At 40.6% G+C, this 72,089-nt stretch overlaps 1 long non-coding RNA gene across 1 annotated transcript; it reads right to left on the bottom strand.

The window, feature by feature from the left end:
• Positions 1–2,857: 2,857 nt before the first annotated feature.
• LOC138425433 (uncharacterized) lies at positions 2,858–28,391 on the bottom strand. Its single transcript, XR_011251212.1, has 4 exons — positions 28,119–28,391; positions 24,083–24,133; positions 3,394–3,651; positions 2,858–3,240 (listed from the first exon to the last, which is right to left on the bottom strand). It is a non-coding gene; the product is annotated as an uncharacterized lncRNA (long non-coding RNA).
• Between the last annotated feature and the right edge of the window lie 43,698 nt (positions 28,392–72,089).

A 72,089-nucleotide genomic window follows, 5' to 3' on the forward strand; every position in this document is an offset into this window, starting at 1 on the left:
ATCCCTTGATTGGGAAGATCTCCTGGAGAAGGGAACAGTGACCCACTCCAGTATTCTTGCCTGGAGAATTCTGTGGACAAGTGAAGCCTGGATAGCTACAGTCCATGGGGCTACAAAGAGTTGGACACGACTGAGCGACTAACACTTGTACTTGTGTGTGGTAGATAATACTTGGTCTAATGCAACCAGATCTACCATTTTAAAAACATCTTGTTCATTAGGTCATCATTAAAGTATGATTCTCTTTGTTTACATTATGTTCTAAAAATGAATAAAACACATTATTGGGAAAAATAAGACAATCACTATGACAGTGTTGTAAAAAAAAATGGTACATATATTGTCATTGCAGCTTCTAGGTATAAGATTGGAGTTATATGAGATCAAAGAAACTTACTGAAAATATTTTAACATGGGTCATCCACCCATTGGTTTGTCTTAATCAGGAATCTACAGCCTGTACTACATAAAATGATTTTTGCCCTCTGGCAGGTTCTTAAATGGGCAATATTCAGCACCTTCCAATACTGTCCATCAGTAGCCTTCCCAGAGCTGCCAACTCCAATCTCTGGTGAACCGAGTTGAAAGAATGGTAGTGCTTTCTTTTTATCCATCTTCTAGAAGCTTCCCCATATACCAAAGGGATATATGCTTAAACCTCTATATTATAGATTAAATCAAACCCAACTCTTCAGCCTTACTTTTAAGATTCTCTGTTAACTAATCTTTCTCCAAAACTGTTTCAATTCAGTTCAATTCAATTCGAGTCAAACCTACACACACATATCTTGTATAGCTATTATATGACAGCACTGTGTTCAAGAAAAATAAGCCCCTCCTGGAGCTTGCTGTTTACAAAATGGTTTAAACAAGTTAAAAAGTAATCAATGCAATACAAGTGCATTCTGTGCAATAGTACAGGCATGGATGGGACACGGGGGAAGCAAAAACCAACACCTGAGTCCAAAAGGAAACATCAAAGAGGAAGAGTTATTCCAGCTGGGTCTTCTGGAAGATGACTTCATCAGTGGAAGACGACTTTTCAGGTAGTGGGAAGAGAAAGTGCAGAGGCTTGGAGGACTGAAGCTTTAAGGGTATCCCTCCTTCTCTCTGCTTCAGTCCAAACCCTCAACTTTCATTTCCCTACAGTCACCTAGTACTTTTCTTCCTCGGGATCTCATAATTTTCATCCCATCTAAACAATGTTTCACTCCTCTTTCTTCCAATCCAGAGACACCAACTCTTTAAAAAACCATTGTAGGACTTAGATCAATGTGGTTTCTTCATCTGGGAAGCCATCTATCATACATTCCCTCACTATAATTTTTTAGAGTAGCTTTATTCATTTTCCATTTTATAATAAATGTATATACAAATTGGAAATTCTAAACACAAAGATGAAAAATAAAGGTCATGCACAAACCACTGTTAATATATTATTGTGTATATTTCCCATGAATAAAAATACTATTTCTTGAGCAAAGATTTTAGTGTGCAATGCATACTTCCCAGAAAATCTAATTTTTCACTTCATATAATATGGGTATAGTTCCAGATCAATAATTACTTGGCTTTCTCATAATTTTTATGGTTGCCTAGTATTCTATTATACAGACATGCCATGATTTATTATAGATATTTTATTTTTTCCATTGTTTTGGTATGTCCTCTTATCAATAAGAGGGGCTTTCCCAGGTGGTGCAGTGGTAAAGACTCTGCTTGCCAATGTAGGAGACACAAGAGATGTGGTTCGGGTTTGATCTTGGGTTGGGAAGATCTTCTGGAGGAGGAAATGGCAACCCACTCCAGTATTCTTGCTTGGAGAATTCCATGGACATAGGAGCCTGGTGGGCTATGGTCCATGAGGTCGCAAAGAGTCAGACATGACTGTGAGACTAAGAATACACACATACATGTTTTATTATTTGTAGTTTTTTCTGTTTTCTTCTCACATCATCAGTGTTACATGACAGTTTGTATTTGCTTTCATGCTACTATGTAATTCTCCTTAAGCTGTGTCAGGACTGTGTATTTTATTTATTTATTTATTTATACCACACCACACAACTTGTGGGATCTTAGTTCCTGGGTAGGGATCGAACCCAGGACCCTGGTAGCAAGAGCCTTGCATCCTCACTCCAGGACTGCCAGGGAACTTCCAGAATTGTTTGTTTTGAATTTTCAACTGTCAGAAACATCTTATCGGCAAGGCCAGTTCTTCCTTATCTTTTGCTACTTATCATAGGCAGTAAAGAGAATTATCCATATACTAAGAATTCATCAGGCTGTTCAGGAGGGTTGACAGAATCTACTAGGATGACACCCTAGTGAAGAGTGGGTCAGAGGTGACAGGCAGATTTTGCACAGACTTAAGAGTGTGGCTGACTTATTGAAGTGAGAACGGGGAAGGGCTGGGGCAGAGTAGTGGTGGAGCCACCAGCTCAGCTGATATCCCAGAAAGGTTCCTGTCTACTTAGCAAAAAGCCTTAGGTAGGCTGATAAAACTTTAAAGTATGCATTTGCTGGAGATTTCTCAAGGGAGGGATGTAGTAGGAAAGAGAGATCAGAGGGCTAGAAATACCTCTCATTTCTTCAACTCTTAATTTTCTTGATCAAGCATCTCCTACAATCAGAATTTACATGCAGTTGCAAACAGATTTGATAATGAAGTCTATGTCCCTGATACACACCAATGAATCACTATATTCACCCAAGTTGACCTAAACCTTTTTATTCCTCCATGTCTACACTACCAGCCTTCAGTAGTGACCACCATAATGTACTCCAATGGCAAAAGGTAAACCACCTGTTCTATTGATAAAAATTTAAATCAGGAATAAGTAAACAGAAAAGGCCCTTTTTTTTTTTTTTCCTGGAAAGGTTTATTGTGCACAGAGGGGAAGGGTTCAGTCCTTCTTGGCTGCCTCTCTCCTGATGATGGCCAGGACGTTGCTCAGCTCCTCTCTCTTCCTCTTGGTATGGATATGTGTCCTTACCCTTTTTTTGATGAACTTGAGGGCCCACTCGTCCTTGGAGACCGTGAGCAGCTCCATGGCCTGCTGCTCATAAGGGGCGAAGCCGCACACCGCTCGGATCATGTCCTTCAGGAACTTGGTGTGTGTTGGTGACGTACCCACAGTGGTGGCTGTGCCTCAACTTGCTCATGTTCTTAGTCGCCTTGTGGCCCTGTGGAGGCCCACGGCCACGGGGGAGCACAGAGCCCTGGATGCTGCTGTTCAACTGAAAAGGCATTTTTAAAATAAAGTTCTTTTTGGACACTTAGGTGCTGATTCACTTTATTAGACAACCAAACATAGAACTATGTCACTTAAGTGGGAACAAGGTTTCCCTTAACTCCAGGAGTTTAGAAAGGGTGTTACCAATAAAACTTACCTATTTTGGCAAAATTCATCTTGGAATATAAATGTCCTTAGTATGAAAATGATTCTTCATTTTCTCAGCTGGAATATGATCAGTATTCTAACTTGTTGATCATGAAGACAGTGCTTCTGTAATTCAGGAGGTCTGAAGTCCATTATTTCATTTCTGAAGGGACAGGAAATAACAATAGGAGGGCACTCTTCCTTCACCCTCCCATAGCACGTTTGTTGAGCCATCAGGCTCCTGGGGCATCTTTCTATATCTGTCCTGCTGAAATGATAAAGAGTGGTTAGTGTTTTATCAAAATGGTGGTTCTAAGATCTTTATGTGCTTAATCCCTCAGTCGTGTCTGACTCTTTGTAACCCCATGAACTGTAGCCTGCTAGACACTTCTGTCCCTGGGGCTTCTCCAGGCAGGAATACTGGAATGGATTGCCATGCCCTCCTCAGAATCTTTATGACAGGTGTTATAAGGGACTTTCTCCTTCCTTCAGACTTGGAGTAACCTAAAAAAAACATTATCTGCCTTATGCCTTACAAAATTTAGAAATGTTTCAAAAAATGGGAAGACGTAGCAGTCAGAGTTCTATCTCTGTTCTAGTTACTGTATTTCTAGAGGGTACCAGGTTTTAGGAGTGAGTAGACAGGGGCAGCCAGGGTGATAACCAACTTCAAAGACCATTTCTCAATAGTCCATCAACTTGCTAGTGGGATGGTCCATGGCAGAGGAGGGAAATTGGCCAAAGATCTCAATGTTAGTTCTTGTTACCTTGTTATGAGTAAAAATCAGGTGTCTAGAACATTATGGCTTTTCCTCTTGGCCGGTTAATTTTTATAATTCTACCATGGTTGTAATACATGCCGAATAAAGGCTGTCTTGTAACCAGCAGAAGAATTTGGATTAGTAATTGGGAAGTCTCTGGGTACTAAAATAACAAATATCTCTGAACCAATATTTCAGAGATAACAGAGAAAATACAAGGGTTTGAGGTCAGGAATCCAGGTCTGACATCTAGGAAGGTAAATACGAGGGAAAAAATGTGAGAGAAGGTACTTTGAACCAATTGTTATTGTAATGACAGTTCAGTTGCTGGAGCATGATATAAATATTTACTAGATAAAGACATAGGATTTCCTCTATAGTCACATATTTAAAGCAGAATATGAGGATCTGGGTGGGAGGTTGGACTGGAAATTATCTAGATCCTTTCCAAATGTAATTTATATGATTTGATGGCATCCTTACATCACTCTGCACACTATTCCCACTTAATTTTCAATCTCCAATTAGCTTTCCAATTATAGTTTTAGTGAAATGCTTCACTGGTCTTCACTTCTAAATGCCTAATGCTACTTTACTAAAGAAAACAAAGAGATAAACAGACACCTTGGTGATAAAGGTACTTGGCCTATGCCAATAGTACTAATATATTATCTTGCAAGAGATTCCGCACTGATTTTAAAGCTTCCTGTTTGCTTTGTGCATATGCATTGAACATTACCATCTAGCTCAAGAATCTCATCTACAACTCAGAAGATATTTATAGTCATGTAGCAGTTGTGTTTTTGAAATACAAAGTATGGCTTTATGTTATCAATTTTGATTTCTGTAAGTCATCCAAGAAAACTAGTCTCATTACTCTATAGTCCTATTGCAAAGATGAATTCTGGCTATCTTCCACGTTGTTATTGACTTCTTTTCTAGGAAGTAGAGTTTATATAGGTCTAAAAAGGATTTACAGCATATACAATAGTGCATCATCAAATTCAATCTTCTAATGAAAGCAGGGAAATAGCCAGTTCCCTTCTAACTATGTAACTTGGAGCTTACAGTTTAGGGACACACGGGAGTTTAGGAAGGTACCTAAACCCTGACAAGGTTTGAATCATTGTATTATCATTCATCCATTATCTAGCAATTTGTACTTGGTCCTTCTATTTCCCCTAGAGATTTTAACCTTTATATAGTAGTAGTATAGTTATATATTTTAATTATGAGCTAAAGAATTATACTCTGCAAATATGGGTTACTTTAAGGCTGTGGTAAAATAAATCTCTTTTACCATCTTAAAAATCAACAGCAAAATGATGGCATTGATGAAATGGTAGGGATCGAAAGTAGACTAGCACATGTTGCCAAATGGTGGTGTGCATAACCCAATCTCCTGTGTACTTGCCTAAAATACAGATAACTGGGGACCACCCCTAGTTTTTCTGCTTCCCATAATTCAAAAGCAGTGATTCAAGGACCACATTTTGAAAAATACTAATGTCATCAACAGTAAATGTAATAATAAATTTAAAAAACAATGTACATATGAGTTTTTATGAAGCCTAGGGGTTCATTTCAGTTCAGTTCAGTCACTCAGTCATGTCCGACTCTTTGAGACCCCATGAATCACAGCACGCCAGGCCTCCCTATCCATCACCAACTCCTGGAGTTCACTCAGACTCACGTCCATCGAGTCAGTGATGCCATCCAGCCATCTCATCCTCTGTCGTCCCCTTCTCCTCCTTCCCCCAATCCCTCCCAGCATCAGAGTCTTTTCCAATGAGTCAACTCTTCGCATGAGGTGGCCAAAGTACTGGAGTTTCAGCTTTAGCATCATTCCTTCCAAAGAAATCCCAGGGTTGATCTCTTTCAGAATGGACTGGTTGGATCTCCTTGCAGTCCAAGGGACCCTCAAGAGTCTTCTCCAACACCACAGTTCAAAAGCATCAATTCTTCAGCACTCAGCCTTCTTCACAGTCCAACTCTCACATCCATACATGACCACAGGAAAAACCATAGCCTTGACTAGATGGACCTTAGTCGACAAAGTAATGTCTCTGCTTTTGAATATGCTATCTATGTTGGTCATAACTTTTCTTCCAAGGAGTAAGCGTCTTTTAATTTCATGGCTGTGGTCACCATCTGCAGTGATTTTGGAGTCCCAAAAAATAAAGTCTGACACTGTTTCCACTGTTTCCCCATCTATTTCCCATGAAGTGATGGGACCAGATGCCATGATCTTCGTTTTCTGAATGTTGAGCTTTAAGCCAACTTTTTCACTCTCCGCTTTCACTTTCATCAAGAGGCTTTTTAGTTCCTCTTCACTTTCTGCTATGATAAAGGTAGACAATTCCAGACATAATTTTTTGAGAGTTATTTGTGTAGACATCCCAGGGGTTGACACACTATGAATGGGAATGAACTAGGGAGGGGATAAAATGGAGATGCATGTTGGTGGTGATGATATGACAGCATGTAAAACCTACCATTTATTGAACTGTGACTATATTCTGGGCACTATGAAATGGTTTCACATATAGATACGCATGTGCTAAGTCGCTTCAGTCATGTCTGACTCTTGGCGACCTTATGGACAGGTAACCCCACAGGCTCCTTTGTCCACGGGATTCTCCAGGCAAGAATACTGGAGTGGGTTGCCATTTCCTTCTGCAGGGGATCTTCCCAACCCAGGGGTCGAACCCAAGTCTCTTGTCCCATGCGTTGGCTGGCAAGTTCTTTACCACTAGCGCCACATATAGATAAGTCATTTAATTTTCATGATTCTCAGAGGTGGCACCTCAAAATGAAGGACTGAGTGAAATTATTTAGCAGTTACAGTCAACAGAATAAATGTAGATTAAGAAAATCAAAAGAGTAAAACTTCAATCAGAGGCAGCTAGATTAATAATCTATATCTATATATCAATACGTAGGGGGTTTCCCAAGTGAAATTCTGGTAAAGAATTCTGGTCAAGTGAATTCTGGTAAAGAATTTGCCTGCCAATGCAGGAGAAAGAGATAACAGCTCGATCCCTGGCTTGGGAAGATCCCCTGGAGTGGGATATGGCAACCCACTCCAGTATTCTTGCTTGGAAAATTCCATGGACAAAGGAGCTTGGTAGGCTATACAGTCCATGGAGTTGCAAAGAGTCAGACATGACATAAGTAAATATATATACTCACTTTCAGAAGCCTAATCACTAATCATTCATATGCATGCTCTATTTTTAAGCTTAGACTTAAGCCAGGGATGATTAAAGGAAGAAACTGTCAAAAAATTAATACAAAAAGAATCAGAGCAGGGTAAACTGGTTCTCCAAATATAGACTCTTAGGAGTGATAGGAGTGGCGGTTGCCCAGCCAAGTTTCACTTTGGAGGAGAACTCCCAATACAGTGTAACCACCAGGGCAGCTTTGGCAGGGCTGTTTATCATAGCCAGCAAAGGGGAGGGCGGAGCCCTTTTTCTGACAATGAAAACTCTTCACAGAGTTCGGTGAGAACAACATGAGCTCACTCCCTAAAGATCTCAAAATTCAACAGAATTATAAGTCATGAAAAATATATTCTTAGCTGTAGTACTTTGACTGAAGTTACATATAATGTATCTTTTCATGAAGCTGAACTACGTAACTTCTGTGATTACTGAATTATCTGAAGATAAATCAAAAGGTAGTTTCAGTTATGCAAGATGAATAAATGCTAGAGATTTATAGATAGAATACAGCACAGTGTTTATAGTTAATACTGTATTGTATGCTCTAATAGCACACACAAGAATAACAGCAACAAGAAGAAGAAGAAGAAAGAAAGCAGGATAAAACTTTTGAAGGCTATGAATATGTTTATGGCATAGACTGTTGTAATGGGTTCATAGACATAGCCTCATCACCAAACTCATTAAGTTGTAGACATCAAATATTTATAGAAAAAAGATCAGCTGATTTGGGGGTAAATATGATTTATAATCTGTAAGATATTCTGAAAAACTCATGGATTCCAGCCTTGGAGACATGATCAGACCTGCAGCCTAATCTGACCGCAGTCCTAACTGTACTACTGACTGCCTGAGATTCATGTAATATTTTCTCCTTCAGCTTCCCCATCTACCAGTGCAAGGAGAGGCTAGCACCGCTTAGTCTACAGGGTTCTGCCCAACTCCAATAGTCTATACTTTAGTTCATTTGTTTTCAAAAAGACTTTTGCAAGACCACATGATTTTCCTTCTTCAAGAATAATAGCAATGGCCTCAAGCTATTTTAAGTAAGCATCCATAGGATATTGAGAGACATATGATGGGGATATGATGGGGAGCCTAAGGCTGCTGTGTTGACACCATTCTACAGAATACGTGGACAGAGGTAGGCAGAAGGCTACCGCAATGATCCAAGCTTTGATCGGCTGATTTAGCAAAAGTGGTAAGAAGTACTGGATATATTTTGGATTTACGGCCTGTGGGTCATTAGGGAAAAGATGAGTCAAAATTTTCTATAGTTTTTGGTTTTAAACAACTGAAAGGACAGAGTTGGCATTTACTGATAGAGAATCCTATGTGAGGGGCGGGGATAGGGGAATGACAGTTTAGTTCTGCCCGTATTAAACTGAAATGCCTACTAGGGATCCAAATTGGACCCAAATTGCATATCTGAATCTAGAGTTCAGGGAGATGTTTGTGCTCGAGATGTAAATTTGGGAGTGATCATCCCCATGTGAATGGTATTGTCTCCACAAGCCTGGATAATGCAGTCTAGGGAGAGAGGGTAGCTAAAAAAGGGAGTCCAAGGATCAAGTTCTATATCACACCAATGTTCAGAAGTTGGGAAGATGAGGAAGAAGCAGAAAAGAATGTGAGAAGAGAGACCAGTGAAAATGGAAGGAAATAGTTTCAAAGAGCAGGGAGTGCCTTGTATATTGTGTTGTGTGTTAGTCACTCAGTCCTGTTCTGACTCTTTGGGATCCCATAGAATGTGTAGCCCGCCAGGCTCCCCTGTCCATGGAATTGTCCAGGCAAGAATACTGGAGTGGGTAGCCAGTCCCTTCTCCAAGGGATCTTCCAGACCCAGGGATTGAACCTGGGTCTCCTGCATTGCAGGCAGATTCTTTACTGTCTGAACCACCACAGAAGCGCTAGGGAGTGCCTTAGGTCAAATGCTCTTACAAATACAGGCAGTAAGAAACCTCATCTACCAGGGAAAAGTCCAGTATCAGTGGGATCCACTTTATCTATCTCATCTTCCAGCTACTGCTTTGTACCTTGGCACAGCAAGCATAGGAAAGAAGGAAGACTTTTTAATTAGATGTATTCAAATAGGTGACAGATACAGATATTCAATACAGATAGGAAACTATCCATCTACCTAAAAAAATATTATCACCTGCTTCTAAATTCAGTCTGCTAGGGTGCCATGTAGTAATTGCTTCAAAGTAGAAATTTTATCTTTCTGTGTTTTCAGTGACCTGATGATGCAGTTGATGCCAGCTATCCAAATAGCCTCCTTTCCAACTGGAAGAAAGCGCTGTAAAAGGATTTTTTAAAAAAAAATCTCTAAGTAAGTATTTTTTTCCCTTCTTTTTTGTACTCATCATGTGAATGTATTGCTGGACTTCTCTTATAAACAGGACACATGAAATGAATGCATGAGCTCTAACATAATGTCTTGATTCAGTTCAGTTCAATCAGTCAGTTGTGTCCAACTCTTTGCAACCCCATGGACTACAGCATGCCAGGCTTCCCTGTCCATTACCAACTCCCGGAGCTTACTCAAACTCACGTTCATTGAGTCAGTGATGCCATCCAACCATTTCATCTTCTGTCATCCCCTTCTCCTCCCGCCTTCAATCTTTCCCAGCATCAGGGTCTTCTCCAATGAGTCAGTTCTTCACATCAGGCGGCCAAAGTATTGGAGCTTCAGCTTCAGGATCAGTCCTTCCAATCAGTCTTGTGATTAAGGGACACATTCTAGGCTCAGTTTCTCACAGCGCTTTGCCCATAGCTCTCTGAGCAGTCCCTCCAGCTGGTACCTTTGACACTACAATCTGTCATTTACAACACCTCTTATCTGCTCCCATCCTTTCAGCTCTGACTATTCCAGATCAGCTGTTTGCCAGGTGGTCTGTGAAGTCACCTATGTTTTTTTTCACTTCTTCAACTGTGGGCAGGAAGCAACTCTGACAGCTAACCAGAAACTCTGGGTATGAGTCTAATCTCACTTGTCCAGTTGCTTTGTAGGAATCAAAGAAAATTCTTCCTGCTTACATCATTCCCCCGGCCCCTCCGCTTTGTTATTGTTGTGTAATTGCTAAGTCGTGTCCGACTCTTTGTGACCCAATGGACAGCAGCCCACCAGGCTCCTGTGTCCATGGCATTTTCCAGACAAGAATACTGTAGCTGGTTGCCAGGGGATCTCCAGGGGATCTTCCCAATCCAGGTATTGAACCCATATCTTTTGCTTGGCAGGCAGAGTCTTTACCACTGAGTCACCTTTGAAGTCCCTGTTTTATTTGATCCTTTTTGCCTGTGGATTTCAGAATAACATTTACGAGGATGCTGTTTTCTCATATGCTCAGAGAGAATGCTCTTCTTAGTGGTTTTGGGGTTCTTTTACTGCCTGTGGTCTTGGAGAAGAGTGACTCAACCACATCATTATTAAACATACATTCTCTACAGTGTAAGTCAATGGATGCTTAAAGATTCTGGTCTTCAATTATGCTGATCCTATCTGTATATGTGCACACCTTGAGAGTAACCCAGTAAAACATGCTGCCTGCTATGTTAACCACTGTTTACCTGACATTACCTGAAGCATCTGCTTGTCATAACATAATTTAGCATTTTATTCTGTTTCACAACCAACTTAAATGCCACCTAAAGACAGTACGTTCACTGGGTGTTTTCTTTCCCTCTTATTTATTGCAATGAAGTATTAATTTATACCAATAAAAACAAAATTATTTTCTGTATTTACTTCCTAAATGTTCCACAACAGATGTGAATTATTGTACAAAGAATAAAAAGAACTACACCAGCAAAGAATTTCTACTGTAATTTTTTATTTTTTTGCTGTTCTTTATTTAGTGTTATTATTAAGGAGTATGGCTTACTTCCCAGTGACTTTTCTAGCTTAATGAGGGATCCTGGGAATATCAGTTCTGGGTGAAGACAATAAGCATAAAAAACAAGATACATATGCCTTTCCCTCAGAATACAAATATAAAGCCCAATCAGTCTGGAAGGCAAAAAGCAGCACAAAAGGATACTTATAAAGGAGGCCATAAATACTCTGAATTTGGGGGTGCCTAAGTCATTCCAGGGGATGGTACTACATCACAGGTCAGTCTTGAAGTGAATTTGATTTCTCTGCAGGTAATAGAGGATTCTCAGGTGGCTCAGATGGTAAAGAATCTGCCTGCAATGCTGGAGACCTGGGATCGATCTCTGGGTTGGGAATAGCCCCTGGACAGGGCAATAGCAACTCATCCAGTATGGTGATACGTATGTTGTGAATATAATCCTTACCATTCTAACTTTAAAAAAGTAACCTTTTCACTTGGAATAATTTTGGATGTACAGAAACGTTGCAGAACTAGAACAAAGAGTTCCTGTGTACCATTTCCTCAGTTTCCCCAGATGTTAACATCTTTCATGATTATGATACATTTGTGATGATTAAGAACTTAACCTTGTTATACAGCTATTAACTAAATTACAGACAATTTGAATCTAACCCAGTTTTTTTCAACTACTATCCCTTTTGAGGATCCAATGCAGGATACTACATTGCATCTCCAACTTTTGGGGAAAATTAGGACTGAGAGAACTATAAAGACCTCAGACAAAATGGATAGCTACTGAGGTTTGGAATCAGGAAGAGTTAATAGAAATAACAGATGGGGAAAAACCTTAACTTCAAAGATGTACTATCATTGTTTTACTTCAAGCAATTTATATATCTGATGCTACTGTCAGGTCTTCTGATATTCTCCTTTATTGTCAAAATTTAATACGGACTCTTTTAAGTCATAATATTGAAAACCCTATTCACTGTGCTATACTCCTGGACTTAAGCGAAGGCAGTATCTCAGAGATTTAGCAGCAGCATCTAGATGAAAACGTGTATGTAATGATCAGAGATACAGTTATCTTCATATGCTGTTACTATCTTATGTATCTTATCTCCTTCCAGTTTATCCCTTATCCCTTGACCTGAAGCTATGGTAAACATCCCCATGTTTCTTTAGTTTGCTCATTCACCCAAAACAAGTATTGAGAACCACTTTGTGCTAAGTACTGTGCTGAGCTCTGTGGACCCATTAGTCTTTCGAGTAAACCCAGACAGGATAGCCATGCTTTACTGTACAGTGGGTATTCCTAGAGTGCTTGTGCCTGCCTGCTCAGTCACTCAGTCGTGTCTGCCTCTTTGTGACCCCATGGACTACAGCCTGCCAGGCTCCTGTGTCCATGGGATTTTCCAGGCAAGGATACTGGAGTGGGATGCCACTGCCTCCTCCAGAGGATCTTCCCAACCCAGGGATCGAACCTGCATCCCCTGCAGGCAGATTCTGTACCACTGAGCCACCTGGGAAACTCCTTCTCCTCTTCACCAATGCCTAAATCATCCACGTAAGAGTAGGCTGAAATTCTACTTCCCTCGAGAAACCTTTTTTCCCTACTCCTAAGATATACCTAGTCACTCCCTCCCATAGCTCTTTGCTCTTAACTCGTTTATAGTATTTATCACCAAGTAGTGTATGAATTGTTTGCTGTATCTGTCTTCCTACTACAGCGGGCTTCTCTAGGTCAGGGTCTCTGTCTTACTCATCTTATAGTCTTTAGCTTTTAGGATAGTGCCTGGCACAGACTGCTCAAATATTTGATGAGTGAGAGACAGAATGAATATTTGCCAGTCATGGATAGAATGCACGGGACAGTCGATCTTTCCCTCGCAACTGAACATTCACTAATCCCCAGATTAACTTTCGCAAAATCCCATGCAGATCATTTAATTAGTTCAATTGAGGAAATAAGGAAATAAGACTCAAAGAAGAAATTGTAAGTCTTTAAGCAATTGATATAGATTAGAATTGTATGGTCACTATTAGATAATCAAAATTTGTGAGTTAGTTTGTGGATGGAAACTCATTGCAGAATATTTTATAAAAATGATGTGTGATTTACCTCAACTGTCTTATGTGGATAGAAATGTCTTTAGTTTGAGAGTTATCAATGCAGGTATATCAATTCCCTTGTAACCCAATTGGTAAAGAGTCTGCCTGCAATTCAGGAGACTTGGGTTTGATTCCTGGGTCGGGAAGATCCCCTGGAGAAGAAAATGGCAACCCACTCCAGCATTCTTGCCTAGAGAATCCCCATGGACAGAGGAGCCTGGCAGACTGCAGTTCATGGGGTCGCAAGAGTTGGGCATGACTTAGCAACTAAACCACCACCACCAAAGCAGGTAAGCAAAGTCTCTGTTGCTGCTGGGTAGTAACTAATTTTCTGGGAAAAGAACTTGAGTTAGCCTATTGAAATCCATGATGTCTAATTTATAAATAGTCCCTTAAACTTGGGGCAGGGGTCACAAAAACAAAGGCAGCCGTGCAATAAACTAGGATATGGCAAGACTTGTGAACTAGGATCACGCCTGACTCATCTCAAACTGACAGCAGTTACTCTAATTCAAGGGACAGCTGACAGGCAGGAACATAGGGTCAGTTTGCTATAATTTCTGTTTGTTTTTTCTTTTTTACAAGAAGCCAACTATCCAAACTTTTAAAAATAGAAACTGTATTTTTATACTAACAGTAAGTTTTAAAATGATTGATATGGTATAAGTGAATTCTCTTCCACTGATGACAGCATAAGTTCCACTGAGAGCAGCTAGAGAAGCTAGACTAAATATTTTTTTTTTAAAAAAGTGTAAAATCAGTGCAAAGCCAGCAAGACTGTGAAGAATCATGAAGTCAAGATCGAGAAGATGATGAAAGTCCATAGAGATGAACCTGGTAATTTGGGTCCACTTTTCTCCTTAAAGTGATTGCTGATTTTGAAAGCTGGGGCTAAGAGGATGAGAACTGAGAGCTTTGGATGGACTCATGGAGGTAGTGCTTGCCAAGGAGTAAAGATCTTGGATAACATCTCAAGCTGTCAGTTTGGACTCAAAAGGGCTATACCCAAGAATAATAGTGAACTAGAAATAGACCAATTCTCATAGGAATTAAAAAAACCCAACTTCAGATGAGCTCCATTTGCTGATTAGATTAAGAAGTTTAGGGGTTATTAGTGCCCCTAACTGGAGAAGGCAATGGCACCTCACTCCAGTACTCTTGCCTGGGAAATCCCATGGACAGAGGAGCCTGGAAGGCTGCAGTCCATGGGGTCACTGAGGGTCGGACATGACTGAGCGACTTCACTGTCACTTTTTACTTTCACGAATTGGAGAAGGAAATGGCAACCCACTCCAGTGTTCTTGCCTGGAAAATCCCAGGGACCGGGGAGCCTGGTGGGCTGCCATCTATGGGGTCGCACAGAGTCAGACATGACTGAAGCAACTTAGCAGCAGCAGCAGCAGTGCCCCTAACCTAGCTGCCTGCCTAAAGCATATGAACCCTCACTCTGGAGTCATACAGCATCATATAAAATCTCTTGACAATTATAATACACAATGTCTGGTGATCAATAATAATCAGCTAAAGAAAGAGACAGGTTATGACCAAAATCCAAAAGAAAAATGGACAAGACAAACAGACCCACATGGGATCCAGACACTGGAGTTTTCAGACACCATCACCATTCATATTTTAAGGAATTGAAAGACAAGATGAAAAGTGTCTACAGAGAACTAGAAACAATAGTAACGAACCAAAAGAAATTATTTTTACAGAACTGAAAATTTATTGACTCTCTGAGCCATAAAAAACATAACCAGGATATTAGATTTTTGAGCACTGCCCTAAACACTGTGAGTGCAGATGTAGCAAAAATGGCACCAGTGCAGAAAATAAAACAAATTCCATTCTTTAAGAATATTGCCAACTGAAGATTGTCCTGGTTTATAGGATAGCATACAGCATTTGGCAGAAGTAATGAAATGTTTCTTTATGGGCCACAAAGGATAGCAAAGATTACAGTCATCAAACAATGTTGAGGGAATTGATGAGGTTCTGTTAGCTTTCATCAATGACTTGGACCTCCCAGAGCTCTTACATATAGGAATTAACCTAACAAAGCCTCCAACCTAAAAATCATACCTGAAAAGTTTTGATATGGAAATGCTGAGAGATGGCATACTGGGTTCCATAGTCTACAGGATCAAGGAAATCTAGGTTTGATATCTGAATCTTCTTCTTACTGTGAGTGACCCTGGACCAGTTACTAAACTCTCTGAATGTCCCATTTCTAAAATATGGATAAGAATTGATTTGTTGATATTGTGAAGAAAATTAGAAAATGCATATGAATTTCTCAAGCACCATAGAACCATAGAGTTATTGGCACAGAGATGTCTTTACCCTCTCTTCTTTCTTCTCTAACCCACCTAGAACCCCTTCCACCCTATTTCTTCCCACCATGTGCATTTCTGCATTCTCTCCTTTTCTTCATTCCTCTTATTTTATTTTTGGAGAGAAACAGAATCAGCTTCATATCATTAATTATCATCATCTAGAATTAATATATTTTCTTGAATATATGTTAATATCTATCTGAAAGTGAGTCTATTTTAAAACATCAGTGATTTAAATTTATTCTGAAAGTGCCAAAAAATGACCTTTTTACTTTTCTCACAATATGTCCAGAATAAAATATCAGTAGGAGTTACCTGTTCAAACTAAAAATCTATTAGGTTTTTTTTTTACTTCCTTGCCAAGGAGAAAGGGTTACAGCTTTATATTTGTGTTAGATAGCCTCCCTCGTGATAAGCAAGACAGCTTAGCGGGGTCCTGAGTCATCAGCAAGACCCCCAACTGCTTCAGTCAATGCACAGAATGCTGGCAGAGGAAAAGCTTTTGAATAGATAATGATCTAAAACCTTAATTTTGAGGCCATCTTTTCTTTCTTCCACACTCTCTTCTTTTAAGTGTACATTTCTATTAAACTATACCATATTGACAAATATCATGAGATATGCAAATTTTTGAGAAAAGTCTCTATTACAAATTATATTGAAATATATATCATGGATAAAATGCTTTTTGATGTGTCGTTTTCCAAGAGGTCTTCACTAAACTAAAAAAACAGAGAACAATTTTATGTCAAAAACATATTATATAAGTACATTCCATTTTCAATCTATGTACTTCAAATATTAGTGCTTAAGAGAACTGTAACACGTTTGCTTCCTTTTATATGGAAAAAAAAACCCTGAAACTTTGTTCTTTATTAAAGCTATTTAGATGTTTTGTATCTGATCTCTATGTATTTTCTACCTCAATTTTAACATCTCACTATGATAAGGATGGTTTTCCTCCAAGTTAATTAACATCAGAAAAATGACAATATTCTTAAAGAATGGAATTTATTTTCTGCACTAAGATACTATTACTAGTTATTCATACAAAACTCTAAGAGTCAGGGCAAACACTGTGGAACTGGATAGTCCTACAAATTTTTTTTTTATCAGCTTAAATAAACAAAATACATTTTGCAGTTTTATTTATCACACACACAAAACATTCTCTTCACTACCTCTTGCTACTCTCTTACTGGAAATAAATATTAATTTAATAATTATACATTGGTAACTTATTAAAACCAGGGTTTGGGGATGTCAATCAGCATAACCTGACCAGTGTCCACAATCAAGGCACTCATGGGTCCAGGTGCCCAGGGTGTGTCCTGTTTCCTAAAGGTTTTGAAGGAGATATTCTCACAGGTTAGTTTATTTGTGTTTTTCTTTCTCTCCTCCCCTCCTCGTCCCCTTCCTTCTTTTTTAAAAATAAACGTTAGCTTTTAGAACAGTTTTAGATTTACAGGGTCATTAGATAGAATGGAGATTGCATATACCCCACACTAGCTTCCCCTATTATTAACATCTAACCTTGATATCATATATAAATATAATTCACAAATCAATCCTGGTACATTGTGATTAACTAAAGTTTACACTTTATCACATTTCTTTGGTGGTGGGGGTTTAGTTGCTAAGTTGTGTCCGATTCTTACAACCCCATGCACTGTAGCCTGCCAGGCTCCTCTGTCCATGGAATTATCCAGGCAAGAACACTGGAGTGGGGTGCCATTGCCTTCTCCAGGGGCTCTTCCCGACCCAGCAATCTAACCCAGGTCTCCTGCATTGCATGCAGGCAGATTTTTTTTACCGACTGAGCTAGGAGGGAAGCCTTTATTACACTTCTTTAGTTTTCATTTAAGTCTTTTTCTGTTCCAGGATCTGATCCAGAACACCACTTCATACTGAGTTGTCATGTCTCCTTAACATCCCTCTTGACTGATTTCTTAGATACTCCTTGTTTTCCATGACTGTCAACAATTGTTTTTTGGGTGTTTTTCTTTACTGAAATATAATTGACTTACAATATTATTGGTTTCAGGTGTACAACATAGTGACTCGATACTCTTACACATTCCAAAGTGATCACCATGATAAGTGATCTTTGTTTTTAGGAATAGTCTGTGTTTGCCTAAAAAATAAAAAGACTTGATCATAGGCTGAGAATCACATCTTGCGATTATTTTTCTAGTTAAGGCAGAGTGCCCACTCAACTAGACAGTCCTTTGGGGAGGGCCGTGCAGGGTTTATTCAGCACTGCTCCCGAGTACATCATCACTGCCCATCATCAGGGGCTCTTCTCTAAGCCCACCCACGAGGCACCTCCAGGCAGCAGCTGCATTTCAAATCACTTTCCTGGCTCTGGGCAATGATATTTGGCCTCCCTGGACCATTTTCGGTCTACCTCAGCCTCTCCAGAATTCCAAATGTTTCTTTATGCCAAAAGTCCTAATTGCTTTTTAAAACTAGCAATGAAGTCCAAATTTTCATCAGCAGAAATCTTGTACCTCCTTACTCAAGGGCAGAGAGAACTCAGTCTTTAAAACCCACAATTGCCTGGTCTCTGCTTCCTGGAGAGGAGGGGAGTTATTTGCATTCATCTTTCTTTTAGAACCCCTAACAACTTCTAATGCAGAAAAGACAAAACAGCTGAGTTTACATTTCAGAACAGAATGAACATGCATATATTCTGCTAGACATAATCACAGTAGCAGTTAGCATTGTTAACAGAGGTGTCTGCTAGATGCTGGAGGAGCAAACAGGAGGGAGAAATGAAATCTGTCGCTAAGTAAAAGGAATAAGGGTGAGCAGGACTATAAAGCTTCTCATCAGTAATATCTGAGCTGAGTCTTCATAATATGTGATGGGCAGTGCTGCCATTTAGAAGCCTAAGCAAAGACACAAGGGCATGAACAAGGGCGGGTTTAAGGAACTGTGAGTAATTCTGAACTGGTACAAGTGGGAGTGGTAGGATATGAGATTGGAAAGGCAATCAGAAATCAATCAGATGGGAGAGGGCTTTTCTGCCCCTCGAAGGTCTAAGATTGCTGTTGAATGCTGTGAGGTTAGGTTACCTTGCTGGCAGAGTAGTGTGGTTTAAGATTGAGATCAGAAAGGGTTAGGATAAGAAAGTTAGGAGTTAGGGCACTCAAGGAAAAGATGCATAATCCCAAATGGGACCATTTGGTAAAATGGCAAATCTTGACTTTTAGAGGTCTTAGCTTGCTGAGCCTGTGGATTGACTAAGAGTTGGCAGTGTAAGGCTTAAGACTAGGTTCTATGAGAAACTGAAAACTTCGACTGTCTGGGACTGAGATGCTCTTTGGTCCAAGAGGAGTCCAGAGGCTATTTGCCCTCTAGTGGCAACGATCAAGTATTTTCTACCTTGCTAGAAAAGGACCAGAGTACACAGTACAGAATAGACCATCTAGGCAGCTAATGCTCATCGAACTTCATGAAGCTACTTGAATTACTACCTAGAGTCGAACAGCTAGCTTAATACACAAGCCTAATATGAATTAGTTGAAACAGAAAAAAAAATTTCATAAAAAAACCTATTTTACATACCACTAGGTAATAACATTGTCATTGAAATTACTTATTGCACAGTTTTAATATTATGTTTAACAGATAGGAATGAAGGTTTTTAAGTGCAGAGATTTGATTCTTTTAAATGTACAACCTAGGAAGATATTTGGAGGATAAGTGTCATTGCGTATCCAAAATCTATGTTAGGTTCTCTGGTTGTTCACTTACACTTTTTTTTTTTGGCTGTGCCGCACAGCTTGTGGGATCTTAGGTCCCTGGCCAGGGATCCAACCCAGGGCCCCAGCAGTGAGAGCTCTGAGTTCCAACCACTGGCCTGCCAAAGAATTCCTGATTGTTCACTGGAGTGAACTACTACTACACTTGCCCTCAAGGGAACTCTGGGCACCAGTTTAACTTTATAGAGTTTCCAGTTCATGTCTTTCTTCTTCTTCCTTTCTTTTCATATAAATGGTTTCTATCCTCCTGCTGTGCTGTGCTTAGTTGCTCAGTCGTAACCGACTCTTTGCGACCCCATGGACTGTAGCCCACCAGGCTCCTCTATCCATGGGGATTCTCCAGACAAGAATACTGGAGTAGGTTGCCATGCCCTCCTCCAGGGGTTCTTCCCAACTCAGGGATCGAACCCAGGTCTCCCGCATTGCAGGCGGATTCTTTACCATCTGAGCCACCAGGGAAGCCCTCTAGGAACGCTGGCTTTTTGAAAGTTTTTAATCTTTAAAGTGTTTAGCCTTTTGAGAAGTAACATTTTCTCCTGCCTTTGCTAAAGGCATTTCACCAAAACATTTCATTATTTATTTATAAGGGAAAGTCTTCAGAATAAGGTAATAGTACCACTGGCCTGGCACAGCCTCTGCACAAACCAGCACATTCATAATTGATGGGTCTATGCCACTGCTGCAGTTAGGGCAAACTCAAGGTCAGGTCTCTGGGAGAGCAAACCCTGTCATTACTTTTCTTAAGAAATGAACAAGAAGCATAAGTTTAAAACTATCTAAAAGGAGGCATGCGTGTAGAGTGGGTAGGGAAAGAGGAGGTGCGGGAAAGAGGAGAGAAAGCAAACTGAAGGCAACCAGTCTAAAGGAGTATCTTGAGCTATGCCTTGCTAAGAAAGCAATTTTTGTTTTCTTTCTGAGCTGTCTGTCTTGTTAGGGTAGGTTAATGATTGGCCACTATGTTAGCCACTTTTTGCAGGCGTTTAGGCCGGCAGCGAAACTGCAAGTCTTTGAGCAACAAGAGGATTAAATGGCTTTAGGAAATTCTGGTCAGATGAACATCAGACAAGCAGGTAAGATTCTTCCTGGAATGCTTCTGCCCAGGTTTCCTTCCCTTGGAAGTGACATGATCTCATCAGAGAATTCTCCTCCATTGATGACTAATGATGAGATGTAAAGCTATTGACACACAATGATCCCTACCTGTGCAGCTAAGGGAGTGGCTAGGGGAACTGAGTTACAAAAGATATGCACAGTGTAACGCCATTTTTGTAAAATATATGTAAGTACATTTATTTATATACACGTGTTTTTACCCATGGGCTTCCCAGGTGGCACCAGTGGTAAAGAACCTGCATGCCAGTGCTGGAGACTTAAGAGACATGGGTTCAATCCCTGGTTCCGGAAGATTCCCTGCAGGAGGGCATGACAACCTACTCTGGTATTCTTGCCTGGAGAATCCCCACAGACAGATGAGCCTGCAAGCTACTGTCCATAGGGTTGCACAGAGTCAGACAGGACTGAAGTTACTTAGTACGGCATATTTATACATATTTTTTTCTTTTTAATTTTTTTATTTGGTATTGGGGTATAGCACATTTTAACAACGTTGTGATAGTTTCAGGTGAACAGCTAAGGGACTCAGCCATACATAGACATGTATCCATTCTCCCCCAAACCCCCCTCCCATCCAGGCTGCCACAAAACACTGAGCAGAGTTCCATGTGCTACACAAAGCTCCTTGTTGGTTATCCATCTTAAATATAGCGTGTCCCAACATGTCCGTCCCAAACTCCCTAATTATCCTTCCTCCCCACCCCTGCAACCATAATTATGTTTTCGGAGAAAGCAACGGCACCCCACTCCAGTACTCTTGGCTGGAAAATCCCATGGATGGAGGAGCCTGGTGGGCTGCAGTCCATGGGGTTGCAGAGAGTCGGACACAACTGAGCGACTTTCCTTTCACTTTTCACTTTCATGCGTTGGAGAAGGAAATGGCAACCCACTCCAGTGTTCTTGCCTGGAGAATCCCAGGGATGGGCGAGCCTGGTGGGCTGCCGTCTATGGGGTCACACAGAGTCGGACACGACTAAAGTGACTTAGCGGCAGCAGCAAGGCTGTGAGTCTCTTTCTGTTTTGTTTAAGTTCATCTGTATCAGTTCTTTTTTATTTTTTATACATGAATTTGGTGAATACAAAACTATCTGGATTTGCTCTGTTAGTAAGGATTAGTCTAGGTTGGTGAGATTGTGGATAATCTGAGTCTCACCTTCTTTTTTAGTTATCTGTGTTTTTGGAAAAAAAAATTTTTTTTTTAAAGGATATAAATGTTTTCTTGAAACAGAAAAGACAGTTACACTGTAGGTATATAATTATTTGAAAATACTCATATTTATGTGTGTATATATGACTGATCTGGGCTTAAAAAATCATTCAAACTCAGGAACTTGAAAAAATAAAGATGAACGCTAATCTGATTTTTGAATGGCATAGATATTTTATGTGTTAAAGCAAAGAAACAAAAAGGAAATATTAATTTATTTTATAACATAATTTTTAAAGCCTCTGTAAGTTTTTAACTGGTATAGTCCATGGAATTCTCTAGGCCAGAATACTGGAGTGGGTAGCCTTTTCCTTCTACCAGGGGTTCTTCCCAACCCAGGCATCGAACCCAGGTCTCCTGAGTTGCAGGAGGATTCTTTACCAACTGAGCTATCAAGGGAGCCCTTTTAAATGGAAATACTGTTTGAATAAACATTAGGCACATGCCAAACTCAGGTAAAATATTTACAGTATACAGGACCAATTAAAAATGCACAGCACCTGGAACAGGGTAAGGGGAGCCATATTATTATTATTAGTTATATTAATAAATAAAGCAATTTCTCAAAAATCAGTAAGAAAATTAAAAACTTCAAAATTGGACAAATGAAATGACAAACAACTCCCTATTATGCAGTGGCAAATGGAATAAAATTTTAACTATCTCAGTGTTATAGAAATGCATGTTAATATATATATAAATATATAAATATATATATATGCAACCACAAATCATTCTTTACCTACCAAACAAACAAAGGTTTACCAAAAAAATTCACTTCTAGTGCTGGCAAGGTCTCAGAGAAATGGGTACTCACTATGTAAGGGGGAATATGAATCAACACAAATTTTTCAGATGGTAATTTATCAGTAAATATCAAAACCTTAAAAATATTTATGACTTTCAACTCAGCAATCCCATTCCCAGGAATTTAGCTTAAGGAAACAAGAATGTTAACATACACTCTCTAAAGACATTGCAATTTCAGATAGATGGAGGAGTTTATCCTGCAAATAAATTGGATGTGTGTAAAATGTCACAGATATGGGGTTGTGTATGCAGCTTTGTAACAAAAGATTGTAAATAACCTTGGTCACCATCAATAGGAATAAGATAAAGAACTTTATGGTACTTCCAGACAATAGAATATTATGGAGTTACAATAAAATGAAAAAAAAAATGTCTGATATAGGAAAAACCTTAGCAATATTTTTAAATTAAAGATACAAAACAATGTAAAAATGTGGAAAATAAGAATCTATTTCTGTTTGCTTGTATATTGATAAAAATACTCTGGATGGGTACATGAGCAATCATTAATAAGAACAGAGACGTCTGTGGGCATGTGAGTGGGACACTGGGCAGATATGGGATGAAAATGAAGGGGAAAAATGCTCTTTCATTTGTTGTTTTTGTTTTTTAATAATGATTTGATTTTTTTAATTTGATTTTTTAAAACTTTTTTTTTTAATTGGGGGAAAATTGCTTTATAATGTTGTGCTGGCCTCTGCCATACATCAACATGAATCAGCCACGGGTATACATCCGTCCCCTTCCTCTCATTGCCCACCCCATCCCACCTCTCTAGGTTCTCACCAAGCATGGGGTCGAGCTCCCTGTGTCACACAGCAAATCCCCACTTGCTACCTATTTCACATGTGGCAATGTGATCCATACTGTCCTCCCAACTCTTCTACCCTCTCCTTCCCCCACTGTGTCCACAATTCTTTGCTCTGTGTTTGCATCTCCACTGGTTTTTGAACACATAGATGCGTTAGGTTCTGTTTTTTAACAGAATGGAGTAAAATTTTAAAAATACAGAATTCAGCTGTAAGAGACCGTGGAAAAGTCAGGTACATTTTAAAGGTACAGACCGAAAAATATAATACCTCACATTAATTGTTCTTATCCTTTCCTCTTTTAAAAAAATATTTTAAATTTAATATATACTGGGTCTTAGTTTCGACATGCAAAAGAACTCTTAGTTGCAGCATGTGGGATCTAGTTCCGTGACCAGGGATTGAACCCAGGCCCCCTGTATTGGCAGCACAGAGTCTTAGCTACTGAACCACCAGGAAAGTCCCTCCTTTCCTCTTTGAAGACAGAAAAATTGCTTTTCTTCTCTTGGCATCCTCATATGTGAAAAAGCCCCTGCACATAGTAGGTACTCAATTATTTTTGGGGAAATGAATGAATCCATGCAGGTTTAAAAATTAAATTAGTCGCCCAAGAGAAAGCCATAAGGACTTCTCACTTTTAGGATTATTTTTTCAGCAAAAACTAAATTATTTTTTGAGAGAAAACTGAAAATAAAAGTTCCTAGTAGGTATTTTAAGTACTTACCTCTTTCATCAGCTGTAATCCTAGAGAGGCTGTTAATGTAGATTGTTAAACCTAAGATAAAATCAAGTAAAATATCTGTAAGTCAACACATTGCCACACTATGGTACCATATAGTTTCATAGACCAGGTTTATCACTTCCATCCAATAATGTGCCAAATCACTTTTTCTTTTCTTGCCAATGAGAAATATCAGGATATGTTCACAACTAAGCCATGACAGTTAATGAGGGATAAATGACATTGAGCTCAGAGAATGTGCTATAAACCATCAAAATCCACCACAAAATACACCAAGTATTAAAAATGATGTAGTACTCATATAATAGTTAGCACTAGGGGTAATGTTCAGGGGCAGAAATGAAGTCTATGAAATCGGCTAGTGACTGTATATTAGGATTAGTGATTCTCAACACTGGCTGCACATTATAATCATCTGGGGAGGTTTAAAAATTCTGATGCCAGAACTTCACTCCCAGAGAGTCTGATTAAATTCATGCAGGGTGGAACCCAGGCATTCCTTTTTTTTTTTTTTTTTAAGTTTCTGGGGTGATGCTGATGTGAAATCAGGTTTGGGAAATACTGCATTGGAATCTGAGGATGAAGGTAATTCTTTTACAGGAAAAAAAGATGACTTAATCAGCTGGTTCCGGGCATTATAACTTATATAAAAATCCAAAATTTTCAGATTAAATCTTTCCCTTTATTTCCTCATCTCCCAGATCTTATCCAAAATTCCATGCTTGGACTTTAGGTTATTTCCTATAGCTCTGTCTCTCCTGCTTTCATTCTTCCTTCATATTTCCAGCTTGCACAACCATAACAAATGGTTTTCCTTTTATCAAGAACTCTGTATGTACCAGAGATCAAATTGCCAACATCTGTTGAATCACTGAAACAGCAAGAGAGTTCCAGAAAAACATCTACTTCTGCTTTATTGACTATGCCAAAGCCTTTGACTGTGTGGATCACAACAAACTGTGGAAAATTCTTCAAGAGATAGGAATACCAGACTAGTTTACCCGCCTCCTGAGAAATCTGTATGCAGGTCAAGAAGCAACAGTTAGAACTGGACATGGAACAATACACCGGTTCCAAATTGGGAAAGGAGTACATCAAGGCTATATATTGTCACCCTGCCTATTTAACTTATATGCAGAGCACATCATGTGAAATGCCAGACTGGATGAAGCACAAGCTGGAATCAAGATTTCTGGGAGAAATATCAATAATCTCAGATACGCAGATGACACCAACCCTTATGGCAGAAAGCGAAGAACTAAAGAACCTCTTGATGAAAGTGAAAGAGGAGAATGAAAAAGTTGGCTTAAAACTCAACATTCAGAAAACTAAGATAATGGCATCTGGTCCTATCACTTCATGGGAAATAGATGGGGAAACAGTGGAAACAGTGTCAGACTTTATTTTGGGGGGCTTCAAAATCACTGCAGATGGTGACTGCAGCCATGAAATTAAAAGATGTTTGCTCCTTGGGAGAAAAGCTATGACCAACCTAGACAGCATATTAAAAAGCAGAGACGTTACTTTGCCAACAAAGGTCCATCTAGTCAAAGCTATGGTTTTTCCAGTAGTTATATATGGATGTGAGAGTTGGACTATAAAGAAAGCTGAGTGCCAAAGAATTGATGCTTTTGAACTGTGGTGTTGGAGAAGACTCTTGGAGAGTCCCTTGGACTGCAAGGAGATCCAACCAGTCCATCTTAAAGGAAATCAGTCCTGAATATTCATTGGAAGGACTGATGCTGAAGCTGAAACTCCAATACTGTGGTCACCTGATGCGAAGAACCGACTCATTTGAAAAACCCTGATGCTGGGAAAGATTGAAGGCAGGAGGAGAAGGGAAGGACAGAGGATGAGATGGTTGGATGGCATCACTGACTTGATGGACATGAGTTTGAGCAAGCTCTGGGAGTTGGTGATGGACAGGGAAGCCTCGCATGGTGCAGTCCATGGGATCGCAAAGAGTCCGACACAACTGAGCGAATGAACTGAACTGAATTGCTTTGTACAGAAGGTATGCAGTCTATATTTTCAGCTTGACTTCTACTGCAAGCTCTGTCATCACTTAACGGAATCATTTTTCCGCTCAGTTTCCTCATTTGCACCTAAATAGTCAGAGTTGATAACTTCTAAGAATCTTTTCAGCTCTACAATAGTAAATTCTCTATTTCATTACCCATCCCACCAGTAAATATCCATTTGGCACAGTGGTAAAGAATCACCTGCCAATGCAGGAGACACAAGAGATGCATGTTGATCCTTGGGTTGGGAAGATCCCTTGGAGGAGGAAATGGCAACCCACTCCAATATTCTTGCCTGGAAATCCCACAGACAGAGGAGCCTGGAGGGCTGCAGTCCATGGGGTCACAAAGAGTCAGACACACATACTCATACTCATCTTTTGCACATACTCATCTCTTTAGTTTTCCCAAATATTTCTAAATTAAGTCCATCAAAATCCTCTCTACTGCCCTACTTATTTCTTGCTCTTTTCCCTCCAATGTCATCATTTATGCTGCTTCTTCTCCTGAGGTGTTTTCATCTCCCCTCAGCCTATCACATCCTCAGTCACCTGGCTCAAGTTCACCTCCTCTAGAGGCTTTCAGGAAATGGTACTACCTAATACCATCATATTCTTACTCTAAGATATGATGAGTACTTTGTAGTGTAGACCTTCTTTACTCAAAGTGTGGTCCATGAGCCAGAAACTCTTGGACACCTATTATACATGCAGAATCCCATCTTGCTCCTGAGGTCTGCATGTCAACCAGACTAGGTACTTCAATGCACATCAAACTTTGAGATGCACTGTTCTACAACAGTTTAGTAGCTTCTTTCAAGTTTCAGTGATGGCTCAGTGGTAAAGAATCCTTCTGCCAATGCAAGAGACTCCAGTTCAATCCCTGGGTGGGGAAGATCCTCTGGAGAAGTAAATGGCAACCCACTCCAGTATTCTTGCCTGGGAAATCCCATGGATAGAGGAGCCTGGCCACAGTTCATGGGGTCACAAGAGAGTCGGAAACGGCTTAGCAACTCAACAACAAAGCATCTTCTTTGCATTTCTAGTTTCTTACCTGGATATCTTTAGAGGTTTTCAGGTCAGAGATCCTATCTCCTAACTTAAAAACAAATTCAATCAAAACTTCTAGTACCCTGAACTAGAATAGCAGCACCCTGAACTATTTGTTGAATGAATGCATGCTCTTCCTGTTGACCAAATACAATTATGGAAACAGTCAACTCAGAATTTTGTTTTAGTGGTTGATAAATACTATGATGGGCTTACAGACCTTTAGCGATCTTGAGAAAACATCTCACCAAATCTACTTTTACAGATGAAGAAACACTGGAGGCCCAGAGAGGGGAATGACTGCAGCTGGGAGAGCTGGTTTAACACCTTCTATAATGCTCAGATCATACTTTTTACTTTTCCAGTTTCAGCATCACCAATCTTGACACCGCCAAAGTAACAAGTAATCACCCCAAACAGATGCTCAGCAATTCAGGGGGATTCATTTAACTCAAGCGTTTACTCAAAGATTATATGCTTTTGCGTTGTAGACGCTCCATCACAATTCAGAGTGCTTATCATGTGTCTGAGAGAGTGCTAAAGGCCGAGGATACTGAAATAACCATGAAATAACTGAAATAACTTGGCTTTCTGAAGGTCACTGTCTAATACAGAAAGTCAGGGCAGAGGAAAAACAAAACATGAAGACACTGAAAAACGGGAGCCCTTCACCTAGATCCTTTCAGACACTGTATAGTGCAGCACCACGGATTAATGAAGAAAATGCAGTCGGCTCTAAGTCTGATACATTTCTTTCTTCCCCTTATAATCTTAAACTCTTCTGAGCCCTCTGATTCTGTGTGTGCGTGCGTGTGCATGTGTGATTCCAGCACAATGCAGAACACAGTGAGGCCGCAGTGAAACAAATCAATACTTTCAACCCACTTTATCTACAAGGACAAGTTTCATTTTGTTTTCCCTTTTCTCATGAGTAAACGGCATAGTCACCATAGGTGGAAAACAGGTCCCCTCTCATCGAACCGGGCCCAGCACCCGAGCCTTGCTGCAGAGCTCGCGCCGGTGGGGGAATCCGCAGAGAGCTAGCGGGCCGCGGCGCCCAGTCGCATCCCAGGCGCGAGGAGCCAGGAGCGCCAGCGCAGCCTCGCCTGGAACGCGCCGGCCGCCCTGGGACCGGCGGGGCGGGGCGGGGCCGGGCGCAGCGCCTCCCCGGCCTGGGCCGCGCGGCTCCCGGCGCATTCCAGCACCCTCCTCCCGCGCGCCGCACTCGCTCCCCCGACAGCTGATTCATTGGCTCGGCCGCCCAGACTGCCTGGCGCCGGCCGCGTGACGTCACCCATTCACCGAGCCCGCCTCCCCCCCTCCGCTGGCGCCGGCAGGGCGGTCGCCTTGACAACGCCGACGCCAGCCGGCACAATGACTTCCAGCTGGAGCGTCCCGAGCAGCCCGCGCGCTCTCGCACTCTCGCTGAGCCTAGGAGCGCGGGGGTGGGTTTCTTTTTTTTTCTTTCTCTTTTTCTCCAGGCTCCTGCGGCTTCCCCCTGCCGGGAAATGCTCTCCCTCTAGTTTTCTAGGGCTCTAATCCCAGTCTCTCCTGAAGCGTGCTTGCGGCCTCCCTTCCTCCGTCGCGGTCTCCCTGGGCTGTGTTTTGCTGGGCAGCATCCCATGCTAGGCTCGGCAGACCTACTGGCGGTTGGGTTCAGCCCTTGGAAGCGCTCACACCTGCAGAGTCTAGGCTCCTGCCAAAAGGCGTAAGGCAAAAGGAGGAAAATTTATTGCCATAATAGCGAAAATGATAAACCTCGGCTGTCCTAGAGAAGAATGTCGGAGTAGGTGTTGATTGCCTCCCACGATCGCAAAACAACTTTTTTAAGAAAGAGTTTCGCGCTATCCCCTCTTAAAGCGCGGCGGTTCTTATTTTCCTTTTAAAGGAGACTTCAAGACTTTTAGGAACTTCAAGTTAGGGACTGGACGCTTCCAAAACGATGAATCATCCCAGGAGAGAAAACATATCTGGGAAGTTGTAGTGGTGTAAATAAGAATGGAGAGTATTTGCAAGGAGAGGGAGGGAGGGAGAGAGAAAGAACAAGGAGAGATGGAAGAGGTTGCTGGTTTTCCGAGTAAGGCAAATAGTTCAGTATGCAACCCATTTCCACCCTCACCCCAGCCCACCCCTATCCAAAACTCTTTAAGCCCTGAAGGTGGGCGAGTTGGGGAGGTGAAGGGAGTGAAGAAGACTTAGCTATTGACCAGGGTTGGGTGGGAGGTAATCCTTTATGCTTTATTTCACTTTTATTTTTTTGACAAAACTCTTGCTTCAGAACATCTGCATTTTTGGAAGTAAGTCCATAGCAGAACTAAGCGAAACCCTCCCACGGATAGCATAAATTTGCATTGCCGAAGCTGCCGGTCTGCGGGATTCTTGAGCCGGGAGGAGGCAAATTCCCTTTCCAGCTCTTGCAAAAATACCTCCAGTAAAAGCAAGCCCTTCGGCCCCTTTCTACTTTCCAGGTTTCAGCATATACTTCTTTGCTTTATTTGTTGTTTATATGTTTAGTTCAGTCTCCAAATGGATTTTAAACACTTCGAAGGCAGAGAAGGACTCTCCTAAACTTTACATCTCCCGACTCAGTTGAATAGATGATGCACAGTGAGTATCTTTGGATGATGGTGCTAAGGAGTGATTACTAAGCACATTGGGCACAGTTATTTGTAAAGAGACTACGACGTAGTAGTTGATGATCATTAATATAACTAATATATTAGAATTCACGATCAAGATTGCAGTATTTACTTTTCACGTTTCCCAGGAAACTGCTGGTGGCAGTCATCAGTTTGTTAATTTTTTTTTCTTTAAACCCACGAACTCATTTTGTTACCCAACAAAAATGAGGACTCAGTGAAACATTAATTTTCTAAAATTGCTGCATATTTAAGTGTGATTGTAATTACTCCTAAGCATTTTAAAATTATAACATCCATACCAAGTGCTTTAGAATCCAAAGAACAATCTATTGGGGTTGACATTTTTTTTGTATAAAATGGTCTGTAACTTAACGGATGATTGATTATCCCAGCCACATTATTTGGATTCATTTAAGTGCCAGGTTTCAACATGGGGGGACACTATTTAAAACAGATCTGCATATTTATTTTTTTCCCCTTCCTTTCTGTCTTCAACTAGACTTAATCACAGGTATTTCACTCACCTGTAATTTCAGTAACAGCATTAGCTGCCAGTGGTTCCAACCCTAGCCACACTTGAGTGTTACCCTAGGAACTTTTTAAAAAATATTCTTGGCTAGGTTCCTTCCCTAGAAATTTTTGTTTACTTGGTCTGGGGTATGGCCTGGGACATCTTTTTTTAATTAATTTCCCCTTATCAATTCACAGAAAGTTACAAATATAGTAGAACAAGGTTCAATATATCCTTTACTTTGTTTCCATCTTGGTTTACATTTACATAACTATTAAACAGCTGTAAAATCAGGAAACTGACATTGGTATAAAGTGTCCCTGTAATTCTTTGTCATCTCATCATTTGCAGATTGTTGTAGCCACTAGCACAGTCAAGGCCTGGAACTATTCTAACACAACTAGGATCTTCCTGGTGTCCTCCTTTGTAGTAACCCAGCCCCTACCATTCCCTACGGTTGTCAGCTATTTGCCTATTCTTCATCTCTATTATTTTGCCCTTTGAGAAAGATTATATAAGTTGATTCTTACAAGCTTGTGACCTTCCGGAGATTGGCTTTTTTTGCTCAGCACAATGCTCTTCAGATCTATACAAGGTGTTGCAGGTAACAGTAGTTTGTTCCTTCCTGTTACTGAGAGGTATTTCATCATATGGCTGTACCATCGTTTAATTATTCACCTATTGTAGGACACTGTGATTGTTTCCTTTCTTGGCCGCTGTTCCAAATAAAGTTGCTATGAACATTCACTTAAAGGTTCTTCTGTGGACGTAAATTGTCATTTCTCTGGGATAAATGCCCAGGAGTGTGATTGCTGGCTCATATGGTAAGTATATGTTTAGTTTTTTAAGAAACTGCCCAACTCTTTTCCAGAAATGCTGTACTATTTTACTTTTCCAACACTCATACATGAGAAAGCATTTTTTATTTTAACTGTTCCAATATGTGTCTAGTGATATCTCACTATGATATTATTAATTTGCAGTTTCCTAATGACTAGTAATGTTGAATATCTTTTAGTGTCTTTATTTGCCATCCACATATCCTCTTCAGTGAAATTTCTCTTCCTATGTTTTTTGCCCATTTTTGTATTAGATTGTTTTGTTTCTTTTGAGTTTTGAGAGTTGTTCATAAATTCTAGATACAGATCTTTTATCAGACATGGGATTTGCAAGTACTTTGTCCCAGTCTTTTTATACTCTTAAAAGATTCTGTTGGAGAGCAAAGTTTTTAATTTTGAGGAAGACCAATATTTTGATATTTTAAAAAGGTATCATGCTTTTGGTGTTGTGTCTAAGAAATTTCCACTACATCCTGGATCTTGAAGATTTTCTTTTATGTTTTCCTTTAAAAGTTCTATAATTTCACATTTTACATTTAAGTGTATAATTCATTTTAAGTTTATTATTATATAAGGTGTAAAGTTTAGATCCAGATGCAAAACAAAAAACCAGTCAGTATCATGCTGTACACCTGAAACTAACACAATATTGTAAATCCACTCTTCTTCAATAAAAAAAGACTCAGACAAGTTAGAATTTTGCCCATAGCTGTAGGGTACTGATGTTCACTGTTATCAGTTGCATGAATCATCTTGGCAATTGAATGTAAAAATTCAATATATGTATTTCCCTTGTGGGCTTCCCTGGTAGGCTCAGTGGCAAAGAATTAGACTGTCAGTTCAGAAGATGTGGGTTCAATCCCTGGACTGAGAAGATCCCCTGCAGAAGGAAATGTCAACCCACTCCAGTGTTCTTGCCTGGGAAATTCCATGGACAGAGTTTGGCGGGCTACAGTCCATGGGGTCACAGAGTCAGACATGACTGAGTGACTAAGCAGCAACATTTCCCTTGTTATGCTGTAAAGTTTTTGGTTCTGAAGAACATCTGTTCCTCTCTCTCTGCCTCTTTCTGTCTCTGTTTTTCTCTTAAATCCAGGCAACAAGAAAGCATTCTATCTTTTCTGTAATTTAAAAGGTTTTTAGCAGGTCTGATTTATTTGAAAAGATCTGAATACCGACTCCTGGCAAAACAGAACTCTGTAGTCTACTAATTACAGAGGTATTTGTGCCAAACCTTATTCCTTTGTCTTCCTTGTTGGTATGCTTACATTCAGTCACTCCTTGTACTGCATCTCCTAAAGTAAGACAGAGTATATCACAGCTAAAGTTAGTTTTTTGTTTATTATTAGCCATACCACATGGCATGTGGGATCTTAGTTTCCTGAGGGATGGAAGCCGTGCCCTCTGCATTGGAACACAGAGCTTTAGCCACTGGACCACCAGGGAAGTCTTTTATAGCTGATGGTTAGTTTTATACTATAATAAGAAATCCCTGTCTGTTAGATATGAACTGGGGCTGCCAATTCCATAACTGACAACTTGCTAACATTAAACCAATGCTAAGAGTAAAGCAGCGTGATAGAAAGGATATCTAATTTATTGTACATGTTAATGAAAAAAGGACATATGTATATGTTCATATATATGTGTGTGTGTTTTCTTTTTTCCCTCCACTTTGCCCCATGCCCCCATATCTACACACCTCTATGGTGTGTTCCATTCATTTGTTGTCAGCACTGGGTCACATTCTTATCCCTTAGACTCAGTGGGAGACTTCCAGCCCTTTGTGTTTGGACTAAGTAGAATGTTACCCTATGACCATGTATTTAAAAAAAAAAAAAGAAATAACCTTACAATCATTTGAAACAAAGCCAATTATTACTTTTAAAAAGCTACCTGCTTTCAATTAAGCAGGAAATTATCTAAGGAACCACTTAATTTGCCTTGGTCTGTAGTCTCACAACTGCTTTATGCTGAGTGGAGCATGAAATTAAATATGTAACAACTATTCTAATGGTTATGTTTCAGAATCCAGCATTTTAGAATCTTTAGTATTCTGAGTGGTGACAGATACAAAACATACAACTCAAAGAATAGGACTGGATTGAATTTGAGAAAAAAACGTAGAATGTTATTAATGGCCTCTTGGTATTTTATATATGTTTTAGATATATATGTATATATATATATTTTTTTAACTGAGTTTTAAAAGATCTTCTATTAATTTATACATGCAGGAAGGGTAGCCATACCTATATAGAAAAATCTCTTTGATTTACAACAAAATGCCACTTTTTAACATGGAGATTTTTACACTACTTTTTTGGATCTAAATATAATGTAGATTATACCAAGCTATATTAGAAGAAAAGGTCATAATAAAATTTCACCATTTTGTGAAGAAATGCTAATACTAAATCCTTGCTCGAGGTATCTGTCTTTGTTGAGAGCCGAAACTACAGACTATTTGCAATGGAGAAACTGTTTGTGTAGACATATAAGGGCACTAGTTTATGCAAGAAATTTTAGAAGCTTTGCTAAGATGACACTTCAATCAGTACTTAACAGTGTTGTAAATGCTAGATGGTTCTCAGAGCCTCTTATTTATTTAAAACATTTTTTACAACTTTAAAACTATTTTTGTACTAGATAAATCTTTTCAAACACTAATCATTACGAGTAAACATTAAAAAAAAAATCTCTGTATAAATGTGGATAAAAGCATCCTTGTTCTTTTGTAGTTTGTATTCCAAACCAACCCTTTTCTTTCTCTCGCTCTCTCTTTTTTTAAACTAAGTCAGGAATTCTGGCAGTTTTACCAGGGAATTTTCACAAATAGAAAAATATGACTAGATATCTTCCCCTGCTCCCTCCCATACCCAGCCTTGCCCCATTCCCCCACCATGTGTGAATCAGGAGGAGTTTGAGCTGAGATGGCTTGCAAGGTAACAAAGTTACTCTGAAACTCATTTATTTGATGCTAAAGATGCAACCAGTCCATTCTGAAGGAGATCAGCCCTGGGATTTCTTTGGAAGGAATGATGCTAAAGCTGAAACTCCAGTACTTTGACCACTTCATGCGAAGAGTTGACTCATTGGAAAAGATTCTGATGCTGGGAGGGATTGGGGGCAGGAGGAGAAGGGGACGACAGAGGATGAGATGGCTGGATAGCATCACTGACTCGATGGACGTGAATCTGAGTGAACTCCGGGAGTTGGTGATGGACAGGGAGGCCTGGCATGCTGCGATTCATGGGGTCGCAAAGAGTCGGACACGACTGAGTGACTGAACTGAAAGATGCCTAGTTTCTATAATTGAATCTCTCCATACTTGATGATATTGTTAGAAACATTTTTCTGTTTTAGTAAACTATTTTCTATAAAAATTCTCTGAGAAGCAACAATTAGACCTCTAATTGTTGGCAGCCCCGGAGGAGGATGTGGCTACCCACACCAATAGTCTTATCTGGAGAATCCTGTAGACAGATGCGCCTGGTGGGCTACAATCCATAGGGTTGCAAAGAGTCGGACATGACTGAAGTGACTTAGCGTGCACACTCACATATATCATTTTAGAACAAAAAGTTTCTCCTGCATTTGTCCTTCAGTTTTTTGTTTTAATCAGAGAGTGAGCATTAACCTGAACCCCAGAGTCCTTGTGCCAGAATCTGTGCAACCTGGAGAGAATGGCTGAACCTCTCTGATCCAGGTTTCTATAAACTGCAGTATTGTTTATGTGTGCAATGGACATAATAACTGTCTGTCCAAATAGTGAGCAATTCTCGGGATAAGGTAAGACAAACATCCCTTAAAGTGACTGCCACACAGTAGGACCTTGTTATCAAGATTTAAGTGGCTCCAATTAGTTGGTAGATCATCTGAGCTTTTTTTTTTTTTTCTAGTTTATGTTCTATTGTGTCGGGTCTTGTGACAAATGCTTCATGTCTGTTATTTCATTTAATTCTCCCAACAGCTTGACAAGCTCAGTCCTAATATTATTATCTCATTTTACAGCCGAGGAAGTCAGAACACAGATACTGATGATATGATCGTGTATGCCCATTTCAGACAGACAGACAGAAACAGGTAGGGGTGACATCCGGAATTCAAGAGGCCTCTTTGCCTGAAACTCAGCCAGAAGTTTTCCCTTCTTGTCAGACCTACGTGCCTTATCATCGCCATTGTTTAGTTGCTAAATTGTGTCTCACTCTTTTGCGACCTCATGGACTGTAGCCCACCAGGCTTCTCTGTCCATGAGATTTCCCAGCTGAGACTACTGGAGTGGGTTACCATTTCCTTTTCCAGAGAGTCTTTCCGACATGGATATTGAACCCACATCTCCTGCATTGGCAGGTGGATTCTGTACCACTGAGCCACCAGGGAAGCTCTTCTACCTTATTATAGTATCAGCCTGCAAAACAGTCTTCCACTTTGATCGTGCGTCTTTTGACATGAAATATTAGTGACCGAGTAAAGGATAGTGATGCTTCTAATGCTGTTAGGATGGAAATGGACAGACTTCAGCACGTGGAATTTGTTCCCAGCAAGGCCAAGTCTTTGCTACAATAAAAGATAGAACAGTCCAATTGCATTTATTAGACAAGCATTGAAAGGCAAATGTAAAGATAGAAATAATGCCTTTCTGTACCTGGGAGTGTGATTTATTTATGCACAAGGGGGTTTACTCTTCCAGTTAATGAACGGGGTCTATGCACACAGTGTCCATTAGTGCTAACGAATGATGTGTGTGGTGTAATAGGTCGCTGTGCTGAACACGTGGTGCTACAGGAAGTAGATCTATAGATTATAATTTGTACATGTGATATCTCACCTATGAAACCAAGAAAATGAATTAATTATACTCACAAATGTTTGGTGGAGTGACAATTTCAAGAGTTAACAAATTCTTTAAGAAACAGGAGAAAGTGCTTTACTAGGAAATAATTGGGTGATATTTTTAAAATCTCACCGTTGGGGAAAAGACATTTAATCCAAAGGAGTGAATCAGAAGACAGGACCTAAAATAATATTTCAGTTCAGTTCAGTTTAGTCGCTCAGTTGTGTCTGACTCTCTGCGACCCCATGAATCGCATAATATTTAGAACCCTGCAATTCACAAGTCAAAACTGGTCTTGATTTAGATTAGAGGTGTCATTTGATCTTAAGGATGTAGGAGTAGCCTTTACCTAGCTAGGCAGTCACTCCTGAGAGCCTGATGTGGCTCCAGGAAATAGAGTTTCTTGTTATTTCTTTTCATGGAAAGTAGAAAATGAAAATGTATTTGGTTTTAGGGAGCAGTAACCAATGCTCAGCTGGTAAAATGTACCAGGTTTTCAAAATAAATGATCCAAATCTTAGGGTTTCATCCATCTACACAATATACCTTCTGACTGCAGGCCACAGGGAACCACAAACTTTTCTTTCAAGCCATTCCTAGTGTCTGTGGCTGCCATGCCAAAAAAAAAAAAAAAAAAAAGAGGAAAAAGAGAGAAAAGCAACACCAAGCTATGTTCTTGTGTGATTTCTGTATAAGTTTTCTTTCTCCCTTTACTTGTAATGTACAGTCTCTTACTGATATACAATGAAGAGTGAGCAACAGGTGTGTATGCCGGTTGGACACCTGTATCAAAAATAAACTCAGCTTGAAGAGAAAGAAAGAAGAAAATACAACTACTTAAGCTTTGTATTTCTGGAAGACAATTACAAGTCTAGTCCCAACTTTATTTGAATTTACTCCCTGCCTGTGTTTGAATGTTAGACTTTTTATACTAAGCAAGGTATAAGCATGCAGTGAGTAAGCAAAAAAGTTCGTGAAAGGGACTTCTCTTGGGAAGTCACAAAAACAGAACATTATTTTAGAAGATACTAGAATGACTGTCAGGATATCATTTTCTTCCCTAATTTCTATGGTTAGAGAAACACAGATTCAGCTCTCTGGATTGCTACATTATGCTCTGTTACGACTCAGTTTCTTACTTGTCAAATGGGTATAGGAACATGTCTCTGCAATGAGCAGGAAAGTTACACAAGGTGGATGAGCTATCATAATGTTTAAAAGACAGTACTGTTTTTTAAGCAAAGTGTTATGAAACATCATTAATCAACATTGTTAAAATAATGGGACAAACCATAACAAGAATATCTTGTCCATAAGGCCCTATGAGGAAACGGTCTAAAGCATTTAGCTAATTCTGTCAATACTACTGGAGAAGGCAATGGCACCCCACTCCAGTACTCATGCCTGGAAAATCCCATGGACGGAGGAGCCTAGTAGGCTGCAGTCCATGGGGTCGCTAAGAGTTGGACACAACTGAGCGACTTCACTTTGACTTTTCACTTTCATGCATTGGAGAAGGAAATGGCAACCCACTCCAGTGTTCTTGCCTGGAGAATCCCAGTGACGGGGGAACCCGGTGGGCTGCCGTCTATGGGGTTGCACAGAGTCGGACACGACTGAAGCGACTTAGCAGCAGCAGCAGCGGTTGATACTGTGTATAAAATAGATGGCTAATGAGAATGTACTGTGTAGCACAAGGAAGTCTGCTTAATGCACTGTGGTGACCTGAATGCGAGGGAAGTCCAAAAGGGAGTGGATTTTTGGTGGTGCTACTGGTAGAGAACCCACCTGCCAGTACAGGAGAGCTAAGAGACAACCACCTCAATCCCTGGGTAGGAAAGATCCCCTGGAGAAGGGCAAGGCAACCCACTTCAGTCTTCTTGCCTGGAGAATCCCACGGACAGAGAAGCCTGGTGGACTACAGTCCATAGGGTCGCCAAGAGTTGGATGTGACTGAAGCAACTTGCCATGTACACATACATAGGTATATGTATGGCTGATTTATCTTACTGTACAGTAGAAACTAACAGCATTGTAACTCAACTATACTCCAATAAAAATTAATTTAAAAAGAAAAATCTCTATATTGGCTATTAGGAACCTATCATAGTTTTCAAAGTATATCTTGAATGAGGAACTAATAGTAAATGAGTGCCTATTTCACTTTTCACTTTGGGATTAAATAATTAAAGGCCATAGAAAAGGAATTGCAAAAACATATAAGCGTCTGAATGCAGAGTTCCAAAGAATAGCAAGAAGAGATAAGAAAGCCTTCTTCAGCGATCAATGCAAAGAAATAGAGAAAAACAACAGAATGGGAAAGACTAGAGATCTCTTCAAGAAAATTAGAGATACCAAGGGAATATTTCATGCAAGGATGGGCTTGATAAAGGACAGAAATTGTATGGACCTAACAGAAGCAGAAGATATTAAGAAGAGTTGGCAAGAATACACAGAAGAACTGTACAAAAAAGATCTTCACGACCCAGATAATCATGATGGTGTGATCACTCATCTAGAGCCAGACATCTTGGAAAGTGAAGTCAAGTGGGCCTTAGAAAGCATCACTACGAACAAAGCTAGTGGAGGTGATGGAATTCCAGTTGAGCTGTTTCAAATCCTGAAAGATGATGCTGTGAAAGTGTTGCACTCAATATGCCAGCAAATTTGGAAAACTCAGCAGTGGCCACAGGACTGGAAAATGTCAGTTTTCATTCCAATCCCAAAGAAAGGCAATGCCAAAGAATGCTCAAACTACTGTACAACTGCATTCATCTCACATGCTAGTAAAGTAATGCTCAAAATTCTCCAAGCCAGGCTTCAGCAATATGTGAACTGTGAACTCCCTGATGTTCAAGCTGGTTTTAGAAAAGGCAGAGGAGGCAGAGATCAAATTGCCAACGTCTGCTGGATCATGGAAAAAGCAAGAGAGTTCCAGAAAAACATCTATTTCTGCTTATTGACTATGCCAAAGCCTTTGACTGTGTGGATCACAATAAACTGTGGAAAATTCTGAAAGAGATGGGAATACCAGACCACCTGACCTGCCTCTTGAGAAATACGTATGCAGGTCAGGAAGCAACAGTTAGAACTGGACATGGAACAACAGACTGGTTCCAAATAGGAAAAGGAGTATGTCAAGGCTGTGTATTGTCACCCTGCTTATTTAACTTCTATGCAGAGTACATCATGAGAAATGCTGGACGGGAAGAAACACAAGCTGGAATCAAGATTGCCAGGAGAAATATCAATAACCTCAGATATGCAGATGACACCACCCTTATCGCAGAAAGTGAAGAGGAGCTAAAAAGCCTCTTGATGAAAGTGAAAGAGGAGAGCGAAAAAGTTGGCTTAAAGCTCAACATTCAGAAAACGAAGATCATGGCATCCTGGTCCCATCACTTCATGGGAAATAGATGGGGAAACAGTGTCAGACTTTATTTTTCTGGGCTCCAAAATCACTGCAGATGCTGATTGCAGCCATGAAATTAAAAGATGCTTACTCTTTGGAAGAAAAGTTATGACCAACCTAGACAGTATGTTCAAAAGCAGAGACATTACTTTGCCGACTAAGGTCCGTCTAGTCAAGGCTATGGTTTTTCCTGTGGTCATGTATGGTTGTGAGAATTGGACTGTGAAGAAGGCTGAGTGCCGAAGAATTGATGCTTTTGAACTGTGGTGTTGGAGAAGACTCTTGAGGGTCCCTTGAACTGCAAGGAGATCCAACCAGTCCATTCTGAAGGAGATCAACCCTGAGATTTCTTTGGAAAGAATGATGCTAAAGCTGAAACTCCAGTACTCTGGCCACCTCATGAGAAGAGTTGACTCATTGGAAAAGACTCTGATGCTGGGAGGGATTGAGGGCAGGAGGAGAAGGGGACGACTGACGATGAGATGGCTGGATGGCATCACTGACTCGATGGATGTGAGTCTGAGTGAACTCCGGGAGATGGTGATGAACAGGGAGGCCTGGCATGCTGTGATACATGGGGTCGCAAAGAGTTGGACACGACTGAGTGACTGAACTGAACTGAACTGTACCACTTGTCCAGTCTTCTTTACTAATTTTATTGCTGAGAGTGAAGATAACCTCAGATTCTTTCTCAATAGAGGACCTTAAGACATCCCTATCAGTCAACTGGAATTCATATGCAACAAAGTGTATTTGCAATCCTGAAATATTTGGTGTTAGTTGCTCAGTAATATTTAAGAGAGATTAATAATCAAAGGGGGCAGGGTTAATGATGGGCGTGACACTTACCTGGGGCCTTTTAATGCTTGATGATCATGAGTATATTCAAACATACCATGAGTTTGAGCAAATTCTGGGAGATAATGAATGACAGGGAAGCCTGATATGCTGCAGTCCGTGGAATTGCAAAGAGCTGGACACAACTGAGCAACTGAACAACAACAAGGACACGGGTTTCCCCGGTGGCTCAGGAATAAGGAATCCACCTGCCAATGAAGAAGATGCGGGTTCGATCCCTGGGTTGGGAAGATCCTCTGGAGAAGGAAATGGCAACCCACTGCAGTATTCCTGCCTGGAGTATCCCATGGACAGAGGAAGCTGACTAGCTACAGTCCATGGGGTTGCAAAAAGTCAGACATGGCTTTGTGTCTAAACAGCAAAGGCAACAACAATACCAAGACACAGAAGAGCTGAAGGCTACATATATCCCCCAAAGAGATGTCATTTTTGTGATAGCATATGCCAATGTGGAATCTACTGTGTGATAAGTAGAGAAAGTATATTGATATGAAGACAATTACACATAGAAAGTGAAGTCGCTCAGTCCTGTTCAACTCTTTGCTACCCCGTGGAGTATAGCCCACCAGGCTCCTCTGTCCATGGGATTTTTGAGGCAAGAATACTGGAGTGGGTTGCCATTTCCTTCTCCAGGGGATCTTCCCAACCCAGGAATCGATCCCAGGTCTCCCGCATTGCAGGCAGATGCTTTAACCTCTGAGCCACCAGGGAAGCCCCGTTACACATAGAAATTGTCTACAATTTACAAAGCAATTTATTACTATTGCTACTGTTGACAATAGAAAGGGAGGAAATAAAGAAGGAAGAAAAAGAAATTTCTTTTTTCTGGCAGTACTTGAGTTTAAAGCAAGGGTAGGCTTAAAGTGAAGCTCTCTTGGGATTTCCGTAGGGCTCCAGTGGTTAAGACTTCATCTTCCAATGTAGTGGATTCAAACTTGATCCCTGGTTGGGGACTAAGATCCTACATGGCCAAAATACCAAAATATAAAGCAGAAGCAATATTATAGCAAATTCAATAAAGACTTTAAGAATGGTCCGCAACAAAGAAATCTTTTAAAACATGAATAAAATGAAGTTCTCTTGATTCCAGATTATTCAGTTAGTTTGTGTATATAAAAAAAAATCTAGGTTTATATATAATTTGTGAAAGTGAAAGTCGCTCAGTCGTGTCCGACTCTTTGCAACCCCATGGACTATCCAGTCCATGGTATTCTCCAGGCCAGAATACTGGAGTGAGTAGCCTTTCCTTTCTCCAGGGGATCTTCCCGACCCAGGGATGAGACCCAGGTCTCCCACATTGCAGGCAGATTCTTTACCAGCTGAGCCACAAGGGAAGCCATTTCAAAACCCAAAGTAAAGAAATGGAGTACGTGTGGTGCATACAAAGATGGGTGAGATGGGGGTCCCTGTCCTTGAGGGGCCCAGTGTATAAGGACGAGGTTGTTTGTCCTCAGTTCCTCAGTCGTGTCTGACTTTGTGGAAAGTAAACAAATAATCAGGGTTTAATGCGGATGTGCTGCAAGCATCTAGTCCAGGTACCTGGTGAATGAATCAACCACTGGACTATGGTGCTTGTCTCTCTTTCACACTGATAGAGACTGAAAGTGAAAGTGAAGTTGCTCAGTCATGTCTGACTCTTTGCGACCCTGTGGACTGTAGCCCACCAGGCTCCTCCGTCCATGGGATTCTCCAGGCAAGAATACTGGAGCAGGTTGCTATTTCCTTCTCCAGAGGATCTTCCCGAAGCAGGGATCGAACCCAGGTCTCCCGCATTGCAGGCAAATGCTTTACCCTCTGAGGTACCAGGGAAACCTGATAGGGACTGCTTCATGTTAAAAATATATATTTTAATGAAAAAATTATTGATATTCAAGTGATGAAAAAATTGTACCAGCCATATTGCTTTATGGAAATGTACATGTATTATGTGAGTGAAGTGAAGTCGCTCAGTCGTGTCCAACTCTTTGAGTCCCTGTGGGCTGTGTCCATGGGATTTTCCAGGCAAGAGTACTGGAGTGGGTTGTCATTTCCTTCTCCAGCGGATCTTCCAGACCCAAGCATCGAACCCAGGTTTCCCACATTGTAGGCAGATGCTTTACCATCTGAGCCATCAGGGAGATCTATATGTGTTATGAATAAGAAATTACCTTTTGTAGAATTTATGCCTAAAATTAATTCATACCATGCATTGTCAGCAGTTCATTTAATCCTAAAAGTTTCAATGCTATAATGATGACTTAAAAAAAAAACACACAACAGAGATTTTAGGCTTTTTTTTTCTTTAGAAAAAAGTTTATTTATTACTCTTTTTAAAAACAGCAGTTAAAGTACAGGTTCAACAAACATCTGACACCCCTCTCTCTTCCATGACCTCCTGTGAAATGCTCATCCATTTGCTGCCATTGTTCTTTGTTAAAAGATGCATTTATGGTTCTAAAGGCCCCTACAAGTACTGCTTTACTTGCAACCCACATATCTGGAGAGTGTTCACTGCTATTTAGGTCTGAGCCACCGGGGAAGCCTCTATTTATTTTTAGATTTCCATTTTGATTTCTTAGTTGGCTCAGAAATGATGTAGAGGTATAGGGTCAGAACAGTTTTGGTTTTTCTTTTATTGTTTTGGTTGGGAGATAGGCAACACATTCAAAAATCCAAAAGGATTTTAGGCTTGTTTTAAAACCAAATGGAAGTTTCATTCACTTCCTTGACATGTAATTACTGAGTACTTGCTATGGCCCAGACATGGTTAGCTCTTTTGATAGATTCTTTTGCAATCTAGTAGGGAAGGCAATGGCAGTCCATTCCAGTGCTCTTGCCTGGAAGATCCCATGGGCGGAGGAGCCTGGTAGGCTGCAGTCCATGGGGTTGCGAAGAGTCGGACATGACGGAGCAACTTCACTTTCACTTTTCACTTTCCTGCATTGGAGAAGGAAATGGCAACCCACTCCATTTTCTTGCCTGGAGAATCCCAGGGATGGGGGAGCCTGGTGGGCTGCCGTCTATGGGGTCGCACAGAGTCGGACCCGACTGAAGTGACTTAGCAGCAGCAGAGGAAATAAAAGCTGTACCTGGTACTATTACTACAGGGAAGAACGTAGCTTGCCCCATAAAGGACTCACCAATTATTATAGAGTTGTTTTTTTTTCCTTCCTCAATTCCTGTGTTGAAAACCATTTAAAGCCTAAGGGATAGTGTCAGAAGGTGGGGCCTTTGAGGGTGATGAGGTTGAGAGGGTGGAGCCCCCTGAATAACTCCCTCATTCCCCCCACCCCCACCATGTGAGGATACAGCAAGAAGTCAGCAACCTGCAGCTCAGAAAGCCTTCACTTGAACCCAACCACGCGGCACCCTGATCTTAGACCTCCAGCTTCCAGAACCGTGAGAAATAAATTTCTGTTGTTACATATCATAGTCTGTGGTATTTTTTGCTATGGCAATCCAGATGCCTATGACACCAATAAAAACTACTGAAGTTAAAGGTAGAGAAGATTTCTTCTAGCCTTGTGAAACTAGAGTGTGGGTTAGAGATAGTTCATAATTAATAGCACGTAGGTTAGGGCTTCAAGTAAAATATACAATCATTCTACCTGTGTATACACACATATTTTTATAGAAGAGTAGTGTACATATGAGAGTGTAGTGTATGGCTTGAAATATTTTCACAAAAGGTATCCAGCCCTATAATCACTGCTCAGGTCAAGAACTAAACCATTATCATCTGGTCTATGGTACTTCTTGAGGCGTTTTTCTTTTTTTTTTTTCCTGTGGTGGTTCATTGATTTCAGTACCATTTGTTGAAAACATTTTCCTTTCCCCATTGAATTTTCTTGGCATATTTGCCCAAGTCAATTGACTCTACAGATGTGAGTCTATTTCTGTGTCTCTTCTCTTCTTAATGGTGCCCTTTGATAAATATAAATTTTTAAATTTGACAATAATAAACCCACTTTTACAGTGAGTGCTCATTGTGTCCTGCTTATGAAATGTTTGCCTATCCAAGGTCATGAAGATATTCTCATGTATTTTCTTTTAAAAGCTTTTTGTTTTACCTCTCGTGTTTAGATCTACAGTATCTCTGGGACAGATTTATGTGTGTGTATGATATGAGGTGAGAATAAAGATTTACTTTTTTCCATGGTTATCCAGTTGACCCAGAACCATTTGTAGAAAATTCTGTCATTTCCCCAACGCATTGCAGTGAGTGGCTTCTTCATCCTAAATCAGATGACCTCGTGTATATTTCACTTTCTGCATTCTATTCTGTTCTCTTGATATTTTAATGGTAATTTATACTATTTTAATGAATATAGCTTTATAATAAGTCTTGATATCTGGAGTGCAAATTATCTAGCTTTTTGTTGTTGCTCAGAACTGTTGTAGTGATTTTTGCCTTCTTGCTGAAATTTGTCAATTTTTATATATATATGTGTGTGTGTTATATAATGTACGTTATATATATATATATATATATGGGCTTGCTGGGGACTTAAGTATGATTGTATTCATCTATTGCTAAATTTGAAGAGCATTATTAGCTTTCTAATATTGAGCCATTCAATTTATGGATGTGGTATAATTCTCCATTCATTTACATCTTATAACATAGCTCTCCTTGTAATTTTATAGTTTTTTAATGCAGAGGTCTTATAAATTTTGTTTTTTAGGGTTTATACCTAGGTATTGGATTTTTAAAATATTTGTGATAATGTTTTCATGTGTCAACTTGACTAAAGTCCAGTAGACTAGTCCTTCCTATGCTAGACCAGTGATTCAATCAAATACCGATGCTGTGAATATCTTTTGTATAACTAGTCCCTATAACTGCTGGACCTTAAGTGAGGGAGATTATGGGATAATCTGGATGGGCCTGACTGCATCAATTGGAAGGACTTAAAATCAGGACTGAGGTTTCCCTTTCAGAGAGAAGAAATTGGGACCCAGGATGACAGCACTGGGTTGTGCCCATGGAGATTCATTCTATTCAGGATGCTTCTATTCAGGACGCTTCCTGATGGCCTGGCCTTTGAATTTCTTACTGACTTAGCCCTCACAAACGAATAAATTATCTACGTATCTACCATCTTTCACTTACCTGTCTATTTAGTTATCATCTATCTCTCACTAGTTCTTCTCTGATTAAACAGTGATTGAAACAGATTTTGGTGCTAGAAATGATTCCAGACTAATAGGAGCTTAAGGATGAGTTCTCTGAATTGGCGCAAGGCAGTTCGTGGAGTGATACAGCAAAGGAATTACTCAGATTATCGCCATTGTATGCCCCTCATTAAATACCACGACCTCAGAAAGATTAAAATATTGTAACCAATCTAAACAGCTGTGCTATGCAGCATCCCCATCCAGCACTGGGATTTAATTATAATAAATTAAAGTTTTAATATTCATACCCTATGTGATGCTAAATGTCTAAGCATCTTTTAAATGATCTTTTAAATTTTTGTATCATTGGAAAGAATACATGGTTTGGGGGTGTTGGATATGAGGAGAAATAGAGTGGGATGGTCCAGGATTTTCTGATAAGGTTTGGGATATTTTGTTGTATTCAAATCCTGATCTACTCATTTCTCAGAGCCTTGATTTTATTCTTCTGATGTCAGAGAACATATTACTTTGCTCATATTCAAAAGCCAAAGATTAAAAAGCCAAAGGGAATACATTTTTTAAAAAGTTTGCTTGGGCCTTCCCTGGTGGTCCAGTGGTTAAGATTCCCTGCTTCCAGTGCAGCGGATATGGGTTCCATCCCTGATTGGGAAACTAAGATCCAGCATGTCAAGCAGCGCAGCCAAAAAATGAAAACATTTTGCTTGCTGTTTACAGCAGGCTAGTATTTATGAGTCTTCTCTTCTTGGAAGTGAGAATGAGCCCTGGTGGTCCTAATGGACTTGATTTCCTCGGTCAGCACAGGCAGACCATTCTTGCACGGAGATTTGCAGGCATCACAGCTGCTGCATTTTAATTTTTACACAGATTGAAAGAATATGTGAGCTGAATGCACCCTGGGCGAACCTGCAACCCTAATCTCCAAGGGAACCGGGAACTTAATGACGCCTCCGCCACCTCTGAGCAAACACATCCAGAGCAGACCTGGGAGGGATCAGGGCCAGACAAGCTGAGCACACAGCTTGGTCCTCTGGAGAAATGTTTTGTCTTTCTAATCCTAAAGTATGGGGTATAATGGAGTATAGAGGATCTGTTAGGAATAAAACAGCCAAATGAAAAAGGAGGGAGCAAAGAATGGCAAAACTTTGGGGTCATCACACCAACCGAAAATAAAGAAAGCATGTATGGAAATAGAGGGGGAGAAAAGAGGTAACCCAAAGATGTAGCCCAGAGGGACCAGGGAGAGAGATAGCAGCACCCATTCTGCTTTTCTATATGGCAACAGAAACATTTCTGCTTCTTTTCTGTATGCTTCAGACATAAACTTGAGGTATTCTCTTGGGAGAAACATTTAATTAATTAAGGTACAGTTTGGCTGACCTAGGACTTTGCAGAAGGCCATGAGAGTATTTGCATTTTCAAAGCTCCCACAAATCTCTCGAGATGGCGTTGTCATTCCCGTTTTCCAGATGAGCTGAATTCAGTGACTGAGTCCAGTACAAGATCCTCAAGGAGGTTGAGAGATACATCACTTGACTATTTCTTGAGTAAGGACTTAAGGAAATAATGAACACTCATATTTCCAAAATACAGTTTTGTGAGTCTTTTCGTTTACCTATCACATAGTATTTTGAGGCAGGCAAGGCAAGGGTTATAATGGAAAATGTGCCTGGTTGAGGAAACCGAGGATTAGAGAAGTGGAGACACCAAATTTCAAGCTTGGAAGCTGGAAGCTTTGGACCACATCTGTCCTGCTTGTTACACATCGCAGAATGACTTCAGTACAGGGACTTACACCTCTTTGCCTTTACCAGCCCATCTCCCTGAAATATCCATATTTAACTCCAACTCCTGAGCTAGGTATAGTTTCACTGGGAGCCTGGAGGTGATCCACCCCACTATAACCATCAGACTTTGGGGGAAAGGCTCAGGGTCACTGCAACTGGAGCTGAACCTGGGTTGGTACCTCTGGGGGCTCACATCCTCCTGAATCTACTGGAAGAGGAGGCTACAGAATGTCCACCAACTCAGAAAAATTGACGCTCCTTCCAGTGGGCAGGGGGAAAAACTTGGGAATAGTAATACAAGAGGGAAGAACAAGGGACTAGACTGGTGACTCAGATGGTAAAGAATCCGCCTGCAATGCAGGAGACCGGGATTTGATCCCTGAGTTGGGAAGACCCTTGGACAAGGGAATGGCTACCCACTCCTGGATTCTTGCCTGTAGAACCCCATTGGCAGAGGAGTCTGGCGGGCTACCATCCATGGGGCTGCAGAGTTGGACATGACTGAGTGACTGACTCACTCAGAAGAACAAATCTGACTCCATATTGGATCTATTCCTTTTCTTCTAACCTTCTGGCTCTTGTTGCCTGGGCTTAGGCAAGCAGGCTCTGCACCTTTTGTGAGAGAATGTTGCTTATAGCCTGAAATGTACAGGATAAGGTATCCCCCGGGCTCTGACCTTTAAGGGTCTGTATAGGGATAGAAAGTGGCAGAACAGAGAATAACATTTGTCTTGTTCAAGGTTTACAGGAACACCATGACCTGACTTTGGACAGCTTGCAAGATCAAAGGATTCTGATACAGAAAAGTTTGCAACAATTAACCACACCTCTCCCTCACCTTGTCTTTAAAAGTGTTTTGCTGAAACCCTTCTGGGAGTTCGTGGCCCTGCAGTAAACCTTTCTCTGCTCCAAGTCCGTTTTGGTTTGTTTGATCTCACTGTGCATCAGGCACCTGAACATGTCCTACAGCTCCAGGAGTTGGTGATGGACAGGGAACCCTGCTGTGCTGCAGTCCGTGGGGTCGCAAAGAGTCGGACACGACTGAGCGACTGAACTGAAATGAACAGATTCACCAGGTGAAAGTAATCCAGGCGTCCTTGCCTTTGGTTCGGGCCATTTTCCAGCCCAAGAGAGGTCCTTTGCTTCCTTCGTTCCCAGAACCATCTGCTGACCAATCTGAGGTTAAACAAACCATTCGTTCAGCTTCCCTCTGCCAACTGGCTACAGAGAGGTAATAATAATAACTATCATTGATTGAGTGCTTTGTTTATATTGCTTTGTTAAGACCTCTGAGGTTATTTCAAAATTGTGGAAGTGTAAAATGAGGCTAGGTGAGGTAGACGGAGGTGCCTGAAGTTATCTATTTAGTAATGAGCCAGATCAGAGCCTGGGCATGCCATGTAGAAGTGTCATGCTTCTTAATTCTGTTTACCTTGAGCCGGGACAGGAAGGAAGGTCATTTCATACTGTACTTGGTGTCTGGTTTTGCCCCACGAAAGATGCCCTGATTGAACTTTCTCAGGGAACCAGCCGGCTCCTGCTTGCCTTCTATTAATTACCTGTGCAGACAGCCTTGCACTTTAATATTGCCTCACACCTGAGACTCTCCCAAGGTTATTAGACTGTGTCCTAAGGTAAGGAAAATTATTTTTAAACGTTAGTGCTTAATGGTGTTCAAAGTGACTGAATCACCTACAGGGTTCTGTCCTGGGCTCCAGGAAAATAAAGATAAATTAAAACTGGCCCTTCTTCTCCAGGAGCTTTTGGATGTGGAGCAAGTATCACCTTCAAATGAAGCAAATGGACATGTTCTAGACGGACAACATGTGACAATAAATAGAATGAGTAATGCAGATAATAGAGAATCGTAAATAATGTGACAGATGTACTGTATAATGTAGAGTAATAATACCAAGGAATATTTGGTAAGAGCATTTCCTCTGATATGGATGGTAACTGTCTGAAAGAGTTAATTTATCCCACAGTTCAGCTTAGTTCAGTTCAGTTGCTCAGTCGTGTCCAACTCTTTGCTGCCCCATGGACTGCAGCACACCAGGTTTTCCTGTCCATCACCAACTCCCAGAGTTTACTCAGACTCATGTCCATAGAGTCGTTGATGCCATCTAACCATCTCATCCTCTGTCGTCCCCTTTTCCTCCTGCCCTCAATCTTTCCCAGCATCAGGGTCTTTTCCAATGAGTCAGTCCTTCCCATCAGGTGGCCAAAGTATTGGAGTTTCAGCTTCAGCATCAGTCCTTCCAATGAATATTCAGGACTGATTTCCTTTAGGATGAACTGGTTGGATCTCCTTGCAGTACAAGTGACTCTCAAGAGCCTTCTCCAACACCACAGTTCAAAGCATCAATTCTTCGGTGCTCAGCTTTCTTTATAGTCCAGCTCTCACATCCATACATGACTACTGGAAAAACTATAGCTTTGACTAGATGGATCTTTTTTGGCAAAGTAATGTCTATACTTTTTAATATGCTATCTAGGTTTTTAAAAGGAAGAGGTAGTAAGAAAAACCAGTCCTACAATTTAATATTTCTGGGTAAAGTCAGAGAAAAAGTATCATTTCTGAGTGTAAGTACTTAATAAATTAATACTTCGTAGAATAGCTATTGGTATTGACTAAGAATTCATCAAATGTTAAATATTATTATTGTCTCTTCAGTGAAACAATTGCTTATATTTTAAGTGGTGATTCAAATGAATGTTACATAATGCATAATATTTGGTGATGGAGTCTGATTTCATAAAGGTATTTTTCATTGCAAAAATTTTTTACTTTTTTCATTTTGTATTTTTGTCAGTAAAAGTAGAGTATTTGGGGGAGAAATGTGTAGTTTTGTAGCTCGGCTCAGTAACTATATCCCCTCCGGTATTAACTGGTAGTTACTTCACAAATCCATACGTTTTTAAAAGAACAGGTATCTTTTCAAGTAATTCAAAAATGTTTTCTAGGTACTTGTTTATATTCAAAGTCTGTTATCTTGCACGAACATTCCCCCAAACATACACCAGGCATTCTCATATTTTGAGTTGTCAATATGAAATGTACTTAAAATTTCCCCCAGCATCAGTTTTCTCTGTAAGTTTTTCAACACATTTCCTATGCTTTGATAACAGATAATGTCTTGTTTTGCAATTACTTTCAAGAAAATGACTTCTATAGTTTTCTACCTTTAACTCATATTAAAACTACGCCAATAAGCTGGTTGTCACACATCTTTGTGTCAAACTGAATGTAGCATTTGCAGAAGCTAATGAGAAAGGTTCCCTTCCTGAGCAGTACTGATACTCAGTCATGGAATTACCTGCCCAGGTAGTATTCCCAGCCCTTGCTGTCTTGCTGAAATGACTTGCATTTTGTGGAAGCTGAGCTATTTGGACCATTACTTGTAAGGTGAGGAAAGCTTTTTGAGAGGCCGTTGGATAATAAGAAAAACAGGAACTAAACAGGTAGATGTAATATAGTGGAACAAATTACCTATCATGATAAATTTGCTAGCAGTCCCTTTTTTGGACAGGTATTTGTATGTGTTGTTTGCTTACCTTTCTGTACGCTTAAAGGCCATATTATGAAAGTACTACATTCTCATACAAATTTGAAAATTATTGAAAATAACTTTAAAAATATCACCAACCCCATTCATAGACAATCTCTGTCAACATTTTAATGTATTATATCTTTTGACGTCCCGTGTATATTAAAAAATCATTACAGTATGTACATATCATTTTTTATCCTTTTGTCTGGCTTTTCTAGAATTTCATCTAAAGGGAGTATATAGTGTTTTGTGTCTGGCTTCTCTTGCTTTACATAAGCCTCTCGAGAACATCTATGCTATTGTTGAATCATATTTCATCGTAAGGATGTACCACTAATAGTTTATCCCTTCATTAATTGATGAGTATTGAGTTCGTTCCAGCTTCTGACAATTATTAGGTGAATAAAGCAGCTCTGAATTTGAGTACAATTCTTTGTATGGGCACGTTTTCATTTCTTTTTGATAAGTACTTAGGAATGGAATTGCTGGCCATATTGTATGTGTGTATTTAAATTGATAAAAAACTACCAGCTTATTTTCCAAAGTGGCAGTTCTGTTCTGCATCCTCACAAGCCATGCATAAGAATCTAGTTGCTAGACATCTTCACCAAAACTTGGCATCGTCTGTCTTTATAAATTTTTCTTTATTTTAGTCATTCTTGTGGGTATCTAGTAGTTTTAATGAGTGTTTTTCTAATGATTAATGATGTTGAAAATTTTCATGTGCTTATTTGTCTTCCTTATGTCTTCTTTAATATCTTCTGCCTTTTTTTATTGGATTGTTTGCTTTTCTTATGGAGTTATAAGAATTGTTAATATAGTCTGCATACAAGTCCTTTATCAGATATATGTTCTACAAACATATTTTTTCTCAAACATATATTTTCTCACAATCTGTAGCCAACCTTTTCATTTTCTTAACAGTACCTTTAGAATAGTAAAATTTTAGCAAACATTTCAGTTTTGATGAAGTCTATTCAATCAATTTTTTCTTTTTGAGTCCTGGTTTAAAAATATTTGCCTAACCTAAAATCAACAAGATTTTCTTCTAGAAGTTAAATAATTTTAGGTTTTATATTTGAATGTATAGTCCATGTTTTAAACAATTTTTTGATGTGATGTGAGTCATGTCAAGTTTTCCTTTTTTGCATATGAATATCTGATTTTTTTCTTGCACTAGTTTTGATAAAGAAACAAAACAAAAAACCAAATGGTCATAGATATGTGAGTCTGTTTCTGGATTCTTTGTTCCATCTATTTAATTTTTTATGTTGATACACTGGCATACTTACTTACTATAGCTTTTAAATAAACTTGAAATCAGTTCATGTTAGTCCTATAACCTTGGTGTTTTTCAAAGTCGTTTTGGTTATTCTAGGTCCTTGGTATTTTCATGAGAATTTTAGAAGCAGTTTTTGAATTTTGTCAAAAAGGATTTTTATCCAAACTCTATGAGGAACTCTCAATATGTGATATATATTTTTAACATGGGGTGGGGGTGAGGCACCACTTTTTCAAGCTTATCTTTTATTCCTTTAGCATTTCTGTCCAATGCAACTCCAGGTTGTTTGTACAAATAAAGATACCCATTTAAGCTAGGGGTCCTAGACTATTTCAGATAATTCTTAAAGTGAGCACTCTTTCGAAGCTCAGTCCTAGATCCTGAAAGCAATGGGGCATGTCAGGCCATAGGCAATCAGGATCCCAGGGTGTCATGTTAATGATAGGATGGGTCTTTTTGAGCACATGCCAGATCTAGACTCTGCTCACCGTTGCTGCAATCATAAGTCAAAGGATTCTTTCTTGCACGTGATGTACCAAGAACTGCAGTTCTTGTAGCCACCACTTGAATCTACCCAGAGCTTTCAGAATCAGCCTGGAGTATGTACAACAGTGAGTGTTACAATGTCCTGGCCCTAACGGCTACAGCTGTGGGCGCTGTGCTGTGTTATATCTGTCCATGAGGATCCTCCAGGCTAGAAAACAGGAGTGGGTTGCTATGCACTCCTCCAGGGGATCTCCCCAACCCAGCGATCGAACCCAGGTCTCCCGCATTGCAGGTGGATTCATTACCGTCTGAGGCACCAGGGAAACCCTCATTAAAGTGAACCTTTTGTTCCTCATTACAGAGATATTGTTCCAGAACTTGGATCCATTTTTCAATCCATCTTGTTTAGTGCTTCTCTCTTGTTGAATTCTTTCCCTACAGTTAGAAGCTACCAGTTTATTGAGATTTTATGCTGTACTCTTTTTAAAATGCTTATTTTCAGGCATGTATCATATTGGTGGATCAGACCTTGACAATTACAAGGCATTTAAATGATTAGATTCTGATTGTCAAAATTCAAGCCCTTGAAATAGAATGCCTGAGCTAATGCATTCCACACGCCAGCATCTCATTTGCTGATCAATGCATTCATCAGAATCAGTGATGAGCACGTACTGTATACTTGTCAAAGTAAGCTTATTAAAAATACATTAATTCTAATTAAAATCTTATATTGATTTGTCATTTGTTTTATTGACAGAAAACTTTACACCTGCCCTCAAATATTCACATCAAAAAATATCTGTTTTTCAGACAGATTGAAGTTCAATGATGAATACAATTCCTCATTGAGAGGATACTGGCTCATCAGCATGCTCCAATGGCATGCCTCATGTTCAGAAGAACAAAGATGAGAGCAGCTATGGAAAGCAATTGATATTCCTGCCCAGGTTGGAGTTGATGTGCAAATGGATAAACACAATGTTACCATTCTGAGGAAGCTATATGGAATCACACCAGCAGGGGTTTGATACTGAATTTCCTTCTGTTTTTAGCTCTGTTGTCATTTCAGAAGCTGAGAAACCAAGAATCTCCTAGAGATGTATTAAGGGATTCCAACCCCCAACAGAGAACTATGCAACAATTAGCAATCACAGAAAAAGTAAACAATAAAGCATGTAACAATACAAGGGGGGGGGGGTATTACAAAATGGATTTATAAATGTGGGGTGGTATTAGTTTAGTATGACTTTGTTACTCACTATTATTAACATAGTGCTTACGGACCTTTTTAGACAGTGTATAAAATGAACTAGTCTAGAGCTAAATAGCTAATAGTTTCTGTTTTTAATTAAGCTCTGTCTTAATATCTCCCCAGGGGTCTAATACACTGGAATCCATTTTTGAGGGGAGAGAGGAGCTTAAGGCTACTTCTAAGGGGCCCTCATTAAAATTTAAGCACAGAAAAATCCCTCCTTTTTGTAGCTCTACTTTTTGGCAAAATCTCTGCATTGGGTATTTGAGTAGCTGGAGGACAATCAAGAGTGCCTAAATTTAAGAGATTCAAGACTTTATTTTACCAATAGTGATGGATCTATCGGATCCCACCTCCTCTCCTAATGAGTGGTCCTCCTTCCTTCCTTCAGGGCCCCACCACCTGTCCTTCAGGGGGAGGCAATCAGCCTCCTTGTCTTTAGGACCAATCCCAGCTTTAGAAGGGCAGAATTCCATTAGTTTAAAGTTGACAAATAGTTGCTGTTAGTCTCACTCTGCGAAGGCAATGGCACCCCACTCCAATACTCTTGCCTGGAAAATCCCATGAATGGAGGAGCCTGGTGGGCTGCAGTCCATGGAGTCGCTGGGAGTCAGATACGACTGAGCGACTTCATTTTCACTTTTCACTTTCATGCATTGGAGAAGGAAATGGCAACCCACTCCAGTGTTCTTGCCTGGAGAATCCCAGGGACAGGGGAGCCTGTTGGGCTGCCATCTATGGGGTCGCACAGAGTCAGACACGACTGAAGCGACTTAGCAGCAGCAGCAGCAGCAGCAGCAGCAGCAGCAGCAGCAGTCTCTGACCCAGAACCCAATTGAGGACATGGATTTCCGGTTAGCTCCGGGGGCTCAAGACCCACTTTGCTAATAATCCCTATTATCTCTAACCATAAAGAGATGCTTCCCAGGTGATTCCTTGGTAACATATCTGACTGCAGTGAAGGAGACTCAGGAGATGTGGGTTTGATCCCTGGGTCAGGAAGATCCCCTGGAGGAGGAAATGGCAACCCACTCCAGTATTTTTGCCTGGAGAAATCCATGGACAGAGGAGCCTGGCGGGCTACAGTCCATGGGGTCACAGAGAGCTGGACTGAGCACACACATGCGCTATGTGAGTATGTGTGACATAAAGAGATGGTCCCTGGGAGCTCTACTATCCAGAGGCAGAACACTATCGTATGGAAAGGCAGGCATAAGACAGCAAGAGAAGAGCATAGTAGTTCCCCTGCACTGCTCACGGGCCCTTATCCACAGGTATCATGTGTCCAGCATGTCTTCAACCCGAGGGAATGTGTTTATTCCAGGCCCTGGCTTCGAGTTGGCATACTCATTTTGTAGGTAGTCAAATTGCTCATCTAACTGGTTTTCCATCTTGTGCTCATTCCTGTAAATTATATTGTGTGGCCATCGGAACAAAAACCCATATAGGACTTTGTTCTGGTCCCCGTGGATCTGACTTGTAGCTTTTTGTCTTACTCTGTTGGAGTAAACAAAATGAAATTTGGTTTACTTACATCAGGAAATAAATGCTGGTAATTAGATGGTTAATGGTGGTCTGTTCACTAGCTGAGACGCTTCAACCAGGAATGATTTTTTTTTTAAAGAGATTGATCTCAATTTAGGAAATAGTGCCCACGCCTCTGCTGTGATTTTAAATTAGCCACGGCGGTGTGAAAATTCACAAGGTTGAAAGGCTTCTCAAAGGAAGAAAGCAGGGAGTGGTGGAGGAGTGAGACAAAGTTTGCTTGGTGAGTCTTTCCTTGTATTAGGAAAGAAACATCTTTAAGTAGCTTGTCCAGTTCCTTTGTGTTTGTGTATGTGAGAAGCTCTTGTAGTTTTCTTAAGCTCAGTGCCCTGATCAGAATCTCATGGGCACTTGGCCCATGCCCAACCTTGGCTTAAAGGAGGTTAGAAAGCTGCTATCCTGATTTTTGTCTTTATAGTGGGATGCAAGCAAGACAAGAAAAGTGAGTTGGGAATGGCTGTTGTGTCTGCCCCAAGTGATCTTCTCATTTTTCTGTTTATTCAAGACAAGCCCACTGAACTTTTAATCTTTAGTTCTTCATCTTTTTGCTCTCTTATGCTCTTGGTTGTGTTTTTCTCTGCATACATTTTGTTCCTCAGTATTTCTGCATCACCTATGGGATAAAGCCCCAGTTCCACCTCATAGCACCTGAGATCCTTTGCGCCTGGCCCCTGCCCTTCACTTCAGCTACCTCTACTTCTGTTTCCTTGAAGATGCCACTATTGTATTATGTGGAGTCTCTTTGTTGTTGTCATTTAATCGCAAAGTTGTGTCCCAAATCTTTGTGACCCCATGAACTGTAGCCTGCCAGGCTCCTCTTTCCATAGGGTTTTCCCAGGCAAGAATATTGGGATAAGTTGCCATTTCCTTCTCCAGGCTTCCCTGGTAGTTCAGACGGTAAATATCTGTCTGCAGTGCAAGAGACCTAGGTTTGATCCCTGAGTCAGGAAGATCCCCTGGAGAAGGGAATGACTACCCACTCCAGTTTTCTTGCCTGGAGAATCCCATGGACAGAGGAGCCTGGTGGGCTGCAATCCATATGGGTCATAAAGTGTCAAACACGACTAAGCAGCTAGTACTTTTGTGCTCTCCAAGGGATCTTCCCAATCGAGGGATCCAACTCTTGTCTCTTGTGCCTCCAACATTGGCAGACAGATTCTTTACCACTGTACCACCTAGGAAGACCTGTGGATTCTCGTGAAAGTGAAAGTGAAAGTCGCTCAGTCATGTCCAACACCTTGCAACCCTATGGACTATACAGTCCGTGGAATTCTCCAGGCCAGAATACTAGAGTGGGTAGCCTTTCCCTTCTTCAGGGGATCTTCCCAACCTAGGGATTGAACCCAGGTCTTCTGCACTGCAGGTAGATTCTTTGCCAGCTGAGCCACAAGTGGATCCTCTTACTGTTTGCTAAAAGTGGCATACTGCCTTCAGGCCCATGTTGTCTCAAATATGTAACATTTACCCATGAATCAAGACCACCTCAATCAATCTCTCTTCTGGGAAGCTTTCCAAAGGCCGTCCTTCTGATTAGTATTGACCTTGCTATGTCGTAATGGTTTTCTCACATTCCTGCCCTCAAGGATTCCTTGGTCTAGTGGGACAACAGGACTTGGGAACAGTGCCTGGCGCAGAGTAAGCATGTAAAAATGTGCCGTGAAGGAGACTGAAAGCTTGAGGAAAAGAACTTTTAGCTTTTTCTTGTCTTCCCCCCACAACAGCCTAATGTGATTAATAAATTAATAACCCAAGATAAGTTGTTAGGACAAACCAATTTGACTGGTTGATTGAGCAAATAAGCAGAAAACATTTTTAACCTTATAATGTCAATTTAGATTAATACTGATTTAAGCCCATCATTTTGTAGATTATATATGTTACCAACTGAACCTAGTAACTATTTTCCCATCTTCTCTCCCAAGTATGTGCTCATACATGTTTGTGTGACTTTATTATCTTTATTTTTCTTTCTTTACTTCTCATTTCCCCACCATGAGTAGGGCAGTTCCACTTCCCTCCTTGTTTGTCTCTTCACATCTGATTAATGTTATCACCAGGTATAAGACTCGTCTCTGCCTCAGTGGAGCAGGGGCAGTCTTTGTATCAAGAGCTAGGATAAATCTAAGTATTCTCACACGAAAGTCGCTTAACATTCACAGCGCTGACCTCTGGTAAGCAGATTTTGTGTGCAATGCCACAATGCCATGAAGTGTGATTCATCCAGGGATGAAGAATCATTTTTTCCCCCCACAGTAAATAACCTGAAGACTACTTAGTTCCCTTACAGACTTTTCATTCTATTAGAAAATAACACTGCTGATTCATATCGCTTAATCCATACTAATATAGATCTCAGAAAATTCTCTGATATGTTTTACCCTTTACGACAGAGAGACCGACCATCATGTAAAACTGGTGAGTTGGCTGGCTTGTTGGAGGCTAAGAGTCTTTTCCGTATAAGAAGGACCACCTTGGGACTTCCCTGGTGGTCCAGTGGTTGAGACTCCAAGCTTCCAGTGCAGGCGGTGCAGGTTCAACCCCTGGTCAGGGAACTAAGATCCACCAGCTTCATGGTCAAAAAAAAAAAAAGATAAAAAGCACCTTGTGCTGGTTCTGAGGCTCTTAAAAAAAAAGACAATACCATTCAAGAAGGGCCACCTAAATCCTGGGAGAAATAAAAATTTTTTTTAAAATTTTATCTTTATATACGTCTTTATTTTTATTGTGATATAATTGACATATAACTTTGTATTGGTTTTAGGTGTACAACATAATGATTTGATATATGCATATGACATTGACATTGACATTGAAGTCGCTCAGTCATGTCCACCTCTTTGCGACCCCATGGACTGTAGCCTACCAGGCTCCTCCATCCATGGAATTTTCCAGGCAAGAATACTGGAGTGGGTTGCCATACTGAGAACCAAAAGCTTTGTAGCTCAGTTGGTAAAGAATCTGCGTGCAATGCAGGAGACCAAGTTTGACCCCTCAGTTGGGAAGTTCCACTGGAGAAGGAAGTGGCAACCCACTCCAGCATTCTCGCCTGGAGAATCCCATGGACAGAGAAGCCTGGCAGGCTACCATCCATAGGGTCGCAAAGGGTCAGACGTGACTGAAGTGACTGAATACATACATGTATCTCGAAATGATTACCACAATAAGTTTAGTTACCATCCATCACCACACGGTTACGTTTATTTTTGGGTGAAGAAAACTTAAGATCTATTCCCTCTTAAACTTGCAAACATATGATATTGTTAACTACAGTGACCATGCTCTGCATTGTATCCCATCTTATAACTCGAAATTTATACATTTTGATCACCTTTAGCTTTTCACACAGTCTCGTCTTTATTTTTATATTCATAATATTTGTATACTTTTATATTTGAGCATCTTGGAAATATGAGCCAGTGAAATGGCACTCACTTAGGCAGGACCTTATTAGATAATCAAAACAGCAACCAAAAGACCTCTTCTGCCAGTTGATTTACTTTGGGCCACTTACAGAGCAAAATTGGGAAACAGGTGAAGTTTTACTATCCGTATTCCTTCAGTAAACCCTTATTTAGTGGTCACTGGGGAAAAAAAAACCACATCCTCCGGGAATTAGTCAGATATGGGATTGACGCCATATATTGGTTGCATGACTTTGGGGAAGTTGTTTCGCTGTTTAAAACCTTGGTTCTTACATCTTAAAAAAGGACTGGTAATCCTTATCTCAAGGGCCGTGTGGCTGGGGCACTCAAAGGTAAGTGCTCAATAAATGCTAGCTATTGTTGCTGGTATTATTCGTACTGTTACTGGCTCTAACGGGCCTTAAGAAATACGTGGGATAAGTCACAGTCCTTCCTCCAAGGAGTTTTTATACTTTATTTGGGAGGAGATCGTAAACAACTAATTATACCACGAGACAGCATAATTTTAGGGCAGTAATAAAGGTATAAACAAAATGGTACAAGATTAGAAAATGGATAAATTTGGACCTCATGGAGACATCAGAAAAAAAGCTCTGTGACTAGGACGCATCTGTGTCAAGCCTTTGGAAATGAGCAGGCTCTTAGGAGAGAGAGGGGAAAGGGACGTTTCCATCATCCCAGTCTGCTCTTCCTTCAACCTGTGTGATTATGAGGGTTTCTACCACATTCCTCCTCCTTGTTGTACCTAGTACCTGCCTCGGAAAATAATACAATATTATTATCTGAGGAGAAATACTCTCATTATTGTATTTGCATGTAACCCTTGTGTGGAAGATGTATGGACGGTAGTATGGTTATAAGGTAGTATTGTTTTATTCTCTGTTTGTAAAGATCAAAGACCTATTGGATTTCAGTGAGAACCAGTTACCTTGAAAGCAATATCTCAGGCTGGACAGCAGAAACCAGAGAGTCAGCTCCAGAGAGGCACTGAGGGATGATGCTCTTTTTACCCATGCACTTAACCAGATACCAGAGAGGTGGTTCCCTTTGGAAGGTGTGAACGTTTCTCCTACAGAGTAGACTGGGCATAGGAATGGGGAATTAGCATGCTCAAGCAGCTTAACCAAGAAGTTGTGGGCATCCTTTGGGCTCCGTGTAATCCAGGTATATGCACCTAAGTTCATGCACATCTGAGTCTGGAGTCCAGCTCTGCCATTCACCAAAAGCGGGTCTTGGGCAAGTTACTAAATCTCTCTGCATCTTGTTGTACCACTCGTGTGCATGCGTGCATTCTCAGCCCCTCAGCTGTGTCTACTCTTTGTGACCCCATGGACTGTAGCCTGCCAGGCTCCTGCACCCATGGCATTCTCCAGGCAAGAACACTGGAGTGGGTTGCCATTCCCTTCTCCAGGGGATCTTCTTGACCCGCGAGACCAAACCCACGTCTCTTGCGTCTCCTGCATTGGCAGGTGGATTCATTACCGCTACACCATCTGGGAAGCCTACCACTTATAAAGTGTGAAAACCAAAATCTCCCTTATACGATTGATGTGAAAATGAAATGAAATAGTTCCTAGGCATGGAAACATTCTAGACAAAAGACCCTAGAATATTAGTTCTTTTTCTTCCTTCCATTTCTTGTTTCCTCCAGGTCCCCTGCCCCTGCCAGCACTGAACTTTAATACAAAGTAAAGACTGGAGTATTTTAGTCAGTATCAGCTGTGCTAAGAGACACTGAGAAAAGTGGCTTTAGTCATGTGCTTTAGAATATCAAAGGGGAGCTCAGTGTTCCTGGGGATCAGCAGCGGGGGAAACCCTGGTAAAGGGTGTGGTGAAGGAGATGAACACCCTGAGAGACCTACCTTTTTCATGAGGACGTTGTTCGTCCAGTGCTGAGTTTTAATGGGTCTGCATTGTAAAAAGGGAGAAGGTACCTCCTCTACAGATATTCATCCCTTAATATAAAAACGAGTAAACGCACAACTTATTCCTAGTGGCATTTTGCTTTTTGTTTTTCTTGTTTTGTTTTTTAGCAAAGAGGTGAATTTATTTGAGAAATAAGAGACATTCTCTGGTACCTAAGTACACAGGGACCAAATCAGGGATGGATATGTCAAGATCAAGGATACTTTCTGCAATGACCTTTTTCTCTACTATTTTTAAAAAAACTTTACAGAGTATAGTTGATTTATAATGTTGTATTAATTTCTGCTGTACAGCAAAGTGAATCAGCTATGAATACATGTATCCCTCCTTTTTTTGCATTTCCTTCCCATTTAGGTCACCACAGAGCAGTGGGTAGAGTTCCCTGTGTTATACAGTAGGTTCTCATTAGTTACCTGTTTTATGCATAGTAGTGAATATATGTCAACCTTAGTGGAACTTTCCAACAAAAATTCTTGCCCCATGTGAAAGGAATCTGGGGAGTTCTTAGGCAGTTTGGGGAAATTTCAGGGAGGCGAAGACGAAGACAGGCTTCAGTGATGGGAACATTCACTCTACTTAGAAATTAGACGCTAATTTCTAATAAGTCACTCGACTTAGAAATTAGACATTTACTTGACCTAACTATAAGTGGTTCTACCATGGTGGGGCAGAAGACCAGAAATTCCAGTATTTAAATTGCTCAGCCTCATATGATGAGCCACGATAAATGATATACACTAGCTAGTTTGAATGTCTTCTTACAGCCCGGTCCTATAGTACCCTAAGCTGACATCATCATCTCTCAGTATTCTTCTTTCCTTGGCTCTGCAAATGCAAAGTGAAAAAGAGAAATGAGGCAAAAATGCTATTCAGCACAAATACATGAAGTTGAAGTGGCTTTTTGCCCAAATTTTCCAGAGCATTTTCTCCATTCTCTGTCTTTTTAGCCCAGTGGAGAAAAGCTGTTGCCCTAATGGGGAAATGAGGAATCAATAAGGCTGAGCGCCAAAGAATTGATGCTTTTGAACTGTGGTGTTGGAGAAGACTCTTGAGAGTCCCTTGGACTGCAAGGAGATTCAACCAGTCCATTCTGAAGGAGATCAGCCCTAGGATTTCTTTGGAAGGAATGATACTAAAGCTGAAGCTCCGGTACTTTGGCCACCTCATGCGGAGAGTTGACTCATTGGAAAAGACTGATGCTGGGAGGGATTGGGGGCAGGAGGAGAAGGGGACGACAGAGGATGAGATGGCTGGATGGCATCACCAACTCAATGGATGTGAATCTGAGTGAACTCCGGGAGTTGGTGATGGACAGAGAGGCCTGGCGTGCTGCAATTCATGGGGTGGCAAAGAGTCGGACACGACTGAAGACTGAACTGAACTGCACTGAATCCTGATTTGGAACCTTGGAATGTGAAAATCACAGATCTTTAGGGAGGAAAGCTGTGTTAAAATCCAACTTTTATTTGACACATGAATAGTATGTCTTAGTTTCATGTATGTGATGTTCATCTTGCATGTAATCATTCTAAGTGCGCCCATAATCATTCTAAATAACTAGATCTAGATGGCCTGCAAATGTTTGAGAGGGGAGCCCTTCTAACTCCGTAAATGGTACCAGTGGATGTGTGACGAAGCGAATGGGTTAGGCTTAGGAGGCCAACTGATTTGCAGTGATGCATGGGTTATTGTCAACATGAAGATAATCAGCAGTACTGAGTGTACCTGAGTCTTAATCTTGTCTCACTAATGACGCTGGTGAGACAGATACAAGGATGGTATTGAGAGAAGAGTGACCTGAGACAAATATTAGTGGTGCTGTCCACAGCTCATTGTCTGTGAAAGCACTGACTTGACTCAACTTGACAATAATGTCAGTAGAATTCTAGTCTCTCAGAATCAGCATTAAGGATATCTTCCTCATGGTTGGAAGTCTTCAGCTGGAATTTAGCTAAAAGCTGGAGGCTTTTCTGAGGTAGATACAATGACATTTTCAAGCCTGTGGTTGATGGCAGTCACTGCACGTCGGACTCCAGGTGGCTGAACCAGTGTCATAAATGACGTCATCATCACCTCTATGTTCCGAGCCATGCTACTCATGTTGGGCGGCTGAGTGTTCATTTTTGAATTCAGTGTCCCCTTTGCCTTTCTTTGCTTTTAGAAGACATGTGTATGGATTGTCAAAATCTTTCTCATTCTGTCATTCATTCTATTTCATTATCAAGTCTATTGGAAACAAATATATGCCATTGGTATTTTGACCAAAACAACTGGTTCCACATCTTGAGAGTTACTTCAATCTTTTATGCAGGAGGAGATGGAGGCTGAGTGAGTGGGCAACCCCATGTAATGAGAAATGTATATGTAATCAGACGTGCATCTCACAAACAACAACAACAACAAAATTACATCTCAAAGAGAATGAAATGACACATATTTTTGTCAGTGCTAAGAATATGGAAATTCACCTGTTTCTGCTGACTGCATTGTTTAAACTCTCTGCAAGAATGCTTTGCTCCCAAGACCTACTTAGTGCTCAGCATAGAGGACATTGTAAGGGAAAAACCCACCAGTAGATCCTTGTTGAGGCAGTTGACTCTAGCAGCAAAAAATGATAATATGGTAGTCAGTATTTCCAGGTCATCCTCATGTAGTCATTGCTTCCTTTGTTAGGTAACAAAGCAAATTTCTGGATACATCTCTGAAGTTCTAGATCCCTTTTCAGGATGATGCAAGATTGAAGATGAATGCAGGATTAGCAACTAAGGAGAATGGAAAAATAAGAATGAAATGAATGAATGAACTTGACTGAGTGCTCTTTGTAGTCAGCAAAGAAAAGCATTGATAGGAGATTTAAATTCATGCCAGCTTCTATGTCAAGTTCCTTTCATTCATTTCAGCTAATCTCTACTACAGCCAGGAATCCGAGGCAAGAGATTAAGCACCTTGTCTGAGGTCTCATAGCTGACAAATGGATCATCTAATCTGCTGACTTCTTCACTCAGATCCAACTGCCTACCCATAGTTAGGCGGTGGCTTTTATTTAGTTGATTTCATGTACTGCTACTGCTGCTGCTAAGTCACTTCAGTCGTGTCCAACTCCGTGCGACCGCATAGATGGCAGCCCACCGGCTCCCCCGTCCCTGGGATTCTCCAGGCAAGAACACTGGAGTGGGTTGCCGTTTCCTTCTCCAATGCGTGAAAGTGAAAAGTGAAAGTGAAGTCGCTCAGTCGTGTCCAACTCTTTGCGACTCCATGGACTGCAGCCCACCAGGCTCCTCCATTCATGGGATTTTCCAGGCGAGAGTACTGGAGTGGGGTGCCATCGCCTTCTCTGATTCCATGTACTAGCTGATAGTAACACACCAGATGTAACATTCTCTGATCACCACAAAAACACCAATTAAGTTTTTTTCTGATTCTGTCTGTTAAAAAGTCATCATTTGAGTGTCAGGGTTTACCTATCAAAGACATTGGTGAGCATGTTAATTGGGAAACTTCACCCTATGGTGTAACGCAACAAGTGAACATGGTCAAACTGGGAAGAGTGGTTTATTTGTGTTGTGTTAGAAAGTCAGAAGTGTCAGCATGTCCTCAATGTGGGCTCCACCTGCTTGAATGTCTTTCAATAACATCGACAAGTCGTTGTGTTTCAACTATTCTTTCTAAGCAGTGCATGGTATATTCATTGAAATACCCTTATTTAATTCCAGGCAAGTTTACCATGATCTCACAGAGGCTGATATTAAGAATACCAGTATGCAGTTTATATATGGTTTTTCATATTTACTCCATAGCATGACTTACTATGAATAGTATATTTTCAGCTAGACCCTCCTCCATGTCTATCATATAAAACAAACAACAGAAAGTCATAAGAAGAAAAATATGCCTGGCGATGTGATGATTTTGTTAATAGTGAGCCTCTGTGCTTCTGTGTGATTGAGATGCAGTCCGTTTCTGCTGCACCTCTCACTTACTCCCAGGAAACAGTCCCAGTTGTCTAGAGAGTCAACACCTTCTGACAGGCGCCATCTGGTCGGCCATTCATTAACTCCCACAATGCTGTCTGTGAATCTGCCTCTCTCCCCGTGACCAGTGACACCATCAAGAGCTGGTGTGGCCTAAAGCAATATTGTTTCCCCGTTTGGATTACCCAGTTATCACCAAGCATGAGTCCTATAGGCAATGTGCTACCTAGTACGTGGATTTGTTTTATCCCTAGATTGACTACTTGATGACAGTTTGGAAATTTAAAGGTGATTACAAATAGCAAAAGAGTAAGAAGTTTTGATGGGCGAGCAGATCATCAGTGACAAAAGGATTATTGTTTGATTTGGGGAGAAAGAACAATGTAGAAAATTCTTCTTTGATAGTGCATTTTTTGAGAGGTGACTAACAGAGAGTCATGAGTTAGATTCATTTTCAACTCGCATTCAAAAAAATCCATTCTTCTGCTTTCTTTTAGTAAGGAGTCTAGTACCTGCTCTGAGATGCTACGAAAGGAAGAAGGAGAGTGACAGTGAAGGCAAAGAGGAGGGGAACCATCAGAGGAACTGAGTGTGGAATAGCAAGGCTCATGGTCATTACCATTAAATTAACCACAAGATCCAGTGTCAGATAAATGTTCCATCCTGTCTCAGACTCATGTTTTTCAAATTCATTTTTCCCCTTCTAGTTCTCCATAGGGAAGTTTGTCCTATTTTATTGTAAGAGTTATTTGACCTGCCATGAGTCTTAGAAGGGTTCTTTTGAAAATTTCTGATGCCAAAAATGTTGCGAAGAACATCACCGTTCTAGAGTAAATCTCCTAGAATTTAAGCTCTATGAAGGTAGGAATCAGGTTGTCTTATCCTTTGTTGTATCCTGAACACGGTGTCTGCCATATATAGATGCTCTATAACATCTTGAATGCACCAACAATCAATTCTGCAGTGCAGTGCAAACACAGTGCTCTGGTATCCATAACAGTAGGAAATATTTGTTGAATTCTTGTAAGTACCTTGCACTGAGATACGTGTATTTCATGTGCATTATCTGATTTCATTCCTTATAAGCAACCCTTCGTGGGTGCTGTTTTTATTCCCACTTTCCAGATGAGGAAAAGGAAACTTATAAGTTACACAGCTGGTGAGTGGCAAAATCTTGGCTCTAATCCTGGTTTATTTAAAGGCAAATAACCCATGTTCTGAACTGATTTGCTGGATGCAATGACCCGTTGAATGATGTGAATTTTGAACATGGCAATTTAGTTTGGTAATCATTTGTTTCCTCCTTCCATTTCTGTGTATTTCATTCCTGGATTGTTCACATCCTTTCTCAATATGTATGCCTGGATTTTACAAGCATGGATGCTATCTTTCCTCTCTTCTCTCATGCCTTCTCTCCTTCCACCTTAAAGGATGACATGTAGTGAAGGCATCGAGGTAAATGGGCTGAGTAGTTAAATATATGGGTCTCCATCCCAGTGGAGTAATGATCTTACACATTTTCCTTTCCAGCCTTGCTCGTGTGGAGTCTGTCTTCATACATGCTTCCATTTCATCTCTCTGGCTCCTCATCTTTACGTCCCCCTCCACCATCCCTATAGGTGTGAGTCGCATTTATAGGGAAAATCAGAAAACAATATGTACTAGTAATGATAAGAACAGCCAGCAAGGAAAGTCAGCTCCTTGAGGGTAGGGCCGACATGTTATTTATCTTCCCTGTACATCACCTAGTTCACTCCCTGGCATATAGAGGCACTTCATAAATATTTGCTGATCTACTTGTATATATGTATGTGTGTGAGTCATAAGAAAACTCATTGCCCCTTTTATCTTCTGTATAATATAATCAACTCTCTTCTTTTTCTGTATATTCTCACCACTGTATTATCAATACATTTAACAAGATCTATAAGCATCTTTCCCTGTCTCCTTCTGTGGTCTATCTCCTATAAATTTATTCATTTATAACAGGGTACCATTACAAAAACAAACCTCTTACAAGTAGCAATGCAGATATGGAGCTTATACTCACCTTTTTGATCTATTGAATAGCTGTACATACCATGTAGCTTCCTTGAATGTCTTTCAAACATGACGTAAAAGACATATTTAAATATGTCTCTTTCTTTTAAAGACTAATAATATAATATGCATTATTTTAATTGCAGGATTTGCAAAAGTACTCCAATATTACAAATACTGTGGGTAGTTAAAAAAAGAGGAACTTTTGACAAACACTTGCACTCTGAATTCAAGAATGTCTCTTTTATGTGTTATCAATTCCCCTTGTGCCTTGGACTTTTGTTTCTTTCCATTTCACCTCCAAAATTACATTGAAAACATCTGCTAAGGACTTATTTAAACAGCTAGTTAATGCTTTATAAAGCTCAGAGGTGCGCCCATCTGTTCCAGGAGCATTCTCTTTTCTCAACGGCTCTATCATATTTTCTACCTGTCTGACAGCTGGTTTTGCCTGAAAACTCTTAATTTCTTTCTATCAGTAGTGTGACACCTTACATTAAAGTTTATCACTGAATTTTCCTTATTTTGCTTTGCTCTGAATGTCAAGTTATTTCCTTTTTTTCTCACGTCTTCCTTAAATCCTTCAATGTTGTTGTAGTTTTTACAGCCAAAACGTCCTCATAACCAAACTGAAGTCAGAATGCAGCTCTGATGGATTCATCACCAACATCTTGGTCCTATGCCCCCTCCCCACCAAGTGCACCTTCGTGTACAGGACCCAATGCAAAGCCCTTTAGCACACATCTGCTTCCCAGGGATTACGGGTGCATCTTTACTAGGGAATTCAGGCCAGTCCTAATACCACCCTCCAGCCTAGCCTACCTCCTTGGACTGTTTCAGCTTTCTCAGGGATGAGGCAGGAACCAATCTTCTGTGTTGCCTGACAGAAGAAAACCCATTTCCAGATCTTCTGATGGTCCCTTGGAAGCCCTCCCCACCCCTCATCCCATCTTGGCTGAGATGACAGAGAAGGCTCTTGCCCTCCACTCCTTATCAATGGGCAGACTCAAAGCAACTGCCTTCTCCACACAGTCTCTTTGCTATTTCTCTCTCTCTCCTTAGTCCATCCTTTTTTTTAATGAGTGATGGGATTCAGGAGGTACAGAACCAATTCTCCAAACTTCCTTTTGTAAACTCTGCACATGGAGAGCTGTTTCATATTCTTTAGGGCAGCTGAGAGCTAATGGGTATCATCACCTCACTTGAAGAGAGAGATGATGAGCCCTGGTTTAACTTCCACACCCTCCTTGCATCATTTTGTTACTGTGGCAGCAATTCAGATGCAGTAATAGGTATTCTGAACTTACAGAACATCAGATGGCATCTTGTAGCTATCAATATTTATCTCTTACATACTCAAAGTAGCCCATTGACTTTTAAAAATAAATGTCTGAGCAGAGCTAACAATCCTCCCATTTTAGATCATGGTCTTATGCTCATGCAAAGATGGGCTCATTAAGGACAGAAATGGTATGGACCTAACAGAAGCAGAAGATATTAAGAAGTAGTGACAAGAATACACAGAAGAACTGTACAAAAAAAGATTGTCACGACTCAGATAAACACGATGGTGTGATCACTCACACTCACCTAGAGCCAGACATCCTGGAATGTGAAGTCAAGTGGGCCTTAGGAAGCATCACTATGAACAAAGCTAGTGGAGGTGATGGAATTCCAGTTGAGCTATTTCAAATCCTAAAAGATGATGCTGTGAAAGTGCTGCACTCAATATGCCAGCAAATTTGGAAAACTCAGCAGTGGCCATGGGACTGGAAAAGGTCAGTTTTCATTCCAATCCCAAAGAAAGGCAATGCCAAAGAATGCTCAAACTACCACACAATTGCACTCATCTCACACGGTAGTAAAGTGATGCTTAAAATTCTCCAAGCCAGGCCTCAGCAATACATGAACTGTGAACTTCCACATGTTCAAGCTGGTTTTAGAAAAGGCAGAGGAACCAGAGATCAAATTGCCAACATCCACTGCATCATCAAAAAAGCAAGAGAGTTCCAGAAAAACATCTATTTCTGCTTTATTGACTATGCCAAAGCCTTTGACTGTATGGATCACAATAAACTGTGGAAAATGCTTAAAGAGATGGGAATACCAGACCACCTGACCTGCCTCTTGAGAAACCTGTATGCAGGTCAGGAAGCAACAGTTAGAACTGGATATGGAACAACAGAGTGGTTCCAAATAGGAAAAGTATTACATCAATACTTTTGTATATTGTCACCCGGCTTATTTAACTTATATGCAGATTACATCATGAGAAATGTCGGGCTAGAAGAACCACAAGCTGGAATCAAGCTTGCCGGGAGAAATATCAATAACCTCAGATATGCAGATGACACCACCCTTATGGCAGAAAGTGAAGAAGAACTAAAGAACCTCTTGATGAAAGTGATAAAGTAGAGTGAAAAAGTTGGCTTAAAGCTCAACATTCAGAAAACGAAGATCATGGCATCCGGTCCCATCACTTCATGGCAGATAGATGGGGAAACAGTAGAAACAGTGTCAGACTTTATTTTTCTGGGCTCCAAAATCACTGCAGATGATGATTGCAGCCATGAAATTAAAAGATGCTTACTCCTTGAAAGGAAAATTATGACCAACCTAGACAGCATATTAAAAACCAGAGACATTACTTTGCCAACAAAGGTCCGTCTAGTCAAGGCTATGGTTTTTCCAGTAGTCATATATGGATGTGAGAGTTGGACTATAAAGAAAGCTGAGCACCAAAGAATTGATGGTTTTGAACTGTAGTGTTGTAGAAGACTCCTGAGAGTCCCTTGGACTGCAAGGAGATCCAACTAGGCCATCCTAAAGGAGATCAGTCCTGGGTGTTCATTGGAAGGACTGATGTTGAAGCTAAAACTCCAATACTTTGGCTACCTGATGCAAAGAGCTGATTCATCTGAAAAGACCTTGATGGTAGGAAGGATTGAGGGCGGGAGGAGAAGGGGATGACAGAGGATGAGATGGTTGGATGGCATCATCGACTCAATAGACATGGGTTTGGGTGGACTCCGGGAGTTGGTGATGGACAGGGAGGCCTGGTGTGCTGTGGTTCATGGGGTAACAAAGAGTCGGACACGACTGAGTGACTGAACTGAACTGAATTTATTCTCAGAGCCTGCATCATTCTCTTCCCAGACTGCTCTGGGCTTCCCTGGTGGCTCGGATGGTAAAGAATTTGCCTACAATGCAGGAGACTCGGGTTTGATCCCTGGGTCAGGAAGATCCCCTGAAGGAGGAAATGGCTCCCCACTCCAGTATTCTTGCCTGGAGAAGCCCATGGACAGGGGAGTCTGAGGAACTACAGTCCTTGGGGTTGCAAAGAATTGGACACAACTGAGCAGCTACCACCTTTCACTTTCAGGTTGCTCTGGGTTGCTTCCCAGGTCTTCAGAATGCTCCGTATGCCCATTGGTATTTTTTTCCTAATCATGGAACAGTTGTTGCTTTGTTATTATTGTTGTTGTTATAATCACTTTCATAGGTTAGTTACCTAACAATTAAATTCCCATTAACACCAAATTTTTTCTTCTGATATAAGAATCCTAATTCCTTCAACTTTCTCTATACATACCCTCTTCTGCTTTTCTCCTGATGTCCATGAATGTCCTCTAAGAGGCAGCTACACTCTTAGTCTTCTTTCTTTTGCCTCATCAAATGTTAGGGGGTTCACCTGTAGAGAAGTTTATTTGGAGCTGCAATTGGGGTGCTCAGAAAAGGCTTATCAGACACAGGTTTGCCATGGAACACTTGTTATGAGCGTTGATGTTTGATTTCTTCTTGAAACAGAGCTCCTGTGTCTCAGAAACCAAGCATAGTTTTCCATTTGGTCCTCCACCAAAGAAAATACTGTCAGTTCCAGGGAGTCAAAAACAAGTCTGTATGTCCCAGTCCATTAAAAAAAAAAAATTATTCAACTGCTATTATTAGTAGATGTCAGTTTCTAAGGACAAATCTGAAGAGTGAAAAAAAAAATGTGTGCAGTTACTTTGCATTGATATAGGCATGGCTATTTTTATCTATCAAGGAGGGGAAAAAAAGACTACTTCATGTATGTTCCATGAATGGACACGATGGGAGCCATACTTCTCTGTCAAGCAGTGAAGCCAGTTGGAAAGCAAGGGCCAGTAATAGAACTGGAAAGTCATGCTGATGCTCTTTCTGTGCTCGTGAGATTCTGGCTCCGTGGATTGGGGATTTTGCAATTCCCGAGTGCAAAACTGTTCGTGTATCTGATGATCCATGCCATTTCAGGCAGGTGTTTCTTTGTGGCCCAGTTATTCCACCTGTGAAGTGAGTGGTAACAACAGGACTCCTGGGTAGTTTATTAGCAAAATGGAGTCATCGTTGAGCAAAGTGCCTGCAGGAAAAACTGCTAGGAACCTTGACTATTCCAAAAGTGAAGCAAGCTTTTTAATTTTTATTTTTTAAGAGGAGGCCCAAGGACAATGTATTGTGGAGAAGGAGGTCATGGTTCTCATGAACATTCTCTGTTTCCTTTGGACCCTTTTGTTCTTCTGGTTCTCAGAAACGTTGGGACTTGTTTTCCTTTTTCCTTTCAGCGGAGGGCAATCTTCTCTGAGAATTAGCCAATACCAACACTAGATAGTCCTCTAAACAGCATTGCCTTTTTATTGTGGGCTCTTGCAGATATGAGTGTAAATATAGGAATTTCCAACCATAGAATGGCAGTTACAAGGGGCGGGGGAATTTCCAAGGCTCTTAAACTCATAATTGATCACTGATGCCATCCACTGTGAAGGCCAGTCTTGGATCCAAGAATATACTGAAAGATGGGGATGATTTCACCAGCAAGCATTAGCAAATTCTGGAATATTCTTGTCAGAATTAAAAGCAGATCCTAATTTTGGCTTCATGGGTTCGTGGGTTGTCCTGTTTGGAACCTTCCCTGGAGATCCTTTAGACATTTACTTCCTGTCCTGTTTCCCTGGCAAGGCGTGATGTAGATTTCTTTACTGCTTTCTGAAGCTCTGGAGAAGTGGGAAAGTTTTCTTCTCCCTTTTGCAAACTCCTGTGAAGGAGCTTAGTAGCAGTAACACAGCATTTGTTTTCCTGTAGAGCGGATGTGGGTGGACAAGAGCAGAATGAACTTCCCTGTGTTCATCAGTGAGAGTCAAGTCCTCTCATCCTATTTACTACTTCTTACACTTTAAGCCATCATTTCTCATAAGAGATTTTTATGATATCAAACGCAAGCACAAACCCCCAAATTGGTTGGGCATAAAGAATATGTATTACAAGGTTACTCCTAACTGTGAGAATCATTAAGGCTTTTTCTCTATGAGATAGTGTGGATGGTCGCCTATGTATGGGGTTGACCAAAAAGTTTGTTTGAGTTTTTCCACGTGCTGGTATAGAAAACTTGAATACACATTTTGGCCAACCCAGTAATGGCTTT

This window comes from Ovis canadensis, chromosome 20 (genome assembly GCF_042477335.2).
Source record: "Ovis canadensis isolate MfBH-ARS-UI-01 breed Bighorn chromosome 20, ARS-UI_OviCan_v2, whole genome shotgun sequence".
Lineage (NCBI taxonomy): Eukaryota > Metazoa > Chordata > Mammalia > Artiodactyla > Bovidae > Ovis > Ovis canadensis.